General features: G+C 37.3%; 1 protein-coding gene across 3 annotated transcripts; it reads left to right on the plus strand.

The window, feature by feature from the left end:
- The first annotated feature begins 620 nt into the window (after window positions 1-620).
- ZDHHC5 (zinc finger DHHC-type palmitoyltransferase 5) lies at window positions 621-57,942 on the plus strand. 3 transcript variants are annotated; one of them, XM_070931301.1, is made up of 13 exons: window positions 629-702; window positions 1,278-1,370; window positions 14,548-15,833; window positions 41,265-41,386; window positions 42,706-42,863; window positions 44,273-44,445; window positions 44,621-44,723; window positions 44,795-44,886; window positions 49,849-49,981; window positions 50,384-50,507; window positions 52,263-52,375; window positions 54,563-55,452; window positions 56,324-57,942. In XM_070931301.1, exons 3-13 carry the CDS (start codon window positions 15,730-15,732, stop codon window positions 56,487-56,489), a joined length of 2,178 nt encoding a protein of 725 aa, XP_070787402.1. In that variant the 5' UTR covers window positions 629-702; window positions 1,278-1,370; window positions 14,548-15,729; the 3' UTR covers window positions 56,490-57,942. The 3 variants fall into 3 exon arrangements, with proteins under 3 accessions (XP_070787385.1, XP_070787402.1, XP_070787394.1); XM_070931284.1 differs by lacking the exon at window positions 1,278-1,370 and having other exon boundaries at window positions 621-702; XM_070931293.1 differs by lacking the exon at window positions 629-702 and having other exon boundaries at window positions 1,180-1,370.
- Window positions 57,943-72,089: the final 14,147 nt, after the last annotated feature.

The following is a 72,089-nucleotide window of genomic DNA, read 5'->3' on the forward strand; positions in this document are numbered from 1 at the left end:
TTCCTTAATCTCCATATTACTCTGTTGTGTTCTATATAAACTTCCTTATTTAGACATTTTAGAATCTAGAAACATGATTTCTACACATATATCCTTTGCCAGGATAAATAAAACCGAAGATCTTGCTCAACACATTCTGAACAGTTTAATCTGAGGTGAATCTGCAAATTCTTCAAAGGCACGCAATTTCACAGCGATCCTCGATCGTAAAATTAAAAAAAGCAAGCTCTACGATTCACGCATGCCCATTCTGATCTAGCTCTGCCCTCCTCATTTATCAAGCAAGCGATTGGTCCAGATGCTTCCAAGACGCCTAACGTCACTCACACGCATGCGGATAACTACTTTTCTAGCTCCAGCTTTGGAGCTCCTTCGTTCCCCGAGTCCTGATTTATTAGCGGCGCAGTTCCGCCTCTTTACGCAAACGACTGCGTTCCCGTTTTTCGCCAAACGTGGCTTACTGCGCATGTCCGCAGGAGCGCTCGAAGGAAAGGGAGGAGGAGGGGGTGTAGAGGAAAGGGGGCTGCGCGCGCGCCTACGGGCAGCAGGCTGGCCAACCGGCGAGCCCGAGCGGGTTTGAGAACGCGCATGCGCGCCCTACTTCCCGTGCTGGTGTTTCTTGTGACTGCTTGGGCCGACCGACCGACCGACCGAGTACTTGGTTTCCCGGAGCGGCGGCTACGGAAGGGACGGCGCTGGCGGGTAGGTGCTAAAGGTTGGAGGCGGCAAAGGAAGAGCTTCGCCTCCTCTTTAGGGAGCGGCGGGCGTGGAGCGGGGTCCTTCCTCGTCGTCCGTGGGGCGAGGGCTCCGTGGGCCTAACGGCTCTCGGGCTCTTCTTCGGGATCCAAAGGCGCGAGAGGCGAGGGAGGTTCTCTCCCCCTTTCGCGCGTACTTTTTCCCCTCCTTCCTCCCTTCCTTCCTTCCTCCCTCCCTCCCTCCCTCCCTTCCTTCCTTCCTTCCTTCCTTCCGCAGAAGTGTAACTTCTGCCTCGGCTAAGCAGCCACGAAGAAGACCCCGCCTCGCACCTCTTTTCTCGCTGCTTTCGCCGCTCTTTGTCACACCCCGAACGGGCTCCGGCGCCTCCTGCTGCGGTGTCTGCCGCTGAGTTAGGAAGGTTCCCCGGCCCGCTCCCAGTTTTGCTGCTCCTCGGAGTCTTGTCCCACCAATGGAACCGGTGGATGGACAGGAAACTCCTCCAAACTTCGTGCCGGTCGCCCTTCCCTCCTTTCGAGTTCTGCTTCAGGAACCTTGATCTTTAGCCAGCGATCTCTTTCAAGGCTGCACCTCAAGGATCACTTATGGACTCTGTTAAAGCGTGGAGGTCATAGTCGTAGGCTTCGCCTCGAGGCGTGCAGGGATCTCGTAGACAGGTAGGAAATTGGGTTCCTCCTCCAAGCTCTTTTGCGTTTTGTATTGGGAGTGTAGGATCGCTCTTTATAAGAAAGAGATCTTGCAATATTTTTTTCCCCTAAGCAGTTTAAGGTAGGTGTTTGAGGAGAAGAAAAGACATTGGGTACTCTTTGTCGGAGAATTTATTGTCATTGCTGTTACTTTTATACTCCCGTTTTGCTCAGTCTTCCATATTGGAACTCAGTTTCAGTTTCTTCCCAAATAAAAGAAAAATGAACAGTGTTTATTACTTTTCTAGAGTTGTTTGAGAGAAGCTTTATTTTGACTTCCTTAACTTAAATAGTGTAGATCCCATGTTTTCATCTAGGAAGTCTGCAATCGGGGAAATTTGTTGTAACAATTTCTTTACACAAAAAGTCATATTGATAATTGATAGAAAAGACTTTCCTGTAGACCTTTTGCTCAAGAAAGCAGTTCAGTAGTTGAAATATGCAAAAATATTTTAGAATTACATTTTGATGTTGAAAACTGAAATCTCTAACTTAGTTCATATTCTATCAATTATTTTTTTTCTGTTTCCAAGTTACATGTTCTTGGGCACTACACGCCTGGTTAGTCTGTTATTCTTCACTCTTTATACCATTGTTTTCTTGTCATGCTTTTTGCTTTAATCTCATATCCACTATCCCTTTTTTGAGGACAATAATATTACTCAGTGCAAATTCTAATTCAGAATTCATATTTCTCTGCAATTTACCATGTTATGTCTCTTCATTGGATTAATCTTTAGAGATTTTTCTGTAATTGCTTTTATTTGCGGTAAGATGGGTGCTTTGACAACCTTCTTGGCCTATGCAAATTTCTATTCCCAGAAGTGGTTTTTATGATCATGTTATTTGTTTTGCACTAATATCTTTATTTTTAATGAATTAAAATTGCCCATATATGTAAGAATTTCATATTGCACATTAGAAGATACATTAAATATATTTGAATAGTTTATATGCATGGTGTTTAGACTGAGACCAACACAATTTGTTTATAAAGGAGGTTTTTTGGCTAGGAAAAGTATAAAGTAAAGGAATAGTTTATATTTGTATATACTTCCTAGCTATCCAATTGTTAGGTGGCCTTGGCTCATATAGCACAGAAGGCAGACAAGATAAGGACATTTGCCAGTAAACTGATTTTTGTAATAAAAAGCCTATGTATGAGGAGAAACTTGTTTTGCTGCCTATAAGAAAGTGAATAGATAATAGCAGGTATTTAGACAATGACATGATGCAGTGGAAGATTTTGGTAGCTATTTGTAAAAAAAAAAACAAATTGTTACAGTAGAAATAAAAGCTATTTTAGTCTGGGTCAAATGTTTAAGTCAAGGAGTAGTTCACATGTAATGCAACCACCTAATCAGTTTATTGTTAGAGAAAGTTGTTTTGGATTAACTAAGCATCCTAGGTTGAATGAAATAGGAAGATAAGTAACAAAATGTGGATACTTCCCTGCTATTAAAGAGAGAATTGAATTGCCTAGAGTGGTTTCACAAAAATGGGGCACCTGTAAGTGCTCCTTATCTCAGAGCTTTCTTCTTTTCATTCCCCACCCCTTTGTCCATTAGAGGCAGTTAGAACAATAGCAGATGCATAATCTCCCTTTCAATACCAACCCTTATCAGGTTATCAAGTTTTTGCTTTTTCCTTAAGAAACAGGAACTGACAGCTTTCCAGCTACTTTCCTGATAGCTGGACTGTCTGCAAAGATGGCTGCTCTGCTGCTCATTTGTCTGCCATCATATTCTTGGACTAAATATTTACTGCAGGGTAGCAGCAAACCAGGTTAGCTATATTATGTGAATACAGCCTAACTATTTGGGAGAAAAACTATACCTGCAATTTATTTTGAATGATTTTTACCTCTTCCAAAATTATGTGTTTAGATCCTTACAGTGATTAGGCTATCTGGATTAATCTGTTACTTAATACAAATTGTGGATAAGCCTTTAATAGTGATTGCTCTTAGGCAGGGTGGATGAAAATCAATGATTTTTTTAAAAAAAATTAAAAAAAATCAGATTTTTTTGTTTTAAATTGGATTTTTTTTATTTTTATCGAATTTATTTTAATAAAAAACTTTTGGGGTAAAAATCTATCGTAAGTTAGTTTTCTATTTAAGATACATAAATAATTTAGTTTATTCAGCATGAAATGGAGCTTAGTTATGTAGCATGAGGCTGTATATTCTGCAACACTGGGACTATTGGTGAGTCAACAGTGGGAGTAGCAGAGATGACAGTTGCTCTTTAAAAATTATGATTTAAATTTAGTTGATTTAAATCAAGCCTTTTTACTAGTGATTTAAATCATGATTTAAATTGTGATTTAAATCAACTCCATTTAAATCAAATCCACCCAGCTCTTAAGTAATTTTGTTGTTAGCTCTTGAGCCAGTTGGTAATGATGGATGGCTTTCCACCTAGAACAAGAGCAGGCATTCTGATACTTTTTCAGTATTTTATACTAAAACTTATACAAATTCAATTTAATTTAACTTGCTGGTCAGTCACTTTAGTGATTTATCCCCTCCAAATTTAAGTGGCATCTGGTTTCCTTTTTCCCATTCTGAATAGCAACTTACAATTTGGAATTTGCATGATGTATTGAAGGATAAGCTGTATGATAAAAAGTATCAGTATTTTTTGCTCATCTATTGCAACATGTATTATAGAATGACAATGTTAGACACCTGATTCAGTTGGACTTAAAGAGTGTGAAATCTAATACAAAACAGAATATGGCATAATTTCAAGATAACTCATGTGAAAATGAAAATGTAACCATGTGTGTGTGTGAAATTCATCAATGCAAACAATAACAGTTTTAAACAAGAACATGAAGGTTGGTGAATAATATTTCTACATAGCATCTTTGGTACTCTGTTTCAGAATCATTAAAGAGATATGTACTACAGTCTCCAAAAGTTCTGTTTGTCACACTTCTTCAAAAGCAAACTATTTTTTGTGATTAAATTTAATTTGTATGAGTGTAAAAGTGTCCATTGGGGAAGTAAGATCTTTAAAAGGCATTCCTGACATTCAACTGTCAGATATCATCAGGAAGCTGTCCTGTACGCCCTTATGTATGTCCCTTGCAGGAAAAGATTCAGATTAAGACAAAAAGTGTCTGCAGGGTAAAATACAATAACTGAATGTGCAGAAAGATATTTAAAACTGGAACTTTAATAGAAAAAAAGAAAATTGAAAACTTTATTTTTATCAAATTATTTAGACTTGAACAAGACCATTTAGAGCAAGGGTTCAAACTCATGGCATGGTGGCATCACGTGACTATCAGGATTCTCCCCCCCCTTCACTAAACCGGGCATGGGCGTGGCCACCGCATAATACATCCAGGCTGCAGACTGCGAGTTTGATAGTCCTGATTTAGAGCAATGAATCTAATGCAGGAATACAAATTGAATTAAAAGAATTACATTAAATTAAAAGAAAATAAGCATTTGAAATAACTATTTGCTGTGGTTTGGGAACTAAGAGAATGGGCAAAGTACATGCTTCCCATCTCACTTTACATTGTTTTAAGAAACTATTTTATGTAGGAGAAAACAATGTATCTTAAAGTTAACTTTAGTTTGGAATTAAGGCATTCCTTTGGAATGAATATTAATGTAATACATCTGAACAATGTTATTATAAAGTATACTGATAGTTCTGGAGTTTCAGATCTGGTATATGATTTAGTAACAAAGGCTAGAGTCACTTATAAGGTATTCATGTACTGAATTACCAGGTTGTCTGAGGCTGATGGCTGATACAGCATAATTTTTTAGATACAACTAATCACATGAATAACATCTAAATAACATTAACTGATATAAAATGTTAAGCTTTTGGAGAGCAATGTATAAGGGGCTGTGATATAGCAAAAGTTAAAACTTTCATATTTTGCTTTTAAGGTTGCAAAGGAGTCTTGGTTCTTTTTCTATTGAAAATAAAATACAGGTTAACTATAGTTTTTTCCAATAAGATATTATAAGCTGCTTCTCTCATTCACTAAACACACTTTTAAAAAAAAATACACTAGATTCTTTATTAAGTGTTACAAATTTCAGATAAAACATTTATTAACATAAATAATAAAATCCAGCATTTTCTCTAGCTGTATATTAGGTATAAGCCTATAACCTCACTAAATAATTTTGCAAACCCTGTGATTATTAATTAAGCAGGACTATATAGGCATGGATGGGTTTGGATTTTTAGGAAAATTTTAAGGGGGTTCCGTTAATATGCCTACTTATATGGTTGTGTTCCAGTCTTCATATATGTTTATGCTTCAAAATAGTGGGAAACTTTACCAAAATTATTGATCAGAGAGGATTTTGAGGGCAGCAAAAGGAAAAAACAAACATTACAAAACAGCTTTACAACAGCTTTGGTCATTGTCTTTTCTTTGTAGCATCCAGAACCACTCAAGTTTGTTTTTACTGAAGTTTGGTCCTAAACTTTCAAATAGCAGCTATAATTTCTTTGCACTTTTTTAAAGTAAAATTTATCTTAAATCCTTGTTTGGATTCTTCTATGCAAAGATTCTAGCTCAGCTGTTCATGGGAATATCCATTTTCCATTTGAATTTTCTTTTCCTATTGGGCATATAGTACAGTAATCTGTCAGCTGCTGTGGATGTAAGATATTCCACAATCACTTTTATTATATCTAACACTTCTCATATCTTTGAGCTATAACACTTAGACTTTGGGGCTATGTGCAAGCATTAATGTTGATTAGCATCATTTTAAAATACTTTTATCTCCTGGTAAAGGAGGTATTTCCGCACCTTATCAACCTTATTTCAATTGTTTATATATGTATGCTTGTATATCTAAAACAAACATGGAGAATGTGCAAGTATCTTGGATCTGTTTCCTAAAAAGGGCCTTAGAACTTTCTAATTTCCTGGACTGGGAAGAAGATGATACTGAAACAGAGATTGATCAAGTCTATAGAATTTACATAACTTTTGCCAAATTAAGAAATTAATTTTGAAATTAATTAAGACGGGGTGTCTTTCTGCAGTTTGTCATAAAGAAGCCCATAGAGCAAGTTTTATGGCAGCATTTTAATACTAGAGGTTTGATAATTCCAATTAAAATACTACACAAGAGAAAGGAGTTTTTTTGACAGACAAATCAGAAGAAACAAAAGGTTGGAAGGAGTGATTTATATTTTTAAACAACACAGATTGAGACTAAAGCAGAGAAAGCAAGAAATATTTTGGTAAAAAAATTTAAAACTGGAAGAAGTATTAATGGACACATGACCATCAAATGCCACAACAGTTACAAGACATTTAAAAAATACCATGATGGGCAGTACAGATATTTAACATTCTAAAACTTCTGGGAAATTGGAATGCTGTTGTTCCCCCACAGAAAGAGTGTCTGAGAAAAATGTTAAAAGTACACAAGGTAAATTACCAAAGATTTTTATCTATTTAATGGATAATTAGGAGCTTGTTGATGTATGGAGATATAAAAATGGTGAGTCAAAAGAATACACTTATTTTTCTTGAGAGGCGTCTTTCTCAAGAACGGTTATAATTTTAATTTCTGAGAGGTTTATAAAGTTCAGACATTATCAAAGACACTCAGATTACAACCTAGCAGATTTAACTTTTAAAAGGAAAATAGATCTTTTTGGTGGAGATTTGATGAGATGCTGGTACAAAAAAAATGCTGGAGGATTGTAAAAAGTTGAGGGAATTTTTTTAGAATAATAATAAAGCCACAAAAGTAAGGGTGGTTAAGTATACAAATGAAGCTTTTGTAAGAGGATATTTTACATTATGTAATAGTGAATTTAAAAAGAAAAGGCAAGAAAAATGATTTTGGATGAGATAAAAGGAATTTTAAAATCCCCAGGGAATGTCAACTATTACTCACCAAATTAAGCTTCTGTACAGGCAATTAAGTTAACAGTAAGAAAGATGGAAATAAAGATGGATTATGCAAAACAAAATTTTGAATTTGCAACCAAATAAACTCAGGAGATGGTTGGGATATAATTTGTGAAAACAAAAAATAAAGTGATATTAAAGTTGTAAGAAGGGAATACTGCACTGTAGTAACAGGTAATGCAAATATGTAAAAAGAGTTTCATTAGTATTACACACCTTTATATAAAGATCAAAAAAATTTCTCAGAATAAGTGGGTAAATACTCTCATAAAGAGAATTTATTGAAGACTACAGAGCATCGGAAAATTCTTTTTGAATGGATTTATAACAACACTAGAGCTATCAAAAAGACTAAAACAGAAAAGATATTTGGTCCAGGTAGATTGCTGGCCTCTTTCTATTGATATTTTGAGGATAATATTTTACAATCTTTACAATGTGAGTTTTTACTTAAAAGACAATTACAAGTTAATATTAGAAGTGTTTGAATATTTTGGAACCTTAAAGCAACATATTGAAAAACAAGCCAGATTGATATTCTTAGATGCAGAGAAGGTCTTTGATAATTTGAATTGGATTTTTTTCTTTAGAGTCTTGTAACATATGAACCTTGGAGATAATTGTATTAAATGGGTAAGACTGGTTTAAACTTCACAGAAAACAAATATATTTTGTATCAGAAATATTTATTGTTTTACACTTTTGTTGCTTTTGATAGAGCAGCGTGGTGGCCTAGTGGTGAAGGTGCTTGCATTTCACTTGGAAGGTTGAGAGTTCAATCCTATATAGCGGCAGACGTTTCTCTCCTATGGCACAAAGAAAAATTATCTGCTGTGAACTCTCCATGGTGTCAGGAAGGGCATCCGGCTAGTAAACAGTCAATTCCATCCAGTCGCCCCAACTCTAGTCTGAATTAAGGGATTATGGGATCATAACAAGGTAGATTTTATTGCTTTTGATGTTGTAGGTCACTCAGAACCGCCTTGTGGTGAGATGGGTGGTAAATAAAATAATTATTAATAGAGAACTAAAAACCCTTGTGAAATTCAAAAAGAGATAATACAGGTATGTCTGCTGTCACCACTTTTGTTCATTTTAGTTCTTGAGGTACTGAACAGAACTATGGGAGTTAAAATTAAAAAACAAATTTATAAATTAAAGGCATTTGTGGATGATTTAGTCTAATTTTAGAAGATCCACTAAAGTGAGTAGAAATATTAATGGGTAGATTAAAGGTCTTTGGTATTTTAGCAGATTTTAAGAATAATCAGAAGACAAAGTTGTTAACAAGAATATGAAATTAGAATAAATATAACTGATGGAGAAAACTGATTTTAAGATTGAGAAAAAAGATTGGATACTACTATGGCAAATATGAATTGTATGTTATTTCAAAGTAATTATGTTAAGACACTGGAGGAGATTAAGAACAACATGTTAAGATGGAAGAAATTAAAATGGTCACTGTGGGGAGAATGTATTGTTCTGCTTCTTTGGTCTGGATTAAAGAATGCATGCTGTTGAGAAAAAAAAGACTTTTGGAGTTAGAAGATTATGAGCTGGGGTTTGGATGGCATGGATATTTATAGTACAATGAAGTTTAAAGTTAATGTGGATTTCAAAAATTTTATTATTGAGAACATTTGAGAATATGGAATGGATATAAACACATGTTGTACCCCAAGCCCCCCTTATGGATCTAAGCTTCATAAGCTTGTAATAGAAGAGGAACAACAGGCAAGGACAAATGGTTGATGTATCAAGAATTATTGGAAAACCATCAAGGGGAATTTAAAATTAAATCAAGGGAACAATTAATAACAGAAGGATGTAGTTGTCGATGGTTTTCCCATTTACAGACGGGTTTATCAGAAGGATTCAAACCGGCAAAAAGATAATATGAAATGAAGTAGGAATTTGAAGTATAGTTGTGTATTGATAAAGAATATGTAATTGCTAAAATACACTTGTTGAAATTTGAAACAGAAGAACAGGTTGATAAAATGAACTAGGAATTTTGGTTATATATAAATGGGTCAGTGGGAAACACTTTAAAATGTCAAAATTTACATGTTGATCTTAAAGGAATTTTTATTGAATAACGTATTGTTAGTATATGATATCAGAGAAATTATCTAGAATGTATAAGGATATTTCAAAAGTCGGTTGCCAATCTAAACAACACAATGAGATATTTTATCATGCTTGGTAGATATGTAAAAAAGGGTTCAAATACATATTTCAATATAGAGGATTTTAAATATTAATATTCAATCAAAATCAAAACTTGTTTTTAGAACTAATGGATAAACAGGGAAAAAACATGGAAGATTATTTCAATTATGATTATTGTGAAGAGATGATTATATGCATAGTAATGAAAAATTCAATACTATTCATTATGGTGGAATGGTTGGTGAAATTGACATATCTTGCTGAGATCATTTAACTTATTTGATTAGAGAGAAGAAACTACAGTTATTGCTGAATAGAAACCCCTTATAGATATTTTGTATAAAAAATTTTAAAAAATGAACTTGTGATTTATATCTTTGATATTTACATGTAATCCTCCACTTACGACCGGTCACTTAGCAGCTGTTTGAAGTTATGGTGGATCTCCTTGGGGGTACTTATAACCCAGTTCTAAAGTTCCAACGCCTTTCCCTCTCCCATAGTCACATGATCACATTTCAGGCCCTTGGCAAGTGGCCTGCATTTATAGCCACTTGCAACATCCTGCAGTCACATGACCACATATTACGGCATTTTGCTGAAAACCAGCATTTAATGTACTAGGTTTAAAAAAAAAAAAAGAAACCAGCCAATAGCAGACCAAACGTTTGCTTAATGCCTGTGGTGGTCACTTTACAATCATGGCATTTGCTTAATGACCACCATAGAACAGGGCAAAAAGAATATTGTGCTTTAACTTTACAAAGATTAAAATATATTTGTATTTACAACTGCTGTGAAAAATATCGGAAGACACTTGTATTTTTTCCTTTTTTTTCTATTTTCCTTCAACTTTTTTTCCTTGCACTTTTTGCTTTCTGCTCAGTTACTTTTCTTTTCTTATTTAGGCAGTTAGGAAATTTATTTTTAACTCATTTTTAAGTTTTAATAAAATCACATAAAATATAGAACAACTGAAGACAGAATTTTAGAAATGTTGTCTTTAATTTTTATCTCTTTTTTCACATATGTCCCTTTTATTAATTTAAATTTAAAAGGGATTTCAATCAATTGGTAATCACTACAAGCTGTTAGTTTAAGTTTAGAGTAGAGTCAGGTTTCCAGCAGTTCACCAAACCAAAATGTAGGCCTTCAGGAGTATATGTTATTACCATAAATGCCTAGAAGACTCTTTGGTTGAGAACATTACTAAATCAGCAAAGCATTTACTTGGATTTCATGGTTTATGCTGATACTTCTTTGCCTTATGTTGTATTTTAAGCTCTGTATTTGCATTTTATTTCAAAAATATTTGTGAATGCATAGAAGGAGTTATTACTGACACTGACACTGTGCTTGATGCAGTGGAAAATGATAAGCGAGGGTATATGAAACTGACTAGAATTGCAATAATAACAAGGCTCAGCAATGAAATTGCATTCATTCTGCTCTCCTCCTTTGTAGTTCACTGCCTTTTGGCTTCTGCCCGTGTAAATTACTAGGTTTTCAGAAAGTGTTCTATTACTCTACATGTACTAGTTAATCATCTCTGCCAGCAGAAGTAGCTGCTGTTCTTAATGAATAATTTACAAGATTGATCACTCACATTGTTCAATAATACAGTGTCAAGACATATGGAATGACAACATGCAATGTTGTATAGCTCTAACATCTACCGTGATTGATCTCCAGTATAAGTTGTAGGTGATGCTTTTATCCGGCTTTTATCATTTATATTGTATATATACACCAACTGATATTTATATTATATTGTATATGTACCAAATGATATTTGGTTCATATTGATGCTTGCCTTTGGATGCAAATATGGCTTATAAATACATTATTTTAATTTTGAATCCAACAAGAGCTTGATTTCTAGGTCTTCCAGGACTGTAGAGAAAGTTGAACCATGATTATATTTAAATGTGATTTATAGACACACACAAAAGAAAAAATGTGGTTGTGTTTCTAACAGATTCACAGAGTCTTAAAAGAGGAAATTAGCCTACAAAGCAACTTGCATCTTTCTATATTATATAGCATTTTTTAAAGAAATGGGGCAATTTTTTTAACAAAAGAAAAATCACGTTTGAGGAATAAACAGGATTTTATTGTTAGAATTTGGGATAGTGGTTAAGGCACCAGGCTAGAAAGCGGCGGTCTGAGTTCAAGTGCCTCTTTAGCTATTAAAGCCAGCTGGGTGACTTTGGGGCAGTCATGCTTTCTCAAACCAAATCATGTCATAAGATTGTTGTTGTGGGGAAAATAGGAGGAGGAAGGTGTGTTGGATGTGTTAGTCACCTTGAGTTATTTGTAGAAATAAAGGCATTATACAAATAAATAAAAAATATAAGGCCCCCTGATATATTTGGTTGTCAAACCTGCAAGAGCAAGACAAGAAGGCAGATTGCAGCGGTGAGAGAAAGTTTGTGAACTCTTTAGAATTATCCATAATATTTCAATATTGTTACCTGCAATATGATCTGAACTTTATCTAAGGCCTGTTAATAGTTGAAGAAATTCTGGTTAAAAAGCACTAGAAAACAATGAAGTGTTTCTAAAACAGTAGTTTAAGATTTAGTAATTGGTACACCTCTTCTTTTAGCATTACAGATCATCTTCAATTTATGACTGTAATTAAGGCCACAATTATGGTCTCAAATCACAATAGTGATTTGTATGACAATATGTGACCACCACTCAATTTTACAAATTTTCTATGTGTTGGTCATTAAACAAACTACTGTTAAGCAAATTCCATGGTTATTAAGCAAGGCCATTGTTCTCCACGGGCATTTTTGCCAGAAACCCGTAAATGCAAATCAGTTACCAAGGGCCCAAAAATGCAGTCACATGACTGTGGAGGGGAGAGGCATAATATTTTCTCCCACACATTACCATTTTTGACCCATTCCTCTTTGAAAAATTGCTTCAACTCACATATCTTTTTGCTCTTTGCATGAACTGTTTACTTTAGGGCAGTGATGGCTAACCTTTTTGCCATCGCGTGCCAGAAAGGGGTGGGTGGGGGAGGTTCATGCACGAGTGTGCCCACACCCATAATTCTATCTGCCCCGCCCTGTGCATGCGCACACAACCCCCCTCCCCCCCGTTCCTGGCACGTGATGTCCCGTTGTTCTGTCTCACCTGGCTCCAGATCCTCTCTATGCATCTGGGGAGGGCAAAAACAGCCTTCCCCACCCCAGCCCCAGGCCCTCCAGAGGCAGGAAACAGCCTGTTTCCCTACTTCTGGTGAGCCCAGAAGGCCCAAAAATTAGCTGGCCAGTGCGTGCATGCGCGCCCTAGCTGAGCCGGTGTGCCAGGCAACATGGTTCCATGTGCCACCTGTGGCACGCGTGCCATAGGTTCGCCATCATGGCTTTAGGGTATTCTACAACATTTCACCTGTTAAGGATAGGACTTTGACTTGGCCTTTCCAAAACTCAATATTTATTCTGTTCTCTCAATATTTAAGTTTATTGTGTTATATATTATATATGTTCTGACCTTTTTCTGTAGAATTGGTAAGTTCAGAATTCATTGTAAGCCATCTAGATCCTAAACCTGCAAAGCACTTCCAAATGGTGATAACCCTACCATCATGTGTCATAATTGGGATGAGCTTTTGTTGATATGCAGTGGGGGGTTTTTTCTCCAAATACAGCATTTCTCATTAATGCCAACAACCTGCACATTTGTTTCAACTGTCCTCAAAGCATTATTCATAGCCGCCTGTTTAGCCAAGTAAACTTGACAGAACCCTTGACTAGTCCCATGAATGTTCTCTCTTCAATTTTTCCTGACATAAGACGTTATAAAAATGATCTGCAAATCCTTTGCTGTAACAGTGAAGTTCCATTACTTAGTGGCCTGCAAGCCCCTTTTCTTTATTCATGTAGTATTATATAACTTTATTTTAAGGTGATGTTTTCGGATGACTATTTCTGGGAAGAATAGCAACAGTGTTGCATTTTTCCATTTTTGCACTCTACTGGTTTTGGTTTTGTTCTGGAGAGGGGAACACCAACATACGATATTATTAATATTTGATCCAACTCACTCTCTTAAAAGAGTTGATTATCTACAGTCGGTGTTTCTAACAGAGGCAGGTCATACTGGCTCCATGAGTTCAATAAAGATATTTAACTCTTTGGGTTGTTTTATTTTGCTAAAATCTCTTCATTAATAAGACTTAAATCTCTGATCATATTGTACTTCATGATACTAAATAAATATGGATAATTCTAAAAGATTCACAGACTTCCTTACTGTTATATCACCTCTTGGTTCTATACTTTTGGATAATCCGATTAGAGGAAAAAAGAAGAGTTTATAACTGAAAATATAGTATGGCAAATGTGGAGAGTAGTTGCAGAGAGAATATGGAAGTGTATATAAAGGAAGCAGATGAAAGAAGTAGATTATTCTCGTCTGCTTCCAAAGTAAATTGATTTAACAATGAATTTATGTTTCAAGATGTGTTATGGAATTCCTGACCAACAAGGTTTTAGACTTTCTTTGAATAAGTAGTTTGGAAATGCTTAGCCAATGCTTTCTACCTGCTAATAGAAGAAATAAGTTAGCAGAATACTTTTTCTTTCCACTCCCTACTGCACATTCCTTACATCTGCTTTGATTGACAGCCTCAACTTTTTAAAATGGATTATTCAGCATAGAGAGAAAGAAGGGGGGGAAATGCAGATGAGTAATATTGTATAATTGTTTAATATATATATTAAACAATATAATATTGTTAATATAATTGTTAATATATCAGTTTTCAACATGTGAAAAGTGAGTGATTTGAAGTTTAATAAGTTCTTCCATTTGTGTTAGACATAATCTTTTAGTTTTATTAACATTAAGCTTATCCAAATTAAAGATAATTATGGGATGTTTGAGGTTTGAATACAAAATGTGCCATATCTCACAAAGTCAGAATTATTCCAGATGTGTAGTTATAGAAACCAAATCACACAAGTGTTATTCATAAATCATTCTTTCATTTAAAAATGTTACAAATAAAAATATTTTTCTTTCTTTTTTCTAGGTAAAGAGAAGAGTTCCAGATGTCAAATTTTTTAAATAATGTGAAGATTATTAAAGCAAATATGAATAAAGACTAATATATGTGATAGACGTGTGACAGTGGATCAGTCTGGAGCAGACAAAATGTTGTAGGACATAAGTGTGGAAGAAGACTGCATTTTTGTTTTCTATCAATTGTTTTATTTTTATGACAACCTTTGAAAATTGTGAGGCTTCCAAGTCTGGATTTACTGTGTGTACAATTGATGCATCTTTAAAGAAGCAAAACTTACTTTCTATTTTAAAAAGTAAAAACTATATTTATAAAGGGTTTAAGAAGACTAAAACAGGACCAATCCTCCAGTTTGCTCCTCACAATTCCTCTTGAACGAAAAGGATTTTCAGCTCAGCCACCTACCAGCTGTTACTAGGATTTAGTGTTCAGAAGAAAAATAAATGCAAGCAACTGCCACTCAGTCCTAGTTCCTGATGAAATCAGGGGGGCAGGGTTCTAGCCCTGGGAGAAAAGAGCATTCTGGAGGCAGAAAAACATGTGTTCTAGACTAGCATATTTACTAATAATGTAATTATCCCCAAACATCACCCACAATGCATTGCTTTATCTTGAAAACAGATTAGAAAGGAAAAACTGCCTCAAAAATTATTGTGCAATTTCTGAAAATAATATGAAGTAATAATACATGAAAAACCATTGGGAGCTTATATCTAGTACATCATTTTTCTTGGAATTTTTCTTCAATCCATCTTGTCTTCTTGCACTAAAAATTCCAATCCAGCTGCAGTTTTCTGCCTTATTGAACTATTTTTTTCACCTTCAGAAGATGATATTCTCCAGAAGCTACACGGCGATTACTTTTTCCAGAATTTAATTTTACATTGTTATTTTTCAAAAGGAATCTTGGGATTAGGTTTATTATTCTCCTGATTGGATCCTGTTCTGTTCATTTAATAATTCTACCCAGATTTATTCTTTTTTGTCAATGCCATCTTGATTTATAATTGTGAATAAGATCTGGCTCTTAACAGACAACTTTGAGAACTTGGATACTCTATTAAGCTTTCCCCTGATTTCTTGTTTTGTTTTGTATTTTGAGAAAGCTTCTTTTCCTAATTTTCTTACCCTTCTTGACTCCTGTTGGGCCTGGGCTATGCTGCAGGGCAGATCACCCACCAGAGCTCCAACATGCCAGCAGCATCTGGAAAGAGATTCAAACCTAGCAAGTATGTCCCAGTATCAGCTGCTGCAATCTTCTTAGTAGGAGCCACCACTCTCTTCTTCGCTTTTACGTGAGTCAGAAATATCTATTACTGGGATCTGCAATGGAATGGACTGGGGAACAATTATGCGATATTGGTGTCTTTATTTTTCAGCATCCATTACAAGAGTATATAAAAACCAGAGGTGTGTTCTGTTCCGTTAACTTTGCAGAAGTAAAGAGAGGATTGAAGCAGAATAAAACAATATAAAGTTTATGTAAAAGAAATTGATGTTGAAATACAGTGATGGCTAACCTTTTCAGGACCGAGTGCCCAAAGCATTCACGCGAATTTGCGTGCGGCCCCGCATATGTGTGTGCAGCCCCGCATGAGCCCCCCCTGCATGTGCGTGTGCCCTGCGCATGCGCCCTGCGCATGCGTGCACGACCCCGCCCCTGTGCCCTGCCCCCCCTCCTGCATGCACGGCAGTGACCTGATGACAGCTGGCTGGCGAGAGGTGCGCACACATGCGCAGCAGAGCTGAATTGGGGTAACGGCTCGCATGCCCACAGAGAGAGCACTGCGTGCCACGTGCTATAGCTAGCCTTACTTATCCATCTCTTATGTAAACAGTGAGGCTGTATATTCTTTTGGATTCAAAGGAAAAATATTTGGAATATACATAAGACCCATTTGCCATCCTTTAAATCATGCACATCTTTTGGGAGGTTACTATTGCAGTAACTTTGTGAATCCAAGGAGAAACAGTGTTTTTAAAGAAGTTGTCAACAGATGCATGAGTGTAGATGCATACATTTTCCTTTGAATTTAAACCACTGCTAAATCACAGTGGTCTTCTATTAACCTTTGAAATTAGAATAAGGAGCCACTTCCTTTACCAAGCAAATGTTTAATGTGCCGCTTTATCTCTAATGAACTTTTGAATATATTCTAATGTAGCCCACATGTTTTAAGCTGCATTGGTTCCAGTCTACCATTTAAGAATTATTGGTGTGCATATATGAATGATGCATGGTGATATGATATTAAGAGTGATGCACTCTTGTACATAAGTTAAAGTTACTGAAAACTGATTATGCTGAGAAATATACTCTAGAAGTCATGTTTACATAACTTGTTTCTTAAGTGCATAACTATTGAAGAGAAGCTTTACTAATAGCAAGTGGTTTCACTAGTTTTACAGGCTATGGCTGCCTCACCCATGCTGCCCTATGATAATGTTGCACCTCATCATCCATATGAGTATGCTTAGCAGGTTCTATCTTCATGTGTATTTTAAGTTTTAGAATAGGCAATCTACAAACGGAACAAATATAAAATGTTTATATTATGCTAAATATACGAAAAGGGGAAAAACTTACAAAAGAGAAAAATGAACATGATAAGAAAAGCTAAAGAACAAATATATAGGCTCACAAAAATTTTAAAAATGTATGTGACTTGTCAAATATATATTTTAAAAACTGCTTTCAAAGCTGAAAAAAGTTTAAACATTGAAGTCATTAAACAAATTTTAAAAATGATATATATTTAAAAATAGAACATAAAAAATAAAGCAATACATGTATAATTTAACATCAAATTATATTATTTGACATCTTAATTAAATTTTTAGAGATATTTGTTAAAATACTGTTCAGTTTCTGCTTTGATGTAAATATCTTTCCGGGTAGCTCCTCTTCAAAAGGGGAGCACACACAAAAGGGGTGTGTGTGTGTGTGTGTGTGTGTGTGTGAGAGAGAGAGAGAGAGAGAGAGAGAGAGAGAGAGAGAGAGAGAGAGAGAGAGAGAGAGAGAGAGAGAGAGAGGGAGCGCACGCTTATATCAGATTGTACCCTGCAAAGTATGAATTAACCCAATACTGCAAACATGCTGCAGCATTGGCACACTAATCATATAATGGCTGCTGAGAACGTGCAGAGCTAAATGTTTTTAGATTAGTCCATCTATGGTATGTTACTCCTCTGATCTAGGTTGTTGGTTCTTTGGGTTTCGCTATCAACTCCCACCTTATCTTTGCTTTTTCCTGGGCAAGTGAGCAGATTTACAAACAAGGAATTGGGACTATAATTACTGTTTTAATTTTCTAAGAAAACTTATGTAGGAGCCTAGGTAGACTCTAAGGACATGCTTGGAATGAACTAGCATGTTTCAAAGCACCTTCGTTTCCAATTTTAAAATTAAAATCTTTAGTTTTAGGCATAGTGTTAAGAATGGACTTATTAGAAGAAAAACTCAAAAAATCTTAAATTCTTTTTGTTCTGTGGAGAATTGCCTTTTCTACATATAAGTGCAGCCTGATTAGAATAATTCATGGAGCCTTGCATTCAAGGTAAGAGCCAACAAGCTACATGGAATGAGGGTGCTGTCCTTCAGTTTGTTCTTCCAGGGATTATGTAATCCTTTTAAAAAAGGTGTATACATTAGCAATTACAATAGATTGCCAGTTAACATTATTTGATGGTCTAATCTTGTATAAAATCTGGTATCAGACTCAGTAAATCTGGTAATTGTAGATTAAAGACAACATGTGCTATTATTCACAAAACTGTTAAAATACATCCTTTATGGTGTGTTCTGAAGTTCTTCTGTTTGCAGGGCAGACTCTCTGCAGTCATTCTGTACACTGCCCTGCCCCAGACACCATCTTGTCTCCAATGCTATTTAATTTCTATATGAAGCTGTTGGCTGTCATCGCCGGGTAATTTGGAGCAGAGTATACCAGGATGCTAATGATATCTAGCCCTATTTCTTAATGACATCAGAATGACTCAAACTGGTATTAAAAGCAACAGATTGTATGAGAGTTAATCTGAAATTAAATTTTAGGATAGAAGTGTTATAGGGAATTGTTCTTAGGCCTGGGAATTCGGGGCTAGCTCTGAATGGCATGGACGGGTATTTGAATTAATAGCAGGAAAGGTTTTTCAAATGTGGCTTGAGTGTGCCTGCTTTGAAGATGCTACATGTTGTTCTGGTTTCACTTAATAGGCAAGAATAATATACTACTATGTGAACGCAAGAAAAACTATGGTTGTTTAAATACATTCAGACAGATACAGCAAAAATGCCCATGCCAGATCCAAAGTATCTTATCTTCAGTAAATTTGAGGCAATTGTTGAATAAGTGTACATCCTTTGATAATATAGTACTTCTGAAGAAGAATTTGCAATCTAGAATTTCCCTGGCTCCATATGTATTGCTGGAGGCATAAGAACACTTATTACTAGCTGGCTAGGAACACTTATTACCATCTGGGTTGCTAATATTTCAATTCTACCTATTCCTTGATTGGGACAACATAGTTCATGCTGTGGTAACATCAAGACTAAAGTACAGTAATCCTCTTTTAATGACAGTAATTGGGATTGGCAATTCTGTCACTAAATGACACATAGTCATAAAACTCAATGTTGCATAACTGCACCCACGATGGCAGTTGCGGTTGTTAAGCAGTCTTTGCATGCTTGCTAGATGTGACATCACAAGATCCATTTGCAACCTCCTTTTGGCTTCCCTATTGACTTTGCTTGTTGGAAACCAGCAGTAAAAGTCACATATGGCAATCCCATGACCATAAGATGCTATAACAGTCATAATTGCATGCAGGTTTGCTAAAATTATCACGTGGTGGTAGATATGCTGCAGCTATAAGAACCAGTAGTAAGACCTTTTCAGCACTGTTAAATAGTGAATACGGGATCATTAAACAAGGACTACCTGTAACATGCTATATGCATCTTTAAAATGGATTACAAGTAGTGCCCCTAAGGTATCCAATTTGACTAATGTATACATATTAAATCTATACTGAAATATCACTGCCATTTTTCTCTAGCATCAGTCTTAGGATAATTTGTACCAGTATATAATATCCTAAACAATTTGGAACTATTTATTTGTTTGGAACCATCTATTTATTCATTTATTTCTGTAATCTACTTGACCTCTTTGTTCCAAAAAGCCTCTGTCTGCCTTATTAATAATAGAAAAGTAAAATAGAATTAAAAGAACAATTAACCAACCCCTAAAATCCAACAATAGCATGTAACCTTTGACACACTAAGGAAAATAAAATCAGAAACATTTGCTTTTCAGGATCCTCTTATTCTAGGAAGGCCTTGCTGTCACACTTTGATTTGCAGTTTACTAGTTGGTAACACTATGAAGGTGGAGGCATCTTGTAATGGCACCTGCTCAGCAAAATAAGCTCCTCCTATGATGTGTGAGGACTAACATTGGTACTTTTAAATATAGACATCTTTTTTAAAAAAAGTCCAAAGGAGCCTCAGAGCCATGGCACCAAAAATATCCCTTTCCACTGAAAAAAAAGAGAGAGAGAGAAAAGCAAAGGAGCTTTTTGGCATACTGCAACTCTTGGGACTGCTTTTGGCTAATTTTTCCCAATGCAAACAGACCTTTTGATGTTGTGGCTCTAACAATGCTTTTCAGTGGCCGGACTTACAGTGTGAAGAGCTTTTTTTTTTTTGGTGCTGTGGCTCTGGGGATGCTTTTTGTTTCTTTGGGTTTTTGGAGTCAAAGCCCACCCAGCTCACCCAGGAGTGCAACACAAAGGAACTTTTTTGGTGCACCACAGTTTTGGGGGCTCTTTTTCCCCTGTGCAGCTGAAGCATGCTTTGTCAGCAGCGGAAACAAGAAGTTGGCAAAGATCAGCTGGAGCAGCAAAGTGTAGGGCAGCAGAGGACTAAAAGGATATATAGAGTGTGGCAAGTAGACAGGTGGGGGAGTTGAAATTTCCATGCAGGTGGGCTGCCAAGCACCCGCGTTTTGATCATGTGATTGCAGGGGAGCATTGCAATGGCTGTAACTTCAGGTATGGGTTGTAAATCCCTTCGTTCAATGCCATTGTAATTTTGAATGATTGCTGAAGAAATAGTCATAAGTCGAGGACTAGCTGTACTCTTGATTTCTTATATTCTCCAGCAGGATTACTCAGAGAAAGGCATTTTATTGCAGAATTCCTAGTCTGTACTACTTATTCTGTTGGAAAGAAGTAGTCCCTAGAAAACCTGTGGGTATGTGCATTTTGACCTTCAAAATCTGTACCAATTTGTGGTGAGTAGACTGGATCCTGCAGTTTTCTTAACAAGATTTCCTGAACTGGCTTACCTTTGCCTTCTTCCTAAAGGCTGAGAATGTGACTGGCCCAAGGTTGTCCAGCCCAGGCAGGACTAGAACTTAAAATGCCTGGAAAAAGAGTTTTAATTGAATAACTATATTTTTATGGAAGTTATTTAATAGTGTGATCTCATTTTTATCTTATATAAGATCCTTACAAATCATAAACTGTGTAATTGTCTCACAAAAATCCTTATCTAGGAATTACATGAAATTAATTCAAGAAATTCATCTTATTTCATGAATCTCATTTAAGGCAGCATTAAATAAACTAGATGTATTTTTTTTCTTGATTGCTGTAGTGGAGAGGTCCCATGCAAATCGAGGAAAAAAAATGCCATTTCCAGAGATAATTTTATCATTGGAGGAAAGTTCTTTAGGATAGTAATTTTGTACTGTTACCTGTCTCATAGTTTGCCAGAAGTTGCACAATAATTTCTAGTTCTGTAACATAGTAGTTCATAGCTAATAGATTATAGTAGGGTGTCACATTTTTTCCAAAACTTGTTTAAACTTCCTTATTGTGAAAAGAAAACATTTTTATCCCAAACTCTTAAGAGTTTGTCTTAGTTAAATTTAAGCCAATATTAAATTCTGACTGAAATAGGCAAGAGTGCCTTTACTGCTTTGTTCATATTGCTATGGCTGGTTTTTTATTAATTCAGACAAATGCAAATCTGAACATGAGTCCCAGCTTAAACAAGTTCTGCAAGTCCAACAGTCTGTATGAGGTCAATCAGAAATTTTAAGTAGTATGAGCTGTTTTCCTACTGCCCTTCGTTATGGTGATTCCTTTGTAAGAACTCTACACAACTTTGCTGCTTTGGCCTTCCTGATTTATTTTAGAACTTTGGGCTATTTCCAAATTAATTTTTCTATAGATGCCCAAGAATTTCTTGTTTCTAACTGTTGGAAGAAATATCCTTCTGGGTTCAGCTCCAAGTGGGGAAAAAGACACTGGAAACATGGAGACTGCTTGGAAAGATGGTTTAATGGTGGACAGGATCACATGGCTTGAGTTCCTGAACAGAAAAGGGACGAGATACAGCGAGTCCCCGGGTTTTATGCTCTCTCTGGCTTTGAACTTCCTGGGGCCCCGAAAGAGTATCCTGATTGGTTGTCAGACTCCCAGGGGGTGGGGGTCTTAGCTAGCCTTGCTGGCTGATGTAATCTTCCCAGGTGCCATGTGGTGAGTTTCTGTCCTAGATGGGTCCTATTGTGTTAGTTTCTATTGCTATTGTGTTACAGATTATGGCCCATTAACAAAGGGGTGGGGGAGGCAGGAAGCTGCTTGTCTTTTAAAACATGTTTCTCCATTTCTCATCCAGGGAAATATAATATTCTGCCTTTTTAATATTTCCTAAAATATTTCATTCTTCCAGGAAAGGGGTGGGTGCTAACTTCCTACATAACAAAATAAAGAGCAGGCTGGAGGGTGTGGAATATGTGAATCAGGATAATCATGAAAAAAAAAGGAATTAAAACTCCTGTCCTAGAATTATAGATCAAACTTTAGAGCTCCTGAGAAAACCGGAACATCATTATATTTCCAGTAAATGATTTTATTAATTCTGAGAATATATTTTTCAGTACAGATCATTTCATTTTGGAATCATTCTCGTTTCTGTAGTCATCCTGAAATTCTGGCTATTCCATGTTAAGTTTACAGGTTGTTGTGGGGGGGTTTTTTGCATTTTTCAATGAAAAAGAAAAGGCAGATTAGTGAATAATTATAGTACAACTTTTACAGAATTTTATTTTTTAAAAAACCTTCAAAGAGGATTAAAATAAATGTAGAATGCATTGCCCCATTGAATTCTTAGCAATTATTTTTTGCTGATTGAATTTTTTGCCCCATTGAATTCTTAGCAATTATTTTTTGCTGATTTTTCCCCTGAATTTCCCCACTAGTTTATTTTGTAGAGAAAGATAACCTAATCTCTTTTTCAGTATTTTCAGCAAACCTGAGAGGGATGCAAGCTACTTACTCCTGAACTAAAGCACAACCAGGGATATTAAGCTTTAGAAGAAGGGTTTTCAAACCAAGATATTGCAAACAACCTGAAGTTGGGAGACAAACTTGTTTAAAATATTTGTGAAATGGACAAAATTTCTGCTGAGTATAACAACTGCCATCTATTGATTATGTGACAAACTATTATAACATACAAGACAATCACTTGGAGAGCAGTGTTAGTCTGTGGGGGGGAAATCAGGACTCTGGTAGCTTCTGATTTAACAGTTTTCTTAAGGCACATAAGCTTTCAAGAGCTACAGCTCACTTCATCAGATGCATAGAATGACTAGATTGATGCAGGATTTAAATTGGGATGAGATGGGGGAAGGGAGGGTAAAACAGGTTAGTTATGCAAATACAGGTTACTTGGGAGACAAATTAAAAGCACCTTATTTAACAATCTACTGTGTTAAAAACTCTGTGACTTTAACACATTATAATTGTTAATTGATAAAGTAATCTTTCTCACATGTAGCTAACTTAGCTCTTCTTCCCCTCCCACAATCCCCCCCCCCATCTCTCCCCAATTTAAATCCTACATCAATCTAGCCACACTGTATCTGATGAACTGTAGCTCACAAAAGCTTATGCTGATAATCGGTTAGCACTGACCTCAAAAATCAGATATGGATTCTCTCAAAATTATTTATTTGTCTCTGGAGTTTTGGCATGGTTTCTGATGTCCATTGTTTCTGGGCTGTCTATAGAAGTATACATGTTAGTGAAGTTCAGCATTTTTATCCATTTTAATTTTAAAGCTGTTAAAACAGCTCTATCATTTTATTTAATACATTTCTAAGGCCAACCACTTGACAAACAATTCTGGGCAGCTTTCAAAGTTAAAAGCAATTAAAATCAAATATTACATTTCAGCACATTTCAGTGCTGAAAAGGAAAACCAATCAATCCCAAATACCCCGCATACTCAATGATTCACAAGGAGCCTGTGGGAAGAACCAGGTCTTAATTGTCTTTCTAAAACCTAGCAGAAAGAGGAATATATGGATCTCAGGGAAAATACTGTTCTAAAGGACAAGTAACAACAACAACAACAGAAAAAGCATGCCTCCTGAGACCCATACAATGACATTGCTTAATTGATGGAACTCAAACATCCCATTCCCTGTCCAGTCTTACAGGACAAATATAAATATTGGGCATTTGTGTTTTGTTTAATTATTGTACTGTAAGGAGCTTTAATGGATAACTACCAATACCCTGAAATGCACGCAGAAGCAAAATGGTAACCAGTGGTCCTTGTGCAACAATGTTACATAGGCACCCTGTTTGCACTGCCACTCTCTGGACCAGTCTTCAGGATCAACCCGCATATTCAAACACGAAACTATAGTTAAAATATAGTACGTAGTATATTAGGAGACAACACTGACCCCAGTGAAATCATGAGTTTTATTCATGGGGTGAGGAAGATTATGTAGGTAGTCCTCGACTTAAGATCACAATTGAGCCCAAAATTTCTGTTGCTAAGTGAAACATTTGTTAAGTGAATTTTTCCTCATTTTACACCTTTCTTGCATATTCACTTAACATGATTGTTACGTGAATCTGGCTTTCCCATTGACTTTGCTTGTCAGAAGCTTGCAAAAGGTGATTTACATGACCTTCATGTGATATTATTGTCAGAATTGCTAACTGTTGCCACCAAGTCAAATTCAATATGTAAAAAATTGCATGTACTTTCCATTTTCAAGGCCTTAGCCACATAATTTTGTGTCAGATAAAAAACTGAATGAATTTTACAGTACAACCCAGAGAGGTAAAATATGTGGCATCATAAGTGTTTCCCATTCAAAATAGTTGGTAATATAGATTATATGACCTGTACTGTCACTTCTCATTAAATAGTAAAAAGGTTTTCGATATTTAAGGGAGATCGGGAAAGATGTGCAAACCTGAAGAAAAATCTTCACTCTTTCTTAAGGTGTACAGAAGAAGCAAGAAAGAGACAAAAATAAAGGAAAAAGAATGTGAACTACTGTTTTTGAGCAAGGCACATAACACATTGAATAGTCAGATAAAACTTTAGATGAAAAGAATGAAGGATAAACAAATGAGAGAGAAAAGATACGAAGAAAAAGCAAATGGCGAAGATTAATGCCATGTGCATTTGATCTGGTTTTACTGGAATATACCGTATTTTTGGAGTATAAGATGCACTTTTTTACACCCCAAAAGAGGGTGGAAATGTTGGTGTGTCTTAAACACCAAATATAGCCATTTTTGGCCTCCCGAAACCCTGCCCCACGCATCCCGTTTTTGCCAAAAACATTTTATGAAAAATGGGCCACGCAGAGGGTTTCTGAGGCCTGCAGAGTGCAAAAATGGCGGGAGGGCAAGTAGGGAGGGCAAAAATGTGACACCTGGGGGTTTGGGAGGCCAAAAACGGGCCCATTTTTAGCAAAAATGGGGCATGCAGAGGGTTTGGGAGGCCTGCAGAGTGCTCCTGGGGGCCGGGGAGGCAAAAACTTTTTTTTTCTTGTTTACCTCTTCAAAATCTTGATGCGTCTTATACTCCAGTGCGTCTTATACTCCGAAAAATACAGTACATTGATAAGAATTCACAAAAATCCATTGGAGCATACATTAACAAAGATTGATATAGTGGTTAAGGTGTTGGCATAGAAACCAATAAACTGAGTTCTAATCTTGCCTTAGGCATGAAAAACCAGCTGGGTGACTTTGGGCCAGTCTTTTTCAGCCCAAATCACTTCACAGGGTGCTGTGGAGAAAATAGGAGGAAGGAGTATTCACTGCCTTGAGTTGTATATGAAAAAAGGCAAGATAAAAGTCTAAACAAATTATTTACATTTCTCATACACGTGAGATTGATTTATCAAGACACAAATTCTTCCTATGGGGTATCCATTTAGTAGAAATCTGTATTGATAGTTGTTTAATTTTAGCTTTCATGGTTAGGCTGGCTAGACAATCTAGAAAGTTGTTGGTTCAGGGATTTAATATTCAAATGAGCAGTCTATTCAAATGATGGAATTGGCTAGTTAAAATAGTCAAAATTTCAAGAATTGGTCAATTGGGAACAATTATACCATAATGAAGACTTTTGTTTTCTAGTTATTCTTTTATATTATATATAAAATAACCCTTTCATTAAAATATTAATATGATAAATATTTCATAATAAAAATTATATTTTTGTTAGATTAAATCCCTTTACATTAAACTCAAAATGAATGGTCAGAATTAATTTTGTCCCCAACGCACGTTTTTTAAAAAAAATCAATGGTAGTTTCCAAGAATAGATCTATGGAATGAAACAGGATATAAATGGGAGTTAAAAATGTGTAATATCTATGTTTTGGTGATGTTTCTACATTAAACCAGTGTATATGTAATTGAAATAAACTCCATTATGTTTTATGGATTGTTCCAGTATATGTTTTTAATTTCAGTTATACTGCGTGCAAATAGGCTTCAAAACTCCATAATAATATTTATATCTAAACTTACTGTTACTTACAAAAAATTAGACATATGTTCATATAGCTTCTTTGTGACTTCAGCTGTGTAATGATGTCACTGCTGAACCATAGTGTTAAACTTTCCATTTATGCATTACAATGTAAGTTTTTTTTTAATGAGTTTCACTCCATTATAAAGGCCCAAGTCCGTAGTTAAAAAAAAAAAAAGTCTGGTATTAAAAGATTAAACCTTTATCTTAGAAGACTTACTTTCACTATTAACTTACTTTCACTATTATTTTGACTTAATTGGTTAGAGTTTATCATAGCAGTGTGTGAGGCAGTGTTTGCATTTTGAAGGAACTGTATCATTTGCGTATATTTTTATTATATTGCTTGCATGTAAAACTGAACAGTGCTCTTAGATTAATTGAAAGGGTTTTTCTCCTCTTCCAAAAAGTTATTTCACTAATGGCCACAGTTAGTTTAGACAGTAATTAATGTTTTTGGAAGGTTAGATGCCATTATCATTTCTTATTTTTCTTCATTTTCTTTTATTTTCCTATGGTTGAAGGCTTTATCATTAAATAGATGTGGAGGTCTCTTTTCAATGGTGGATAAATAGTAGTTTTTTTTAATTTTGAACCCCGATCCTTGATGTATTTTAAGTTCCATCTTTGTTTGATATTTTTTTTAAAAAAAGAATACAACATGATTGATGGTTACATGTGGTACTCCTAGCAAATTTTGCTGTTTATCTCACTTATCAAAATGGAAGTTTCTGTGGTCCTTTCCTGTCTCTTTTCTATTTAGAACCAGGGTGTCAAACTTGATTTCATTGAGGGCCGCATCAGGGTTGTGTTTGATCTCGGGGGCTGGGGTGGGCATGGCCAGCTTGACGTCACTTGTGTCGGGAGCGCCTGTGGTGGTCTGAGCACTCTGCTCCCAAGCTCCTTTTTTGGCTGCAGCAGCCTCCTGCAACCCTCTGCCAGCGAAAACAGAGCTCAGGAGGGCCATGTGTGGTCCTTGCGAGCTCTGTTTTTGCTGGCAGAGGTACTGTGGGCCGGTCCTTCGCTGTTTCCAGGGTGGCTCCACGGGCCAGATCTAAGCACCCCACGGGCCGGATCCAGGCCCCAGGCCTTGAGTTTGACATCCCTGATTTAGAATGATACTACAGGGATACTTCAGTACTTCATGGAGGTGTACAAAGCACCTTGATCACACATATTCAGAGTATATATTACTACAATATCTAAATATTGTAGAAACTAAATATACTTAATTTCTTGCCATTGCTTCTGTTTTGCTTTCTGCCTCCCACTGACCCATAACAGAATAAAGATGGAATTAAATTAGCGTTTGCCTTATAGATAGTTTGATCATGGGGATAATTTAAAATATACGGGGAGGAGTGTTTCATCCCCATTGCTAATGTAGTGACATTTTTGGACAGATTTTTTGGGTTCTGATCCAACTCATACTATGTCACACTTTTGGTAGCTGCTTAAACTGATTTTTCCCAAGCAGAAGGTTCATCAAGCCCTCTTTAGCAAGCTATATGCGGGTGGCAATTGATAAGAACTCTGTCATATGAACTAATGCTTTTCAGAACCAATATATCTATACATACATTAGGGCAGAAACCTTTTGAGTCTTTTTCACAATCTTACGATACAAAGAAGTAGGAGTCTGCCGATTATTTCCGTAATGGTTGCTGATTCCCTATCAGTTTTAGAAGCAACTTTTAAAAATTATCTAGTTTGCTATATATGTCATTTTGTCAAGCTACCTATACATTTATCTTCTTGGCTGTTGGCTCATGCTGTATAAATTTATTTGTTTATCATAGAATGCTCTGACTTGGGAAGGAGGGACAGATGCTGCCCTAAATCTGTGGGATTAAATTCTCAGCAACAAAGCAGATTAGGGTATTACACCATCAGCTTCAAGGAGAAAAACTGCTGGCCTTTGAGCCCAGGCTTTTCCACAGAAAGGACTCTTTAGTGAACTTTATCATCAATATTTATAGTTGAAAGGTACCTGGGAAGTTTTCTCAGCAAATCTGTTTAACCCTTTCCTCCACTTCCCCTCTTGTAACAGCATCATCCCTGTCAGATAATTGTCTAGCCCCTGTTTCTTTGTTTTATTTTGTTCTGTTTTCAGTTAAATCTCATTATTTCAGAAAGCAGCCTTAATCCACACCTTCCATCTTTTAATTAAGCTTTGTAGCTTAATTAAATTCTATCTATGTTTTATTTGTTATACAAATTTATATGGCTGTCCAACTCACAGGTGACTCCAGGTGGCTTACAACATTAAAAATCCACTACATAAATTCCACCCCTTCCCAATGCTTCCTTGTGACTTTGTTGCATCCTAATGGGTGATCTAAAAAAAAATAATGACAATCTTCAATCTAGTTTAGCTTTGTTGTTTATACCTGCAGTTTTCTTGGTAGTCTTAGGGAAGTGATTTGCCACTGCCAACTGCAATGTTTCTACACCTTGCCAGACCAGCAATAGCTTTGGAATTCCCAGCTGAGCCTCCATCCAAATGTGAGTTATGATTGAGCCTGTTAATAGATTCCAAAATTGGCTATCTGCTGCCTCCTTTGAGGGCAAAAGAATGACATAACAAAATTATTTTTTTATGGTGTAAATCTGGATTTGGCCTATAACAGATGCAAAGTTAAAAAAAATCAAACAAAAAGGTTGTTCCAAAGGTGCTTTTTTTTTTTTTCAGTTGCCTTTTGAAAAAAAGCACCTTTGGGGCAACCATGACTTGGATAACTGACACTCTCCATAAAAACTAAAGGGTTAGTGTCATATTATTTTGTAGCATTTTATATGCTGTTATATAGAATTTAATATACAGGTAGTCCTTGATTTACAACTATAATTGAACCCAGAATTATGGTCATAAGTCATGGCAGTTTTTATGCAGGTCACCATGTGATTGCACCTGATTTTATGACTGTTTTTGCAGTGGCAAAACAAACATTGTGATTGTTAAATAAATGCCACAGTCATTAAGCAAATCCATTGTATCCAATGGTCACTTTTTGCCAGAAATCAGAAGTTTCTGGCAAAAAAGCATAAAACACAGTCACATTACTGTGTGACATGGCAAACATTTGTAAATGCAAGCTGGCTGCACAGCTCCCAAAATATGATCGCATGACCATAAAAGGGGGTGGCCATCGGAACTGGCTTGTAAGTAGCTCTGGGGAGATCCTCATAACTTTGAATAGTTGCTAAGCAATCAGTTGAAAGTCCAGGACTACCTGTATTGATACATACTTATTCTGAGCAAAGGGAGCAAGTGGACTGATAATTTCAAACTGATAAATATGATTTCTTACTCATTCCCAGTCCATCATCCATTGCTTATAAAAAGTCAGTTGAAATAGTTGCAAATTTTTATTTTCTGTATTGTCCCCTGTAGTTTTACAGTTAGAAATATTTTATGTAATTCCCTTCCCCCCTGCCTGTTAGAAGAATCTGGAAGAATTTATTCTACCAGAGGAAACTGAGGGGATATTATAATATGATTTCTACAAGTATAATTTCTGTTTGATGAATAGAACTACCAAGTAGCAATATGGCAGTATGGTATTGTTTGGTATGATTTATTTAGAAAAAAATACGGTACAGTGAAAGAGCAACATAAAAGGGAAGTTAGGGAATTTAGAGCAGCATAAATGAACTATCAATTAAATATTGTCATATATTTTAAGTGGCAATAGAAGCTACAAAATATTCTAAGCAATGAAAGAAGCTTTTTAAAAGTGCAATATCATTGCCAAAATATTACCATATTGTATAAATTAATAAAGGGGAAGCCAATTTAAATTTGTAGGAAAGAAAATGCTAATATTAGCATTGACTTACAGACAGTTCAGTCAGTCAGTCATTTATTATAAATGTCTTAACTCTCTTAAATCATTCAGATTCACTTGGAGCTGGATGCCAGCTAAACTAGTCCTATGGAGATGCCTCAGCGTAATATTATCCGAGATGTGTTTGATGTTGATTCTGAAAAAGTGGACAGGGTCCATGTGATAACAGTTCTGCCACCTATAGTCTGGATCTTGGTGTTTGTAGTTGGTGAAAGTGAGATATTGGGTCATACCAGGATTTGATGCACTTTGGAGGAGGGGGTGGCTACCTCCAACCCTGAAAGTGGCAATAGTGTGCTTCTTCCTTTAAAAAAGCCATTGCTTAGCCCAGCAATGTTATAGAACTATTGTTCAATCTCAAATATTTTATTTTTAGGGAAGGTTGTTTAGAAGATGGTACATTTTGGACCAGCTGTAGCATCTGGCTAGTTTTCAGAGTCAACCCCATGTAAAGCATCTTCAACTATGAGATGTTTAATTGTTAAAACTACTGGTATATTAAGGTGTAACCCCAGTGAAATTGTTAGATTTATTCATAGTGCAGGGAGGGCTATTACGTATTCATTTTTCTTTATAGGTAATTGTGGTAGAAAAACAGAGAATCCCTGGTTTGGAGTCTGAAACGGAGATTTGACAAAAAGATTTTGCACCGGTTCAAAGAGAATAGGCAATATTCTGAATATGGCAGTTTTACAATAAACAAAAGGCCTTTAGCAAGCTCAAGAATCAGACATGGTTGCTACATCAGTTAAGACCTTATCTGGGCATGAAAGCCTTATTTATGATCATTCCCATCTTGTGTCACTTCTTGTTTGGAATACTATAATGCACTCTACATGGAGCTGCATTTGAAGATCACACAGAAACTTCAAATGGTCCAGAATACTGTAGCACAATAACAACAGCTACCACTAAGCATCCTCATGTAACATCTTTGCTTTAGGAGCTGTGCTGGTTATCAGTTAATTTCAGATGAAATTCAAGATGCTGCCTAGCATATATACCTTAAAGTCCTACATAGCTTGGAGCTTGAATATTTTTTGGATCTCAGGCTCCCACTGGTTTCTTCTCATTCATAAGATAAGGAAGAATAGGCTCTAATCAGAACCCTTCTTTCAGTGAATGTGATTTGTAGGAATCCTGGGGATGAGCCTTCTCAGACATCCCTCCTCCCCCTTTGGAATAGCTTCCAATTTGAGATTAGAATAGCTTTGACTTGTTAATATTCTAAAAAGCTATCAAGACAATGTGTATCTGCTGTAAAGGGGGCCAACAGCATGTTAGGTTTTAATAAGAAATGGTATAGTAAAAAATGATGCCAATATCTTAATGGCCTTATGTACAGTAAATCATTGATGCAACTGCATCTGGAATAATGTATGTAGATCTGATTGCAGTACTTCAGAAAAAGATGTAAAGCTAGGGCAAGTTCAGAGGAAGGCAACTAAAATAAACGTAGGGCTGAAGCAGGTTCCTTATGAGGAAAAGTTGTGATACTTGGGGCTTTTTAGTCTAGAAAGGGAAATGAGAAGAAACATAACTGATATGTGCAAAATTATGCAAAGTGTGGATAAAATAGACAAGGAGAAACTTTTCCCTTTCCTAAAATACTAGAAATAAGGATCATTTTCATGCATCGTTGCGCCGACATTCCTCACTTCTGAGAATTCAATATTGGAAGAATCAGGCTAGCTAGACAAAGGGATTTTTTTTTTTTACATCATGTATAATTAAACTTTGGAATTTGCTTCCACAAGATATGCTGAGTACCAGCTTGACTAGCTTCAAGAAAAGATTGGATCAATTCACAGAAGTCACAGGAATCAGTGGCTACTTGATGGTGGTGTGGCTGTCTCTGAAGGCCATCTTCTGGGAAACTAGCAAGCTTCCTTGTACAGTTGGCTTGCTATTGTGAGAACAGACTTGTAGACTAAATGGGCCAGAGGTTTGATCCAACAGAGCCCTGCTTGTGTCATGTTCTTAAGACTTGGATGTTTCAAAGGGGTTGTGGTAACAACTTGTGAGGATGGAGGCCTGCTGTAGCATGTGTGATGATTGTTTTTCCTTTTGGTGCAAAATTTATTGTAATTGATTGTTTTCATTTCTTTCATTATTTTAATTTACAGTATTGTTTTTCATTCCCCTTAACTGGAAAAAAAATTAAGTTACCCTCAGTTTCCAAGTGCTATCTCAGTGCTACCAAATTAGTAAATACACAGACTTGTCTCCTCTATCCTTAAAATCTTATTGTCTCTATAACATCTTAAAGAATAGAAGTGCGTGGCATTTACTCCTTGTGTACTTCCAGATTGACTTTGGATCTGTCCATGTCTTTGATACTGGTTTGAAAGTTGAATTTATTTTTGTTTTGGTGCTATACTAGTTTTCTAAACCCAAACAAAATTAGATTTTCTTTTCAATACTGGTGCTGCTAAGCTATTTTTAAATGGACTTTGGTCTTGTTTCATCATACCTTCCAATTCCTGAGCACAAGTATGCTCTTATTCAATGCCTACTGCAAGCTAACTGTCCTAGCAAAGGTCTTCAAAAAAAACCCTTACTAATGAAACTTGATTTTCTTGCTTATATAAGTAGTGTTGTAATCTTATCACATTTCTTCTAGTCTGTTCCACAATTTACAAATTCAATTGTTCAGCATGATTTTCCATGTTGTTATATATATATATATATATATATATATATATATATATATATATATATATATATATATATATATATATATATATATGTTTTCTCAGGTTTTCGCGGGTGTTTGTATGTAGGTCTTTGGTTATTCGGGTCTTCTTCCACGTAAAATTGAAGGTTTCTTGGCGACGTTTCAACGAAGTCTCATTCGTCATCTTCAGGCTGGTGTTCTCGGCTTCGTGCTTCCAGGAGCAATGTGAGATCGCAGCTGTCTCTTCCTTTTAACTGCTAGTGGGGGTGTGAGCTGATTGGGTGGGGACTTGGCTGTGCTCTGATTGGATGGGGGGTTGGTTGTGCTCTGATTGGCTGGGGGTGTGTTCTGTTTGGGTGGGGGCTTGGTTGTGCTCAGCTTAGTCTGAGTTGCAGGGGAATTTGAGCTGGTGAGCTGCGTTGTTGTTGTTTGGCTTCGTGTTTGTGGCCGTGCGAGCTCTTCATGGTGGGTGTCAGTCTGCTTCATGTATGGATTGGAGGGGTTTAAAGTGGCTAATGATGCAGCTGCGGTCTGGCTTCTGGTCCTTGGTCGTGGCTCATTATCAGTGTGGGTTTGAGTCTGCTTTCTGCGTGGATGTGTGGTGGTGACATCCTGTGTGGCTCTCGTGAGTGTGGGTCTGGTGTCATTCGTCATGTTAGGGACTCGTTTGTCAATAAGGGCGGGTTTCCAAATGGCTGGTAGGCGGGAGGTATCGTCTCGTTTGTTCATGCTGTGTGGGCGTTTTTCTATCTCGATGGCTTCTCTGATTAGTCTGTTGTTAAAGTGTTCAGTTTTGGCGATAGTTCTGGTCTTTTTAAAGTCAATATCATGTCCTGTGGCTTTAAGGTGTTGGACCAGAGAAGAAGTTGGTTCCTCTTTTCTGACTGAGTTCTTGTGTTCTTCTATGCGTGCACTTATTCGTCTGTTGGTTTGTCCGATGTATGTGGTGGGGCAGGCGGTGCATGGGATTTCATATACTCCTTGATTTTCTAACTCAATTTTGTCTTTGGGGTTCCTTAGGATGGTGGATATTTTTCGGTTTGTGCAGAATGCTGTCTTGATGTTATGTTTGTGGAGGATTTTGCTTATTCTGTCTGTGGTGCCTTTTATGTATGGGAGGAGGGCTTTGCCGTTTTCTTGTTCTCTGTCTTGGATTTTAGTGGGGGTTTCTTTTTGGATTAGGTTGGTGATCTTATTTCTTTGGAATCCATTGGATGTTAGTACTTCGTCGAAACGTCGCCAAGAAACCTTCAATTTTACGTGGGAGAAGACCCGAATAACCAAAGACCTACATACAAACACCCGCGAAAACCTGAGAAAACATATATATATATATATATTTTCTCAGGTTTTCGCGGGTGTTTGTATGTAGGTTTCTATGTAGGTCTATTCGGAGAAGACCCGAATAACCAAAGACCTACATACATACATACATACATACATACATACATACATACATACATATATATATATATATATATATTGCATACAGACATTTCCTTCACTTAGTCTCTGGGCTCAAATAAGCAAACTGATACTCTTTTCCCTTTGCCCATTTCCAGAGCCACATAAAAAGGCCTTATACTGCAGCCTATAATTATGTTTACAACTATTGTGAAAAGCTGCAAAAATAGTGTCATGTATTCTTTCAGCAGCATTGCTAGCAGACTTTTATTAATAGTAAAAGAAATGTTATCTTCACCACAGAATGGTTTCCTCATTACAGTTGCTCTTTTCTTTTTACAAATGGTCAGATACTTTACAACACAGATTGAAAAACTGAAGCAGAGCACAATAAGCGATTTAGTATTTTTATATATGATGGAGAATAATGTTTCTTACTTAGTAGCTGTGGCTGCCAGCTCAGAAAGATGCTATTTGAGACCCACCTTATTGGTCAGCTAGAAAGAAAACTGGCTTATTAGCTGTTCCCTAACTCTTTCAGTTTCAAGAACAGCAGAATTGAAACAATTGAAGGTCAGCTTCAGACTGGTTTGTGTGGGATTTGGTGTGGAAATAAAGGGGAAATTGTGCTGTGTGAAAATGCTGTCATGGAAAAAGAGAACATTTAAGATGATAAAAAGAACCTGAAAATAAAGTGGAGGGCAATACAGCTGCACAAGAATTGTTCTTGTGTGCTTCCAGGGATGCACACTTACCATGATTCTTACTGTCATGTCTGGATATTTCTAAAATTTCTAGAGACTTTTATGAGGCAGCACCAAAGAGCACACTGAAAGAAGTGGTACAACTTCTAACTAAGATACATGTTGATTGACCAGGCCTGATCTTCTTAGAAGATATGCAACTAGCATATATCAGAATATGCTGCATAAAACTTTTCCTGATCATAGCTACCTGGAAATCCAGGATTTCATACAATTTTGTTTCAAGAAAAAGCTGTTTCATTTAAATGAGATAAATCCTTATTCCCAGATGGGGCCTCTCCTAATCAGAGGCGTTTGTTTCTTGTTTTGATTAAATTTTAATTTGCTGACTTTCATCTAGCTCTTTATATGGTGAAACATTGATTCAGAATGGTAACTATTTTACAGGAGTCACACACTTAAAAGGTCTAAGAGATTTCCTCAGTTGATTTAAATATTTAAAAGAAAAAGTAAAAGCTGATCTTTGGAGGATGAATTTATACTAAATCTTATGTCATTAGCATAATGAAGCTCCTAGAAAAACTATAGAATCATTGAAAAATATAGATGACTATCTTATTCCTGAGTGGATTAGGACAACTCTCCAGTTCCTGTATAGACAGGCAACTGAAAGTTGTCTCCATCTCCAAACAAAACTAAAAATTGCATTGAAATAATCAATTTCATTTAAGGCCTCTCATTCATGAATAACGTAAGAAATTCTGGGTCCAGAGAAATATTTCTTTCCATTCTGATATAACATTTCATTTCAGTCGATAGTCACTGTTACTCCCATCTAAACTGTATTGGTCACTGGAACGTAGGAGTTCTCAAAATTTTCAGCTAACCATCCCTTCATGAAGTTTCAGATTGTTCAACTCCTAAACAATTATATGAAAATAATAAATACTACTTTAATAGTACTATGATAATGACAACTCAAAGCTGCTGTCACTGGCAGCTGACCATCTAACCCTGAGTAACACTATGTTGCCATTAGTCATCTCACCTTCAGGATGAGGGACTAGCTTGGAATTCTACAGAAAACCCAATAGATTAATTAACCCCAATCAACCTTCCGTCATTTATTGATCACCTATTGATCCCCAGATATTTACTGCCCCCCATTTGACCCTCAGACATTTATTAACCCTTTGAATAGTCCTTTGGGAGTATTGAATCAACCTTTGGGAGACCCCGCTGTAAGATCATACACCATTCCTGTAATTATTATATTAAATTGGTGCCTCTAAAGACATATTTACCATCTCTTACTAATTATCAAATGTGCCTACTATCTCGTGATAAATATCCAACATATGAGAATATAAGTGACATTTCTCCTATGATCCAGGGCAGCTTGATCCTTCCTCTCCAGTTGTTCCACCATAATGTTTTTACTATTACTTTGTAACTCGAGACAGTCCTAAAGGGCTCTCAGTGGTTCACAGGTATTGTGCAATTACAAATGAAACACCCACTCTGAGTTTAAAATAAAAATACATAAATGAATAAAGCACAAACAACCCCCAGCAGTCAATCTGTAAATTTCAGCCAAGACAATATCACAATCCAGACACTCTCCAGAAGAGAACTGTTTTAACCTGCTTCTAGATAGTTAAAATGGGAATTAACCTGATTTCCACTGAGAATTAATTTGAAAGGACCAGCACTACAACCGAGAAGGAGTACCTCCAGGCCCCACCACTGAAGCCAAACCTAGGTAGGCGTTCACTAGTTTATATGAAGGGTAATAAAATAGCTATTGAGTTCACCAGGTTGCCTGAAAATCTCTTTGACCCTTTCCTAGGATTGATCAGGTTTTTATTTAATATTATTGTTTGCTGTCTTATAACAAGGCAGCATTTTAAAAAATGGTACTCTTGGCCTATTAGCTTTTTTTCATCTGATGCAAAGATGTAAAGTAATTACAATTTTATTATATGGGCTTGAGAACAAGACTGGTGCATAGAATTAGCTGCAGAACTATTTTGAGGTATAATTCCTGTAATTTTCTAGGCTAATCATTTACAATTTATCCTAAGTCTTGTCCGTGTTCTATGATGAAGCTCTGAGCCAAAAGAGGTCTAGTCCCTGTTATGATGCCACTGATTAAATGCATTTAAGTCTTTGCTGTTATTTGTTCATCCTTGCTTGATATTTTGTACTCATTATCATATTCTTACTTTGGACCAGTTAAATTAGAATAATAACCTGCAGATCCTTATTTTGTATTTTTTTTATTGTTAAACCCGATTTATTATGCACTGGAAGGCTTGAAAAATTATACCCTTTTCATCCTTTCACTATAGAAGCTAAGCTATAGTTATGTGCACTATAGAAGCTAAGCTATAGTTATGTGCAACCGTTTAGTGTTGAATCATTTGTATCTTAGCTTCAAAAGCAGGTAGGTGTTCTTTATATTCAGTTATGAGAGAAGCAATGTTGAACTTAATTATTAATGATAAATCTGAAGTCATTGCCCATGATAAAATTTCATTCTTCATTATATCTACATTCAGATAGCTTGGATTCTAAGGCTATTCCCATATTTCATTAAAGCATAGAGAGTTTTTTGTTGTTGTTGTTCCATTAAAAATTAAAATGAGTTAGCTCTAATATAGTTTTATCTCTGTTCCATTAATATCTTCAGTACATTAGGAAACATTTAAGGATTATCTAGCTTGATTCTAAGTGGGCTTTTGCTGTGCTTCTCTTCCAGTCATTAGCATTATATTTAGTTCATCACTCTTGTTCTCCCTATCCATCTAGTCAGACTAGCTTGTCTTGTTTTCCTTTCTTGCTAAGACCTCTTCCTTGACAAAGCCAGTTGCAGTTGCTTTTAGAAAGTTCAAGATATCCAGCCTTACAGACAAAGTATTTTGACTAGGTACCCAACTGTTATTCTTTTCATTAAAAAAAGTCAGTAGTGCTTACAATGTCACAGAACTGAGTAAATTGAGGAAGAGGAAAATACAGGTAGTCCTCACTTAACAACCATTCATTCTGCAACCATTCAAAGTTACAATGGTGCTGAACAAATAGTAGTTTCAAACAGTCCTTGATGTTAAAGACGTTTCAAGGCCTTGTGATAAAAATGTGGGTGTTTGCCTACCCCCCCTGCTTTTACAGCTACATCATCTGCTTCAACTCCCCTCCCACCAGCCTATCTTTCATCCCATCTCTGCCTTTTTAGCTGCCCTGCACTCGACCACGATCCATCCCTACTGCCCAACTTGACTGGAGAAGGAAAATGTGTGCTAAAGTTAATCTTACCGATCCATTAAGAATTCAAGAATATGTTATGGTACATTAACATAACACAGATTAAAGAAGAAATTGAAAAGAGACAAAGAAAAATATAAAAAATGAAGAATGACTTCTTTAAAGATTGGTTTCCGCTTCTGTTCCTTCACTCAGAATCACATAGGGACACTGTTCTGCAATGAAAACCACTATCAAACAATAGAATAATCTGATCTACTACTAGATTTCATTATTCCCCAGCATGCAGTATAATTCCCTGATTTGTTAGTCACTTCTCTACGGACTGGTATTTCTTTTTCTTTTTTTAACCTGATTTTCAATTCAATCATTTTGAAAAGATACTTCCACTTCTGAGAGATAGAGGAAAAAGAGACAGTAAGAAAATTGAGGTTGTCTTCAGCTCAAAGTTAAACCTCATTTGTTTGGTTCTCGGCCTCTACCTGGATCAACAGATCAGTTGATCCACTATCTGGATCAACAGATCAGCTAATTTTTGCTCAACTGACAGTGTCTGAACTTTTTTAAATGGGATTTATCTCATTCACTACAATTGCTAATGCTGTGTAATTGGAATACAGCCCCTTTTGAAATGATCTGTAGTCTTCATCAGATCTTCCCCACTGAAAAGTTAGCCTAGTGGGTATGTATATAAGATGTGGTCTCTTCTCTTAAAAGCAGTCCTAAGATGGAACTCTCTTTTCGTGAAGGTCAGATTGGTTGGTTCAACATTTATTGTGTTCTAGACTTGCAGGGAAAAGTATACAGAGAAAAATGAACTGACTAGTCAATCCAAATAGGGGGCCTGAATTAATCAGTTATGGAAGAGCCCATCAGATGGGTTTTTATTTAAAAGGAGAATATTCATGGCTATTCATGAATATTCATAAAAAACCTAGGTAAGAAAGGAAACCCCAACCCGCAGAAATCCATGAAGAAGAATAGGGAATTATAGAACAGGTAAGGGATGAGTGAAGGGACAGTGACTGAAATCAACCTCTCTGGAGATCATTTTTCCTTTCTTTTGCAGCTTTTACAATAAACCTTGTTCTAATTTTATACCTAATTAAGACATTCATTTTGTGGGAAGCGTTTAGAATATCCCCCTTCCTGATGCAAATGCTATTTTCCTCCTCCTGGGTAAACCAAGGCAGCAAGGAATTTCTCCAGGAAAAAAAATGACTGGTGGCACTATTATCAGAGTGGTTCTTCCCAGGAAAGGGGATAGTAGGGTATAATACCCTTATTATTGTTTAGAGTCCAATCCATCCCATCCAAGGTGCACATTCCTCTGTAGAAATTTATTGTCAATGATGGCATGTAATTGCATTTAATACAAAAATAATAAAAATATTCCCTTTTTTGAACTGAATGTAAAATCAGCATTATTGAGGAGCTCTTTTGTAAATTGGAATAGAGAATTATTTCATTCTGTTATGCTCATCACTGTATGAATACTAAGTTTAGCAATCTGGATATAAAGAACTTCTCAGTAGGTAATGTATTTCTGCATGAGATCTTCTTATGACTAAGGAATCTGAATCTGTAAGTGGAAAATTGTTACTTTATAATATTATGAAATATTATGAAAAGTTACAGATAGGAGGTTTTTAATACTAAGAAGAGAACATTTATAACTCAGGGTTGAACTGATGAGTCCTTGGTGCTCTCTATGCTTGATTGTTTTTTGCAGACATTTTGTTATCCAGGCAAGCAACATCTTCAATGCTAAAAGTGACTGCTGTTTACTGTTTGATTGTTTGTCTGAGTTGGTAGTCCCTTGATTGGGGACTTGGTTATCTCTTGACTGTTGGTCTGCTATTAATTTTGATATTAATCCTTGCTTATCTGAGTCTTGCTGCTGAGGTGTTTTTGATCTTTTGTTTCCTTTATAGCTTTTTGATTGTCATTTTTGATTGATATGTAAATGTTGCTTATCTCTATATGCCTGTTGATGGCTGATTCGTCTGAGTACCAGGCTTCCAGGAATTCTCTAGCATTTGGGGGTGGGGCTAGCTTGGTCTAGGATGCTCATAGTTTTCCAGTTGAAACTATGCTTAAGATTGTCCATGTGTTGTGCAATTAAGGAGTTTTCATCATGTCTTCTGACTACTAGCTGGTGTGCATGGATGCAGTCTGCTAGTCTTCTGCCCGTCTGTCCTACATAGTGGCTATATTACAATCCTTACACTGTAGATTGTAGATGATTCCTGTTCTTCTGGCTACGGGATCTTTTGATTTACTTAAAATATTTTGGAGGGCTTTAGTTGGTTGGTATGTTACTATGATGGCATGTGTTTGCAATAGTGTGTTGGCTGTTTCTCATATGTTTTTGATGTATAGCAGTGCTATCTTTTTCATAGTTTGTGTTGGTTATGCTATAGAGGGTTGAATGGTTAGGCGCTTTTTGATAAATTTACATGGGATCCATTTTGTTGCAAGATGTTGTATAAGTGTTCTGTTTCCTTTTCCTGATGTCCAGGGTTGCTACAGTATGTTTGTGTTACTCTAAATAGTGTTCTTACACAGCTTCTCTTATGGGAGAAGAGATTATTCTATATAGTGGATGTAATATGCACACCTGTAATGCATGTTGAAGGAGTATCCCCTTGAAATTTCCTATTCTGTGTACTGTGGGTCTACTCTGAAGGTTCACTTGTGAGTTAGGTTATCCACAAATTGTCCAATGAAGTTGAACTCAAGTAATTCATCTTCTGTTTCTGATTAGATGTTAAGTATTTAGGTAATTTTGTTAATTGAGTAGAACAATACTTTCGCTCTGCTAATTGGTTCCAAGAGGTTCTGAACAAATTTGCAATGACAAAGTGCAAGTATACAGTTATTAAGGAAAATGTTTGAATATCAAATAAAGTTGAGAGAGTGATTCTTTTCGTTTTGGATTGCTTTTTCTTGTACAGGTGTCCAGGACTCAGCTTTTACATCTCCCCAATCATACCCATTTACAATGCTGTGGTCTTCCTTTTTGTGCTGGCCAACTTCAGTATGGCCACTTTCATGGATCCTGGCATATTCCCTAGAGGTAAGCAGTGTTCCGGTTTCTTGCAAATCATAAATCTAAAAATGGGGATTATGACTATGGTTATTTCAATTTTTCATCTGTGAGGCATTTTCTTTTTTACATCTATATAAGATTTTTTTCATCACAATGCAGGTAATCTTCAACTTACAACCATTCATTTAGCGATTGTTAGAAGTTATAATGGCACTGAAAAATGACTTACAACCGTTCCTCAGACTTATGATTGTTGTGGCGTTCCCCACAGTCTCACGATCAAAATGTGGGTGCTTGACAACCGGCATATAGCAGTGTCCCAGGGTCACCTGATCACCATTTGTGACACAGCTGACTTCTGACAAGCAAAGTCAGTGGGGGAAGCTGGGTTTGCTTAATGACCACACAATTTACAACTGCCATCATTCACTTAACAAATATGGCAAAAAAAAGTCATAAAATTGGCTGCAGTTCACCTGATAACTGCTTTGCTTAACAACAGAAATTGTGTTACCTGTAACACAATTATTACCTGTAAAAATGCAAATATTTGCCTTTCTAGTATAGGTCTAAGAGTGAATATTGAGAATTTTAAATACTTGTTCAGTATTATTGGACACCATGACCATATTTGCCTAAAGTAGTAAATTGGAATTTCTCAGTTTTAGCAGTGAACACATAGCATTGCTCTTTTCCTTTATTGCCTGGTTCCTTTTGCCAGGGGGTCTGACTTACAGGCTTGGTTATGATTATTGGTGTATTGCTTATATTATATAATCCATGTTGTCTTGACTGCTTCAGTCAATAGCTTATAAAATTAGTCTTCGATGTACGAGTACAAGGGAGCCCAACATTTCCATTGTTAAGGAAGACAGTTGTTAAACGAGTTGCTCTCCATTTCACAACCTTTTTGCCACAGTTGTTTAGTGAATCACACAGTCCTTAAACAAATCTGGCTTCCACCATTAATTTTACTTGTTAGAAGCTGACTAGGAAGGTTGCAAATTTTGGTCACATGACCCCGGGACAGTGCAGTCATAAATACATGCCAGTTGCCAAGTGCCCAAATTTTGATCACGTGGCCAGGGAGATGTAGCAATGGTCATAAGTGGGAGAACCAATCATAAGTCACTTTTTCAGTGCTGTTGTAATTTCGAATGGTACAAAACAAACAGTTGTAAATAGAGGACTACCTGTAATAAATTTTGGTTTCAACATTCTGAAAAATATCTGTCTTGCCATCAGTATAACTTATTTATCATTTCAAATCTGGAAGGTGGAAATATATTGATTCTGGGTTTTTTCCCCCCTCTTCTATTGCATTTGATGGCTTTCTTCTGCTTTAGCTGAAGAAGATGAGGACAAGGAGGATGATTTCAGAGCTCCCTTATACAAAACTGTGGAAATAAAGGGTATTCAAGTGCGCATGAAATGGTGTGCAACATGCAGATTCTACCGGCCCCCACGCTGCTCCCATTGTAGTGTCTGTGACAACTGTGTGGAGGTAAGAAGATAAAATGAGAAAAGAGATCCCCTCTAAAGAGATTGAAAATGCTTATTCTACATGGGATGTTGTTTGACATAATCTGGGCTGCTTTTAATCAATTCCAGAACTTGAGTATTGAGTGTCAGGTTTTATAATGTAATCTTGAGAAAGAAAAAGGGAAGGAGAAGGGAATAAGGGAACTCACAGGACTTTCAGAAGGGGTGGTGGTGTTAAATCTGCTGTTCCTTTTTTCCTTTTATGTCACCTTTTTCCCTGAAATAAGCTTTTCGGATTCCTCCCACCCAGTATTTGAACAGCCCCAGACCTGCTTAACTTCAGTAGGATTGGAGTTTCACCTGTTTTCAGGTTATACCTTAGTCACAGGATACATACAGTATAACCAGTCATTGAATGTAGGTTTATTTTTCTTGTCTTCAGGCAATACCAATTCATATAGGCCATCACATATTAATTATCCAAGCTCAACACCAAAGTTGTCAGATGCCACAAGATGCTCCTTCGAAGATCCTGGGGCTACTCTAAAAATAGCATTGAGAATCTGTGGACGTTCAGAGTAGGGTTTAGACTGGGAGGGCCCAAAAAGGATTTTTTTAAAGGTGTATAGCAGGATAGCTCTGAAGCTTAAAAGCATCTTGGAAGGAAAGTTCTTCAGTTGCAAAAATCCGTTTGCCAAAATGATGAGGAGGGACTTGCGAAGGCATATTGGAAACACAGAGCTGGAAAATGAGTTGCCTCAGATGTAAACCTAGGAAGACATTAATATTTTCACTGGCTAATATGGGGGTAGGAAGGGAAATGCAGTTCTTAAAACAGCATCTGAAGGAAGTTATTCATCTGCCAAGGAGGGAAGCATTCCAAGAGTCTTTGACAAAAAGTGGGGCTACCCTTCCCCAGTAGTTTCATCATAGTCAGTGTAGACAGAACATTGTTATGCTTCAGAATTCCACCCTAGAGCTAAAGCAAGGAAAAGTTATCTGAGATGAAGCAAACTATTTGAATCAGATTTTCTCTGCTGAGCAATTCAACAGTAATGTTTGGGAACATGTTCAGTAACTTTGTTATTTCTGCTTGTGAGGCCTGGGAAATTGGCTAGATGTTACAAACTGTATAGAGAATGGTTATAGAAGAATGCATCTCCTGACATTTGTTATGTCAAAACTCATCTGTCTGTCTATACACACATAACACGCACAAACACACAGAATACATGAAGAGAGGAAAGGCATAAGGTCAATCAGATCAATCGGATCGAAGAGTTACGTTTTACATTCTATCATGAATGGAAATAAATTCTTGAATTGTAGTCAGATGTGCTGTAGTTTAGAATGGTTTTATTAATAATGTAAAACTATAGCCTGGCTTTCTAGAGGGATTATTTTCCTAACCTTTTTTTTTTTTAATGGAAGGAATTTGACCATCACTGTCCATGGGTGAACAACTGCATAGGAAGACGCAATTACCGCTACTTCTTCCTGTTCCTGCTCTCACTTACAGCGCACATCATGGGTGTGTTTGGTTTCGGTTTACTGTATGTCCTATATCAAGTGGAAGAGCTCTCTGGAATCCGCATGGCTGTTACGTATCCTTTAATCTTTTTCAAAAAAAAAAAACCCCAGGAGCTCCGTGGTAAAAATGAAACCTGGCAAGGAATTTTTAGATCTGCTTAAGACAATGCCACCTATCAGATGGGAAGTGAATCTCCAGATAAGAAATAAATTGTGATCCTTCAGTATTGTTCCTTGACTTTGCTGCAGTATGGCCGTGATGTGTGTGGCTGGTTTGTTCTTTATTCCTGTAGCTGGCCTTACAGGATTCCATGTGGTACTAGTAGCCAGAGGTCGCACTACCAATGAACAAGTATGTATTTCCCATTTTGTTTTGTTGTTCACTTCACTGAATTTTGCCTAACCAGTTTTTGGTCTTTGCAGGTTACAGGCAAGTTCCGAGGTGGGGTAAACCCGTTTACCAATGGCTGCTGTAAGAATGTCAGTCGTGTCCTCTGCAGCTCTCCAGCTCCCAGGTAAATTCTGTTCCACCAAAGTAAGATGGAGAAGAGGGGAAATGAGAATTACTGTCTTCACTGTTAGTGTGAAAAGTGAGAGGAAGTTTTTCACTGCTAACTATCCCAGAGGTACTTTTTCAAGGGGCAACTGGACTTTCTGGACCAGAAAATCCCATTGCCTCTTGAAAAAAAGCACCTTTGGGGCAACCATGACCTTGATAACTGAGAATCTTCATAAACACGGCTAATTGTATGAATGATTCAGCAATTTAAACCTTGTAATTTGAACCTACAGGTAGTCCTTGAGTTACAATGGCAATTGAGATTGGAATTTCTGTCACTAAGCGATGTGGCCATAAAGTGCAACATCATGTTACCACATTACTCAGCAACAGCAATTTCTTCACTCTCTTGTTACCATAGTTAAGCAAGAATTGTGGATTCTTAAGCTGTAACCTCATCACAACTTTTTGTTGGCTTCCAGCAACCAAAATTAGTGGGGAAGCTGGCAGGAAGTTACAAGTTTCAGGTGTCTTGTAAGCAAGCCGGCATGCAGGTAAGTGGCTGCTGCCAGAGAGAGAGGGAGCACACATAGTTGTGCAAGTGGCCAGAAAGGCACAATCTCAGCAAGGCTTGGGAAGAGCATGCAAGGATGCACAAGGATACCGGGAGGTGTGGCACAAGCACAGTAAGGCTTGGTGAGCGTGTGTGGGTGGTTGGAAGGAAGGAAGGCATAACTGCAGAAGGGCTGGGGGAAGGTGCCTGGGTGGTGGAGTTACCAATCAACTTTCAACCTTCTCTGCCCACTTCCTCATTGACTTTGCTTGTGGGAAACTGGCAGGAAAGGTTGCCATTTGCAATCACATTACCACAAGATGCTGTAAGCACCTAAGTGCTAAACCCTGGGAACCACTGGAACTTGAAGGACTGATTGTAATCACCACTCTTCGGTGCTGTTGTAACTTCAAACCATTGCTGAACAAGTGGTTGTTAACCAAGGGCTACTGTATTCTCCAGCTCGTGGCAACAGAAGAAATCTGGCTTTCTTCTGTATGACAACTCTTCAGGTATTTGGAGACTAGAGTAACATTACATGTCCCCAACAGCTGCCTTTTAATAATCCTAGCTCCTTTAATATTCTTCATAGAGCTTTGTTTTCCACATCCTTCACAATGGGAGAGAACCAACTAATCTTGAATTTTAGCAAGACAAAGTTACTGTTTATCCAGTGGGGTACTCAGGCAATACCAGCAGTATCGCTTATAGTTGAAAGAATTACTCCTGAAGGAACAGATCTGTGATTTCTGCCTGAAGAGTAGGTAGAAACCAGCAGAGCATTTGGCTAGCTTTAGCGGGTACAACAGTTGCAGCATTAATTGGAGCAAGAGGATCTTACTACAGTGATTCATGACATTGTCACTACTCACCCAGATTAGAACATGGGTTGCTTTAAAAGTTACCACTTGAAAGCTTCAATTGATTCAGCCTTGGTTGATTCATCCGAAGCAAAGATCCACAATGCATCTTTGCTTTGAGCACTGCATTGGTTTTCTGTTGGCTTTCATTCTATGTTGATAGCATTTCCCTGATCTGCTAAGGTAGTAACTCTGTCAAGGAAGGATATGAGATTAGTCCAGAATGATCAGTTGTAACAAAGCCAGCTTTGGTTAATTATTAACCTCCTCCCCATAACATGCTATTTGATCATCTCCTTGAGAAACTTGCCTAGTATAGATGACAAATTTTATTTGTTTATTAAATTTATTTGCCGCCTCTCCTGCCATGAAGCTACACTAGGTAGCTTACAATAATAAACAGAAGAGAAGTAAAATAATAGAACAATAAGTAAACAGTGGCAAAGGAACAAAATGAGAATAATACATCAATATGGTAAGCAAAAAAAAAAAAAAAGGATGATAGAGAGCAAGAGAACAGGGGATGGAGTCTGCCATCAATCTAGCAGCCACCTCCAGCCTGAAATACCCCCATCTGGTCCCCAAGGCAACCAGGAGAGGTAAAATTGAAATGTTTGTCATTTTGTGAGTCTGCCTCCTTCATCTTTTTTGAAACTAGTAAAAAAAAGTGCTGTTTTCTGGAACTTCACTGGTCATCCAGGAGTTTAAAATGGTTTTGCAGTCATTACACTACAGGTAATCCTTGATTTACAGCACAACATTCAGGTTAGTGACCATTTGAAGTTACAACAGCACTGAAAAAATGGTCACTGACTTATGACCATTTTTTACACTTACAACTGTTGCAGCATCCCCGTGGTCATGTAATGAAAATTCCTCTGCTTGGCAACTGGCATATATTTATGACAGTTGCAGTGTCCTGGATTCATGTGATCACCTTTTGTGACTTTTTGACAAGCAAAGTCAATGGAGAAGCCAATTTCACTTAACAACCATGTTACTAACTTAGCAAATGCAGTGATTCACTTAACAACCCTGGCAAGAAAGGTTGTAAAATGGGACAACGGTGCACTTAACAACGGTCTCGTTTAGCTACATAAATTTTGGATTCAATTGTCATAAGTCAAGGACTATCTGTAATTTCTTTAATACCTTGGTATAGTATGCAGTCTGACTCTTCTCAGTTCTTTCTTTTCTGGCTATCACAAATAAAGGATAACACGTTCATTTTCCCAAGAGGTGCCAGCTACCTTCCTCTTTTCAATCAATTCTTCCTGTTGATAATTATTAAATCCACAATATCAGAAAGCAGCTTGCTCTTTCTTCCACTTTTTGATGAAGTTATCAGCAAGAGATAACAAGAATTTCTTAGACCTAATTGAAATCCCCTATTATCCCTGTTACATGCCTTTGTGAAAGCCTGATTATCTGATACCAAAAGGCCTCATCCATTTCTTTTCTCTACCCAGGTGGTCTGTGAAAAACTCCCACAGTGGTATCACTTTCCTTTCTCTTTTTCTTTTTATTGTTACCCAAATACTTTTTATAGGATTTCCATTCTCTGCTGAATTTTTGTTCAATATATTTTTTTCTTCATGTACAGTGCAACGCCCCCACCCTTTCTATTCAGTCTGCTTCTTTTGAATAAATTACACCCTTCCAATGTTGTGCATGAATCATGACCATTATCCCACCAAGTTTCAGTGATGCCTATCACATCATATTTGCTTTCCTGAATTAGGATCTCTGGTTCTCCCTGGGGAAACTGATGTTTGACAGAGCAGCTGTGTTTTTCCTCTCCCTTGTAGATTGTAAGGGGCGCATGCTGATCAGTATCTAAAGATGTAGGAGTATTAATTTGGTATAAAGGCTGACTGAGTGATCTCTTTTAAAGTGCCTGTGGCCTGTTTTCCAAATTAATGAATGCAATTAAATTCTGACTCTGGTCATCTAAACTAAGACTTTCCTGGAGCAGAAGATGAATTGCTGCTCCAAGTATTCTACTTCTTTGGGGAAAAATACCTTTCTGATTTATATTAGTCCATTCAGTCATGTTCAATTCTCAGACCGTCTGGACAATTCTCTGCAGTTTTCTTGGCAAGGGTTTTCAGAAGTGTTTGCCATTGCTTCCTAGGGCTGAGAGAAGATGACCAGCCCAAGTTCACCAAGCTAGCTTCGTGCCTAAGGTGGAACTAGAACTCAGTTTCCTAGTTTTTCGCCTGATGCCTTAACCGCATTAACTGGCTCTCACTTTAGATAATAAGGAACACTAATTAGCTCTAAATTAAAAATATGTGATATTATTACTAAGGCCTCCAGTTGCAACTTGCTTTTGTACTAGTTTTGTGCATGATTAAAGAGGAAGACTGTATGAGTTACCATAAAACCAAGTTTCCCTTTCAACCTCTGTCACTATGTAAAATATATTAGGACAGTGCAGCTTTCTGTAGGCATATGTTTTTGTTGCTTAACTGTGCAGCTGTATTTAGATTATTTTTCTGCACCCAACACACCTACTTTGTAATGAATCAGAATCTACAGGTACTACATTTCCCTGCCTAACAATACTAAAATTCCGTGTATTCATTTCTTCACATTTATAAAATTACATTAAAATAAACTATTGTGCAGAAAAGCAATGTCTTCCCATAAGATCAATTACAAAAGGAAACAACAACAAAAGGCTAGAATACATTTCCTATTGTATAATCCTGTTTTGTATGTTATTCCTTTATTGGAATTGCAAGGTAATTTTATATAGCAGCCATTTTATCTGTTACTTTCTTCATTACTTCTAGTTACTTCTAGAAACTGCCAAGTTTAGTGTGGGAATTTTTTTGGCCCCCTTGGTTACTTTGTTTTTGTTGCTTTTGTGCTTTTGTACTATTCTTTGTTTCTAAAAAAATTTTAATAATTGTAAACCACCAGTACAACTAGGAATCTGGCAGCATATAAATTTAATAAATTACTATCATTTTTCTACATCTATAAAACAATATTAAGGTAATCCTCGAGTTAGCATAGCAGTTGTACTGAAATTTCTGTCACTAAGTGATAAGGTCATAAAGGCAATATCATGTGACCATATCACTTAGCAACAGCAATCCCTGCAGTTTTGTTGCCATCATTAAGCAAGGATCGTGGGTCTTTAAGTAAGGATCTTCTCACAACTTGCTGCCAGCTTCAAACAATAAAGTCAGCGGGGAAGCCAAGAGGAAATTGCAAGTCCCAGGTGGCTTGCCAGCAGGTGGCTGGTGAGGTGTGGAGGGTGCACAGCAAGGCTTGATAGCTGATGCCAAGTGCTACCTCATTCTGCCAAACCAGCGGTTTTTGCCATGAACTGTCAAAGAGCACTGGGGCTGGGCACATTTTATGGCAGCTGTTGTAACTCTGATAGTTGATAAATGACCAGTCTACCTATACACAAATGTCTTCAAATTACAAAATGTATGTATTTCAAACTTATTCTGACCTTACACTGTCTTGCTAAGCCAGGTAAATAAATAGTTTACTAAAAGCACTATTTTACTATACTTTACTTAAATTATTTTTCACTATTCACTAGGTATCTTGGGCGGCCAAAGGGAGAACAGACTGTAATAGTGAGGCCTCCATTCTTACGGCCAGAAATATCAGACGGACAGGTTGCTATGAAGATAATGGATAATGGTATCCAGGCTGAACTGAAGAGAACAAAGGTGAGGAGGAAATAAAAATGCTGAACAAGCAGTGGCTTCAAATTATTCTCAGGGTTTTGGCAATGTGAGTAGGTTTCAAATGATTACTTCAGGCATTGTTCCTTAGTAATATCACTCCTTGTTTCTGCTTCTCCAGGCGTTGAACTTGAACTTACATTTCCCTCCTATGTAACCAATACAACATAAAAATTGTGTCTTAGATCATTTAGTTTTTGCTTTTCACTTCTCATCCAGCAACAGATACATGTACAGTTTACAAAAACATTTGTGGAAATGCTGGAGCAGTAATTGGTCATTTTAAGAGCATTCCACCTTTATCCAACCAAGGACAATATTCATAACATTGATTTCTGCCATTTTTTCCAATTGTGCCAGTGTGCTTTGCTTTTTTTCCCTTTGCAGTCCAAAGGAAGCCTTGAAGTAACAGAGAGCCAGTCTGCTGATGCTGAACCACCACCACCACCCAAACCAGACCTCAGCCGCTACACAGGTCTGAGGACACATTTAACCCTGGCCACCAATGAGGGTAAGAGGGGTTTGCTTGAGAGACACAGTCAGTTATGCACCTGGGTGATTGTCTTTATCAGGGAAATACCCTCTGCATCGCTGCAAAACCAGGCTATTGAACTTAAAACATAATGATTACTGTATTTTTCGGAGTATAAGACACACCTTTTTCCCCCCCTAAAAGGGGGTGAAAATTTAGGTACGTCTTATACATCGAATGTAGCCCCGCCCACCCACTGGCCCCCACTCTTTGGCCTCTGCCTCGCAGCAGTTACCTCCTTGCAAGCAAACAGCAAGAAAAAACAGCTCTTTTCAGCTTCAGCACAACCTAATTAGCACAAGTTGATTGAATCCGCCTCCCGATTCTCAGCTGATTTGCTCTCAGCTGTTTTGCGCAGGGCTCTGCTGCTTGCTGCAAAGAGGTAAATTGCTGGAGCAGATTTTTTTTCCCTTGTGCTAATCAAGCTATGCTGAAAACAAAAATGAAAGTAAAGCAGGCTGTTTGCTGTTTGCTGCAAAGTCGCAAAATTAGGCAGAGGCAGAGGGAGATTTCTTTTTCTTCTTTTTCCTCACCAAAAAAGGTAGGTGCATCTTATACTCCGAAAAATACGGCAGTTTTAAAGTAATTAGAGGGTCAGATGATAATGCTGCTGAAGCAAGGACTGAAAAGACAACACAACCTTTATTGTCACTTTTCTGTGCACACAATGGCACACATGAAAATGAAATTCCAATGGCCGTTCTCAAAAGAAAAAGAATTAAGACCTCAAATGTCCTCAAAGCTGTGACTGTCGCACCACCCTTGCAGTCACAGGATTGCACTGATGATTGAGATCACCCATCTCATTTATGACAGGTTGTAGGATCCCATGGTCACATTGCATTTTGTGACACTTTTTTGCCATTTTCCATCCAAAAACACCCATTGGGCAATCTGAATTCGTGCTAGCAGCCACATGATTCGCTTAATAACCATTTACCATTTAATAACCATTTAATTCATTTAGTAACTGTCATAAAACCAGCTGTAAAATCGAGTTCAGTCACGTGGTGACTTGATTTATGACAACAACAATTTACATTACATTACTTAAAAACAAAATTCCGGGCTCAATTGTTGTAGTAAATCGAAGATATGACCTTAGTTATTATTTGGCCTATATTATACATCTGTGTGTTTTATAATAATATATAGGAAAATATGGGTGGATGTATTCAACGCTTTGTTTTGCAGGTTTTCATTTGAGTTCTCAGATCAGTACTACTGCCTCCCATCCAGCAGTACTGAAAACTGAGGGAGAGAGACAGAGAAATATAATGTTCAAGGGCATGATAGATAAACAAATAAATAAGTATTTCTAATACTTTTATATAACCTGAAGAGTGTGTGTGTGTGTGTGTGTGTGTGTAAAACTTAGTTATTATAGCCATACATTAGTCTTCGTTTTTTTCTTCCGTAATTTTTCAGTTTTCAAGCACTTTATGTGTAGTTTTGGGTTTTTTTAAAAAATGTATGCATTTGCATTATAATTACGATCTATGATGTGATCTCATAAAAAGGAAAACATTCCTGTTGCCCTGTTTTTATCTCCACCCTTTGTGCATGTTTTAGTTCCTGGTTGATTCCTTAATCTTCGGGACAGATTACTGTAACTTGGTTCTTACAGTTCAATCACTTGCTATCTATGGCACTTGAGACAAGGATTCAAGGAGACACCCAGGGCGACATTAAAACATCTAGGACATCCACACTGTTTTCCATTTCTCTTTACAGATAGCAGTTTGCTAAGTAAGGACAGCCCTCCAACTCCAACCATGTATAAGTATCGACCTGGCTATACTAGCAGCAGTGCTTCAGCTGCAATGCCTCACTCCACCAGTGCCAAGGTAAATAAGCTTGCTTAGCATGAAGAATAGACTGCGGTAGATGAACATGCAGGGGGAGGTGTTGGAAAGGGAATTTGGTTTGAGACTATAAGGCCTTAATTGGATTGATGTACATTTTACTAAGGGGGGGGAGGAGTTTGGCAGACTTCAGACTTGTTGGATCTGCCTTAGTTTTTACTAGAGCTCTGAGACCTACTAATTGGAGCAGATGAAAAAATAATGGATCAAAGAATCGAAATAGTCATCTGTTGAATATAATGTATAGGGGAAAACTTTACATATATAAATAGAATTCTTATTTCAGAACAGGGATATTAATCTAATTAGATCTGAGAAGTAGACTTGTTTAATCGTTTGATTTTGAAGAGCATTAATGAAAATTTTCCAGAGATTTTTTTTGCTCATTGCTGTTCTATACAGAACTGCCAGAAATACAGAACTCTAAAAAAAATATTTACAAGTAGTCCTCAACTTAACAATAGTTTATTTAACGACCGTTCAAAGTTACAATGGCCCTGAAATAGCACTAGCAATAGCACTTAGACTTATATACCAGTTCACAGTGCTTTACAGCCCCCTCTAAGCCAGTGGTGAAATCCAAATTTTTTTACTGCTGGTTCTGTGGGCGTGGTGTGGCTTGGTGGGCGTGGCAGGGGAAGGATACTGCAAAATCTCCATTCCCACCCCACTCCAGGAGTAGGACATTGCAAAATCTCCATTCCCTCCCCACTCCTGTGGGAAGGATATTGCAAAATATCCATTCCCATCCCACTCTGGGGCCAGCCGAACTACTCAAAATTTCCGCTACCGGATCTCTGAACTGCTCAAAATTTCCACTACCGGTTCGTCAGAACCTGCTGGATTTCACCCCTGCCCTAAGCGGTTTATAGAGTCAGCCTATTGTCCCCAGCAATCTGGGTCCTCATTTTACCCACCTCGGAAGGATGAAAGGCTGAGTCAACCTTGAGCCTGATGAGATTGGAACTGCCAAATTGCAGTCAGCTGGCAGTCAGTAGACGTTGCCTGCAGTAGTGCATTCTAACCACTGTGCCACCATGGCTCAAGAGTGAGTTCTGACCATTTTTCAGATTTATGACTATTTCAGCATCCCCATGGTCACGTGATCAAAATTCAGATGCTTGGTAACTGACTCATATTTATGACCGTTGCATTCTCCTGGGGTCATGTGATCATTTTTTCCATCCTTTTGACAAGGAAAGGCAATGGAAAGCTATTTACCAACATTCCTTCCTATTTTTAGTTTGCACTATCTTGCGTGAGCCCTAAACTGCCCAAAGTGTTACATATAAGTAACTTTAAGAGGGTTAATTGTATTAACACGTGCAGGAAAAGAATAGCAGAAATATTGTGATATTGTTAAAAGTTGGTGTTTTTATGGTGACTCCTACAAGTCAAAAGGAAATTCTACTAAATTCTAGCAGTTTACTTCCAAGGAAAAGGAAACCTTGTATATCCACCTCAAGCTTCTGAATGAAAGTGGGATAGAATTTCAACGAACAAATCTAACAAAATTTCAGCTGTTGTTAACCATAGAATCATTGCCTGCTCAAGTTTAAATTTATGTTAACCATGATTGCATCAGAAGCCAAATTAGGCAGTCGGGCTGCAGCAGCCAGAATGTATTGTATTTTTCCATAGTTTTGTTCCCCTAATTGTCCACTTATCCCTTCCACCTTCTCTTCACCCAAATGGTAATATAGGATGTCTCATCTTCAAACTAGCTATGTAAAACATTTGAAATATTTTAAGGTTTTGTATGATTTATTATGTATTTAACAGTTTTTTAAAAATTTATTGTATTCTGGCTTAACATACAATTTTGATGCCCTATGAACTGATTAAATAATTATAACAGACTCGGCTTAGAAATATAACCAAACCCATCTCATCCACAGCATTTATAGCTGAGGTAGAATTTAAATATATGTATCCTAGATCCATATTCAGGATTCTGTTACATTATGCTGATTTTCAGTAAGTGAATTACTATAACATGTAAATTGAATAACTTGCAAATTTTCAATCTCTACAGTGAGAAAATTATTTTCCTTCTGGTAGGCCTATAGGATGCCTTGAAGAAGCAGATAACATACTTTATTTTTCAGTTCTTACGCAGAGCCTAGGAAGCTATTGAATGTCTCCTGTATCTTTTATTTTCTATAATAGCTAAGTCGAGGAGACAGTTTGAAGGAGCCAACGTCCATCGTTGAAAGCAGCCGAAACCCCAGCTACCGCTCAGAACCAAGTCTGGAACCAGAAAGTTTTCGATCACCCACCTTTGGCAAGAGTTTCCATTTTGATCCTCTATCCAGTGGTTCCCGCTCTTCCAGCCTCAAGTCAGCTCAAGGCACAGGCTTTGAAATGGGCCATCTTCAGTCCATCCGCTCTGAAGGCACTACTTCCACATCATACAAGAGCTTGGTGAACCAGACACGCAATGGGAGTTTGTCGTATGACAGTCTTCTCACGCCATCTGATAGCCCGGATTTTGAGTCAGTGCAGGCAAGTTCAGAGCCAGACCCACTCATGGGATACACTTCTCCTTTTCTTTCAGCCCGTATTGCTCAACAGCGGGAGGCTGACTTGCACAGTCGTTTTCCAAGCTCGGGTTCACCCAAGCACCAGCAACCTCGTGATTCTTCACCCGTCCGCTATGACAATCTTTCGCGCCATATTGTGGCTTCCATGCAGGAACGGGAGAAGTTGCTACAGCAGTCATCTATGCCACCACCCCTGGCCAAAGAAGAAGATATAGGCCTAGGGGACTCTGGGATTCAGTCCACACCAGGGTCCAGCAATGCCCCACGAACGAGTTCCTCTTCGGACGATTCAAAACGTTCACCTTTGGGCAAAAACCCACTCACCCGCCCGGTGGCACCTCGCTTTGGCAAACCAGAACCACCACATGCACTTAGAGTGCGCGCGCTGGGCTCACCAGACCAGCTTTCATCCTCCCACATGGGCAAATCTATGTCTTACAGCAGCCAAAAACAGTCGCCTCAGGCTGTCGTCCAAGAGACTGAGGAGGTGGCCTTGCAGCCTTTACTGGCACCAAAGTAAGTACAAGTGACACTTGTCTCATTCTTTAAGTGTTCCTTGACTTAGTGGAGGATGAACCACATTTAGATCTGCCCCACCACTGTTCTGGCGAAGGATTCCAAGATAATTGTGATTCCTTCCAGCAACATCTGAAAGAAACTGCTGGGAGTGATCTACAGATAGTGTCTGCTCTCGTCTGTCCCTTTCTTCCCTCCCTTTTCCTTCCCATTCTCCAGTGTGTGAACCAATCCATTTCCTCACCCTTAGCTCTATAATGCAGGGTACATTGCATAGTATCACATTCCTTTTGGTGAGCTGTGTGGGTCTGTGAGATGGTCATTGGCTTTCATATGAGATGCTTGAATCTTTATATTGCCTGCCCGATTACTACCTCATATATAAAAACACTATAAGTGATACAATTCATCTTCCTATTTTTCTATGTTCCTCTTCCCTATTTCTTGTCTATTCTTATGATACTTTTGAGGCCATACTCAATAAGCAGATGGAACAGGTTATAAGAAACAGTCCTTTTGATATACGTGCCCTTTCCTGCAACCCTTTCTTGGTCTGTAGTACACTTTCGTTTATCCCTTCCATACAGTGCTATATTTTGGCTAAATGTGGAATTCCCAGTGTGTAGAGTCCTATTCTCTTCTGTGTTTAGCTTCTTCGTCCTAGGACGCTAAAATATTTCTATTGCCTTGTCAGTTCTTTGTGGGCTGACAATCCGCTGCTGTTGTATTTCCCTTTGCATTCCAGGGAATGCCAATATGTATTCCAAATTTTCCTTCCCTTAAACTATCTGTGTGTGAGGCATCCTCCATTTCCATTGCCATTGAATGAATGCTCACTTCCTGATGCCCTTGTATCCTTCCTTTTTCCCAGAGACGAGGTGCAGATGAGACCCTCTTACAGCAAGTCTAATGGACAGCCCAGGACTCTGGGCTCAACCTCACCCATCCCTGGCCAGCCACCTCTCAACAGTCCCACTCGAGGAGGAGTCAAGAAAGTCTCTGGAGTGGGGGGGACCACATATGAGATTTCTGTATGAGGAGCTGATCTCCCCACTGTCTACTTCTCTTTGGCTGATTTCCAAGCGTCCTGTCCCTGATGAGCAGGAGACATGGATGTTGTTCGGCAAATGGTTGCTCCATCACGTGCATGGACTTTTAAAAATAAAGAAATAAATTCAGGTTTCGGTGGGTGGGGAGAACAGAGGGAACAATTACCTTTTAAAACCAAACTATCAAAGAGAGTTTCTAAACACTACAATGGGATCTCGGCCTTGCTCACCTCCACAGCCTGCACTCTTCCCTCTCAGTCACCAAGAGACTGCAGTTTGTCGCACACTGCCGAGAGTGAAGGGAAGGACTTGGTGCCAGCCTCCTCACACAGAAGAGAGTGCAGGCTGTAGCCTGTCTTGCTACCAACAGAACAGTTAAATTTGTGGACCTTGTGCAATCGCTCGCCTAGTGCGGTAGGGGTTGATCATTTTTAATTTTTTTTTATTATTACTACGGATTCTATATTTTTCCTCTTCTGAGTTACTGGGTGTGTGTATATATAAATATCTATAAATATATAAATATAAAAAGAAAAAGAAATTATATCTACCCATAAGTAAGGGAGGCAAGCCTGGTCATAACTTCATCAGCTGGGCCTGAGGAAACCATGTATAAAAACCATGTTCAGGAGAATCTGGTGGGATAGAGCAGAATAGCCATTTGATTCACTTTCAGTGAAAACCACTGCAAAACCACTACTCCAGTAGGGCTGAAGAAATGCCAATAGGACATTTGATCTGGCCTGGTTTTCTGTGCCTCTGGTCAAGCATGAGCAGGCAGATTTGCTCCAGGAGGGAGCATACAAAGGCACCACTTCTATTATCTTCGGGTTTTGGTGTTGAAAATTTTCCCACAAATATTTTCTTTTCCTGAAGGTCTTGGAGGATTTAGGAAAACTAGGGGAGAATTTGGGTTCATACTTTTTAAATATCCAAACAGATCTTTCTGAATGATGCCCAGAGAGCAAATGCTGTTCTCTCTAAACCAGGAAGCATGTGAAATACTCATGTATCATTACAGCCTTGGATTGAGGTGCTAAATGGAAAGGGTAGCAGTGGGCCTGAGTCCCTTGTGTGGAGATATTATTTGCATTTGGTAAATCCTCCCAAGTGGTTTCCTGTGTTTTTTACCTTGCTTTTATGAAATGCTCCATATGAATTTCTTGTGGTGTCACGGTTCTTTATTCCCAAACTGGGCAAGAGAAAGAAGAGAGAGAAAAAACTAACCAAAAAGCAATATTTTTTCATATGCCAAAAATCTCTCATCACGTGTAAAAGCCCATGGCAGTAGAAATCAGTAACCCAAGAATCCAACGGTCTAAGTCTCTACTGAATCTTTCTCTATGGCAATATCTAAACTGTGGCCTCCGTTAAGCCACACTTTTATTTTTATTATGACTAGCCATTTTAAAATGAGGAATAAAAGAATACAATGAGCCACTTCCTCTATTCTTGTGTAGTTTTTATTTTGTTAACTGGAACATTGTGGATGGTGGTCATCAGTGTTGCTTGCAGTAGGCCCAGAATTGTTCAGTAGATCATTAGCTTCTGGAGTTTGGCCACTGTAACTGCCACCATTCTACTAATTCAGATGGTTTGCTTGAACAGGTAAGTGAGGACTATGCATTGTAACATTTACAACCCAAGAATTACACAATCAATTATGAAGTAACCTGGGATTTATAATCCAGATTATAGATCTTGGTTCAGATAGTTTCTAATTGCCTCAGGGGTTATGTCCCTAATGGGTATTTTTCAGGTAATAAGTTTTGCCAGCTTAATACTTCTAGATTTGTTATGTTCATCCCTAGAGAGCATAGCACTTAATTATAATGATTAGGGATTTAGGTTGGGGGATGCAGCTCGGATACAAGACCATCACCCTCTACACCTAAAAATGCCTTTCTAAACTCCCAGTGAGGAAACCTGTCAAACACTGATCAAGATGCTTCTCTAATTTATTATTAAATCTGGCTTCACCTCACTTCAGACTCTAATCCTATTTAGAGGCTATTTCTGTTAGGAAAATACAATGCTAATTTATATGTAGGAGAGGAACCTTGCTCAGCCAAGTTAAGTTTTTGAAACTTTAGAATACAAATGAGATAATACCAAAGAGTCTTTTGGCACATTAAAATAACAAATCTCTTGTGACAGAAGATCTTAGAAGGCATTTTTCAAATCCAAATCAAGTTGAGGATAAAACTAAACAATCTCAGTAGGGAAAGGGAGAAGCAAAACAAAGACTATGGAAGAATCTATAATTTCTCCTCCAGTCTATTTTTTGGTGCCGGTGAAAATTTTCTTGCTTTAAGGCCCATCTTTTTTCCAGGAATTTTAAGGTGATACGTATTACATTCCTCTGAATCCACACCAGCAAATTTGTGAATGTTTGTCCCAAAGTCACCCCATTGCAGTTCATGGATGGTGAACATGAATACATACTGTATGGAGTTCTCTGATCCTGTGGCAGCACTTTAACCACTACAAGTAATCCTCAACCAGTCCGTAGTGTTCTGACTGTCGGTAGCACGTCCATTTGTGCTCTTATGATAGTGATCTGGATGCTTGGCAACCCATTCACACTTATAACGGGTTGCCAAGCACGCTGTGATCACATAATTGCTATTTGCAAGCTGCCCTGCCGGTTTCCTTAGAAAGCCAGTCGGGAAGTTGGCAGGGAGGGTCACAAGTCTCTGGGATAAGTCTCCTCCACCCATGCACCTTCCCTGACCCACAACACATCTTAGTATTCTCTCACACCCTTGTGCGATTCTCATTGGATGCGCCTCATGCACCCAACATGATCAGCACTGTGCCTCTTGCACATCCAACCTGCAAGGTGCCTCTCACCCACTCGTGCATTGTTCTCAACCCACACGTATGACTCTAGGGACCCTTCCCCAACTATTCCCCACATCCTTGCACACTTACTCCTTCCTCCAGCCTGCAGGCCTGGGACTTGCAACTTCCTGCCAGATTCCCCACTGATTTTGGTTGTGGGAAGAAGTTCCCTCACTTAATGATCATGGGATTCAGTTAATGACATCAGCTGGGACTGTAGGGATTACCATCCCTAAGTGATGTCATACTTTACAGCTGCATTGTTCAATAGAAATTCTGGTCCCACTTGCCATCGTAAGACAAGGAATTAACTACACCACCTTGTCTTCCCACTGACACTAGTGAGATTTTACCTTCTAATTTAAACAATGTGTGGGCTAAATTATTTTTGTTGGAACCATAAACAAAAAATAATTAGGTTTCCTTACAGTGCAGGCATATTTTTGATCCCACTGTGGCTATTTACACATGGAAAAACATATAAATCTGTTGATTAGGAATTTCTGATTATTCATGTAATTTAACCTTAGTTCTGAACCAAGGGTTAACTAATTATACATTACAAATGAAAAAATAGGTTATGAAAGCACAATTTCTGTTGAGAGCAAAATTCATTCAGAATACTAAAAATGTGAACTTGAGTTAATCAAACGCTGTATAACCTCATTCACCAGACATCTTTAAAAAGTGATTAACTAGGTAATGTGAGACAGAGAAAAGTGTTAAAATGGAATGAATTTTCCTTGAATGGTTTGGTGAATGATTGCAGAAACATAGAGGAAGGGAATGTGCATGTATAATTTGATTGACAACGAATAAAAATGCTTCCACTCTATTTAATGCACTGGACCATGTCACTAGAGGCTAGAGAAACGGAACTATGAAAGTAGATGACGCTGTAAAAGCTATTAAATTTTTAAGATCATTAAAAATTCAATAAAATTGTTATATATTTTGTCTTTAAATATAGCAGTTTGAATTGTCTTTCAGAACAATAAAGAATTACTAATTTATTATTTCATTGATATGACTGTCCACTTCCTAGATGGCTGGATGATCAGCAAGGGTTAAAGACATCTAACAAAGGAAAAAAAATAAAGCATACGATGGTGGGGCCAGATGCTCAACTCATATATTTACAATTGAGCCAGAGCCTCAGAGTGAATCGGAACTTAAGGTCCTTTTTAAAGATTGTCAGGGTTTGAGACAACTGAATTTCAGAGAAGGAGCTGCCATAGAAAGCATCCCCTCTGGATCCCATAATGTATTTTTTATGGGATCTACAGAATGCCAGCCCTATTGGTTCTTATAGGAGAAGCAGTCCTATAAACACTCATGGCCCATTCTTTGCCAAAAAGGGTTAACACCTTGAAATGAAGCCAGAAGCCCATTGGTAAATACTGTGTTTCCCCGAAAATAAGACCCAACTGGAAAATAAGCCCTAGCATGATTTTTCAAGATGCTTGTAATATAAGCCCCACTCCAAAAATAAGCCCCTGTTAAGATCGTCAGCCAGATGGATGCATTTAGTACCGTATTTTCTGGAAAATAAGACCTAACTGGAAAATAAGCCCTAATGCATCTTTTGGAACAAAAATTAATATAAGACCCGGTCTTATTTTTGGAAAAACGTGGTAGTGCAGCTCTGTAGCAATATTACATGAATGTACAGAGATGTACTCATAAATAGTTCTGCTGCATTCTGGACAGTCTCATAGACAGCATGTTGAAGTAGACCAAATGAGAAATACTGAAGATGTGAATGACTGAATATAATCCCCCAGTCCAGGAATAGGCACAATATTATTTTGCACAGAGGCCTACAAATGGGAGCTAGGCATATATATAAGGACTCTTGAATTGTGCACAAATTCTGTCTTGGGTATTACATCTTCATCTAGAACTAACAAAATCTCTCTGAAGCCTGGTATCCCCCAAATCCACAGTTACTTGGTCTTTCTATTGTTGAGCCTAAGCGTGTTTGATTCTATAAGACTCCCATTGCCTCCATATACTGATAATTCACTTCACATTGGACTCTGGTGCAGAATCCATAGAGTTGAATTAAGGATATTCTAGCTCGGGGCATAACTAACCACCTAGATGCACTTTCTTGGGGCTGTAACTTTAGTCATCTTGATATTAGATTAATATATATCTTGACTAGACAATGGTGTCCAGGAGAGTGCTTGAGTCTGGGTCATGTGATTTCATCTGTGAGGGAGGGGACAGTTCCACCACTATTTTCTTCAGAAGCCTTCCCTAGGCTCATTTTCTGTCATTAACCTTTCCTTTTTATGGAAAGTTGGCTACCTTGCAGCTTCGTAGGTCAATGGATGAAGCAGATTATCCAAACCAGTTTCAGCTTGGTTTCAAGACAGAGTATGAGAGTAAAATAGCATTTATCACACGGATGACCTATGGGGGTAGTGCAGCTGTCCTTGCTCTCTGATCTCAGTGTGTTTTGATACCAACAGACATCTTTCTGGCTCCAAGGGTTAGGAGTTGGGGATACAATTGTGTTGCTTCTCCTTTGAAGTCAGTCCTGGTTGATGTTGATGGGGAAGCCACATCTGCTTCATGGGTCTCTTGTGTTGAATGCTTTAGAGATCGACTCTCTCCTCACATCTACATGAAGTTACATGAACGGTAGGTAAGGAATCATCAATATGTTGATAATGCTCTGGTGGATTCTCTGTCCTTTGCTAGTCACATTATGCTGTAAAGCAGAGGTGTCCAACTTCAGCAGCTTTAAGATGTCTGGATTTCAACTTCCAGAATTCTGGGAACTAAAGTCCCCAATTCTGAAAGTTGCCATGTTTGGACATGCCTGTTGTAAAGGTTCGGTTCCAGAGACTGGAGGCTATGGGGATCTGGAATAAGGGGCTTCAACCCAAACAAAATGGAATGGCTTTGGATTTTAGGACCTCTTGAATTTGATCTATTGCTATATTTACAGTAGTTCTGGATAGGGTTGCAGTACTCCAGACAGAACCAGTGTAACAATTTCAGCAGTGGTGAAATCCAATTTTTTTTACTACCGGTTCTGTGGGCGTGGCTTGGTGGGCATGGTAGAGCAAAGTCTCCATTCCCACCACACTCCAGGGGAAGAATACTGCAAAATCCCCATTCCCTCCCTACTCTGGGGCCAGCCAGAGGTGGTATTTGCCGGTTCTCCGAACTACTCAAAATTTCTGCTATCGGTTCTCTGAACTACTCAAAATTTCTGCTACCGGTTCTCCAGAACCTGCCAGAACCCCTGAATTTCAGGTTGTTGTGGCTCACAATTCCTGTTTGAAGAGTAGAGAATAGTCATGGCCAAGGGGGAGGAGGGGAGGGAGTTGAATTACTTTAATCAGGAGGCACTGGGTCTGGTTACTCATACCTTAGTCACTTTCCAAGTGAATTACTGCAATACATCTAAATGAAGCTGCCCATGAAGAACATCTAGAAACTTCAATTGGTCCAACATGTAGTTGCATGGGCCATTCTATGCCCATGTGTCAAAATTATTATATCATGTTACACCTTTGTTCTGTGAGCCACGTTGGCTCCCAATATACTTCTAGGGTGCTGGTTGCTACCTACAAAACCCTAGATGGGATGGGATCAAGAGGTTTGGAAGACTGCCTTGCTTCCAATGTTTCTACCCATCCCATTCGTTTGGGCAGGATAGGCATGCTCTGAATTCTTACGATCAGGGATTGTTGTATAGCAGGACCCTGGAAGCATGTCTTATCCATAGCTGATTCTGCCTTCTGGAACATACTGCCGGCATATAGGTTGGCCATGACTCCTGACCATCTTTGGAAAGCTTTGAAGATTTTGCTGTTTCCCAGGCATGGGATCAGAACAGTAACTGGTGTTCTGTAGAACAGTCTGTATTGTTGGTATATAATATTTTTGGCAGTTGGGTGCTTTAGTTGGTCATGATAGGTATTTTTATATTGTATTTTAAAATTTACTAGCCATCCACAGTTGCATTAGTGAGATGAATGACTACATAAATCAATTTAAACATATATATATACTGTGCATACATACTTTGATGAGTTGTGATAAATAACTGACAATCATCAGCATGGTGATGATACCAAACCCAATACCTGACCTTGTCCAAAAGCTTCAATATATATGAAATAGGAAACACAGAGAAAGTCATTCATGGAGGCACTCCATATATAAGCGATCTATGGTTCAATCTTCCCCATTTCCCAGATTGGAAGTAGTCATGAAGAAAGGAAGGCAAGCCGTTAAATACCATGCTCCTCATTCCCAACCCTTAAGTTGGTCCAGAAAGCTCAGTGGTATCAAAAACCACCAACTCAAGAAAGGCCAGCCCACCCGCCCCAGAGGTCACCCACAAGTATAGTCAATGCTATCTCAATATTATGCCCAGGCCTGAAACCTGATTGAAAGAAATCCAGACAATTTCTTTCTTCCAGGGTCGTCTAAAACTGTAGCCTAATTACCTTCTCTATTACTTTCCCTAAGATTGGGGACTGGTAAATAATGACCAATACAAATAGTGGTTTCTTGAGAAGGCAGACCACTGTCTCATTAAAGTTCCACTGGAACTAATCCTTACACAACGTGTTGCATTATTTCACCTTACATACTTAAATTAGTTTCATCCTAGAATATCATGTAATATGGGAACTTGAATTTGATTACAAATTAATTTAATTAAATAACTAATCTTCAAGCTAGAGTGAAATTATTTAATGATTTAAGTTCACTCCTAATTAAAAATGTCTGATTTCAAAACTGAATGTACTCCTTTGTTATGGTTTTAAGCTATGACAAGTCAAACTCTTATTTGTGTTGCTATTAATTTACAAACTCTTCACAGTAAACTAAAATTCCACTCTTTCATCTGAAATTCTGCTCTAAAACTTTTACCAATTCAAAGTGATTAATAGAGCAGAATAATTCAATAGAATCAAATATTTAAATGCCTTTAAGTGCAAAAGTTTATAAATACTTCTCAGTTCCATTTGCTACTTTTTAATGTATTTTCTATGTGATCAAACATTATGGCCATAAAAAAAGCAGTATGTTTTCTAAACAGAATGTAACTACAAATTATTTCAAATGGATTTTTTGCATTGCTGTGACTTATTACCACGCATGCATGTTCTCATTTTCTGCATATTTTGATGAAAATATATTACATTACATATTATATAGAATACTTTACAAGTGGTATGTAAGGGTAATTTATAATTAAAGTCAAACAGATTTTTAGAAAAGAGGCGTAAATTTCCAGATAATTCTGGATACTTAATAGACAAAATTATGTTTATCTACTGATTCTACATTTTTCATTATGGATGCACCTTAATTTTTTAAAAATGAAGCTGTCATATTATGATTTTTGTGCAGGCACACCTATGGAATTTATACATGTGCTGAGAAAAAAGAATTTTAAAAAATATTGAATGAGCAGATGAGAGATGATCAAAACAACCTAATAATGGAAGATTGCACTAAGAAAAAAGGTTGTGCTGTAGAAAAAAATAAACATCTGCACAAAGTTTCATATTATCAGAAACCAATTCTAAGAGATGGCACTCCCTTCATTTTCAAAATTTGTAACACAATACGGAATTTCTCTATAAAAACATAACAGGTAGAAACGCTTTCATTGCTGATTCTAAACTACTTTGGCAGGTACATTTCTCACAGAATGGCTCCACAAACCATTTGTAGACATTGGTTACAATAGTAGAGAAATCTGCTACTTCTGAATCTATTTTTTCCTGATTATTGGTTCATTTTCCATTTTTTTTTCATAAAGCTTTGATGGCCTATAAAATTTGCACATTGCCACAAATGACTGTCATGTTGTATGTATCTCGGACAGCTCTGTTCCCTCAGCTTTGACATAATAACATTGCTGAAATGATTTAAGATTTCAATATAGCAGCCCAAAAGGACAACATCCTCCATACGTTATGGATCTTTTTAAAAAAACCTTTAAAAGACATGTGGTTCTGCTAAACCCAAGAATTACTACCTAGGTTAACACGGTAGAATTTCTCAATCTAAAGGAGTATGAGAAAGTAATTTAATAATCTTTGTGGTAATATATATCTATAGTATACAATACAGTATGTTGGATACAATCTAGCCGAATTTAAGCACTTTACAAGTGCCTAAATTCAGAGGATTAAAACATGCCTAATTTTAATTTTATTTTAATTCTAACATTATTGATGGGCTATGTCCAATATTAATAAGGTACTGCCAGTATGCAAGCAACTTAACAATCTCTGAATTTTAAAATGGAATGAAAATAATGTGCACATATGTCTATTTTGACTTAATGCTTAACACAATAGCTGGAAAATCTGTATTGATATATTAATGGACAAGTCTTCATGAACAAAATACAAAAGCTCAGTGCTCGATCAATGTATACTAAAGCTTTGAAATTATGCTGGCAAATTGGGAGGAGCTCCAGTAAGCAAAGTGATGGAAAGGAAGAACAAGGACGTAGTAAGTGAAGGAAATTATGGTAGACACTCTTTTCCAATGCTTTCATAAAAAGCTGATATAAACCCATGGCAGCAATCTGTAAAGTGGGGAGGAGGAAGAGGAAGAAGATCTTATCCAGACTGAAAGGAAATGGAGCCACTTACTGTAAAATGTGCATGAAATCTTTATATCTTAATGAATAAACTATTGACCTAAATTGCTAATACATGTGAAAAGATGTATCAGTTCGATCTCAATAGAATGCACGTACTGTACATACAATGTTGATGTCAGGAAAGCAAAAAAATAAATGGTATTTCTTCCCAGATCAGCTAGGGCAGGAGATGATGGTGAATCCTTCCTGCAGAATATGCCTTCCTTTCATTGTTTGGAACTGTCATCTCTACTACCGGCTGACTGATTTGGTATATCTGATTTGGCTCTTCTTTCTAAGTCAAAGATGCTGGAAATTACGGCGTATTCTTTCACATTTTTTCTTTACCTCCTTTCTGTTTTCCACGTATGCGCATTTGTGCAAACTGTAAGTCTCTTTGGGACAGAGGGCTGTTAAATCAATCCTTTGTTAAATGTATGTACATAACTGGGCTATATAAATAAATTAATTTGCAATATTGTCACTCTTGAAGGTCCTACTTTATTGGACCTGCTGGCCTTTGGGCTTGCACTTTCTTCTGTATAATATTTCCTTGGCTATATTTAAGTAGGCTCTCCAACTTTCTTGAACAACTGGTTAAATTGCTCAATGGTTCTTCTTCCCCATAAGGCAATTTCTCTTTACTTGTAAGTTTATTTCTTTGAAAATGCCAGCTGTACACGTGATACCATCAAGCATTACCAACAGCGTTTTCAGAAGTAGGCATTGTGGTGCCTGTGGGCACCAGTCTGTTTCCAGACACCACCTTTGGCGCCTGCTTTAACTGACAGTAGATTCTTTTAATTAAAATTAACATAAGAAGTGAGTAGTTGGCATGCTGCAAAGCAATGTGTATCTCTAGCATTTTCATTCACAAGAATGAATCTAAAACTCAGAGAAGAAAAAAGTTTAAGAAATGCTCACTGAAACAACACAAATGATGGATGATCACAGCTCAAATGTCCTGTTTGCAAATGCGTCCACCTGTTCAAAAGACAGGCAAGAAATCTGGGGTCAGAGAGTCCTCACAATAGATCATGCAACAAGCTATGCCTTCTTTTATGGCAATTATTTTGTGAGATCACCCATGTCATACTTTCAAAATAAAATGCCTCCATTAGCCCAAAGAGATCTCTGCATATCCCTGCCTTACAGTTATTTGATGGGCTAAAGATACCCATATTCTTCAGCTGCTATTTACATGACTTCTATTTTGTGTTTCAGGTCTCTTCTTAATTCTTCAGTTTATCAGATAATTTCATACTTTGACTATTGCTTACCTTCTCTATTGGGCTTAGTATTTACATAAAATATAGCTGAATGCTCTACAGGCTTATAGTACAGTACTGAATCTTTGGGGGGGGCACAGTAATATAGTTTGCTTAGTAGTAAAAACATTAAAGTTGTAGAAGTGTTGCTATACATACCGCTAATCTTTTCCCCTGGAACAGTATAAAAAAGGCCATCCATGGTGTTAAAGAAAGCAATAAACAGTGAATAACTTACATAGTTTTGGTATATTCTTGAAACCAAATAAAGAAATTAATATTGTTTCTCAGAATCAAGTCCTGATTCTGGGGAATCGTATTAATATCTTCATTTCATTAATTCATTCATTAGTTCATTTCATTAACTCATTCATAATTCATTTTCTAATTCATTAATTAATTCTTCATAAATTACTCCCAAGCTTTTAATTATAGCTGGTCAAGCTGTTACTGAGTAAGTAAGAAGGTTAGAAGCTCCACATGGACACTGAAAGCAACACCTTTCGCTGACCTTATTTGAGAAATAGTTCCTGACTTCAGTTCTCCTTTTTAAAATTGAGTCGTATATTGTGACTTACCTCACAAGATGGTCACAGGACAGTTATCTTTTAAAGTGTTTTTTTTTTATTGCTAGCATTTTCTGATACCTGTCTGCACAACACAACTACATTTTTACAAGACAGTCAAGTCATATTTTCAGCATCTGGTAAATATTTGACTTTGCTCATAAATCCTTCTGCTAACCTTCTTTTAGGGCTTTTTTTTTTTTAATGGTCCTAGTTGGTTCAAATCATTTTAATGGACTGATCTGTAAATTTGAGGAATTTTATAATACAGATTACACATCTTCAAAGATCAAAAAATTAAATACATCATATGTAACAAAAGAACCAAAAGTAGAAATCAGAATAGTTAATATTTTAAATACATATAAGAGCTTCAAACAACTTTTCACCAGCCACAGTCTCTCGCTTACTCCAAAACATCATAACAGAATTATAGAGCAGTTCGTTAAAATATATCTGGCTTAGAACGGGAGGGTCTCTCCTTTCAATTAAAGGGTAGACCACAGAGAATATGATTTTTTTCCTGCCTCAAATCAGCTTTAGTTCTGTCAAAAAAAAAAAAAAGCCAAAAAAACCCCCAACAACATTGACACCCCACTTCATAATGTTCTCTGATCTGAAAATACAGTATCAACAGTTGGATGCCTTAAAAAAAAACATGTTTCTCATTAGAAATTTCACTGGGTCTTCAGTGAATATTTCCTTTCATTGTCATGAGTATCATGTCAAATTTACCTAAAAGTAAGTTGCAGCTAGAAGTGTTAACAAGAGCATGATATAAAAATAATTTCCCACAACATAGAGCCTGTGGCATTCTGAAAACACTTCAATGACTCTTTATTCCTCATTTGATAGCCATTGCTTTGCTGACTCTTTCCTACAGGAAATCATAAAATCATCATCAGAAGAAGACGACATAGGAGAAAATATACATCATAATAACTCCATTGTACTTCTGTGGTAGAGATGAAATGAGCTTCTTTCACAAAGAGTATAGAAGCTGCCGATGCAGCATCTATAGACAAGCATAGCTAGGCAGCATCTATCTAATACATCCCAGCATGGCTGAGGGAACAAAGCGTTCCGTCTGTGGCTGATGGTGCTACTGAGTTCAGAAGAAAGGAAAAAGTGCAAGCTGTCTAAACTGTTAAATGATCAAATGTAAATTTAAAATGACACATCATGACATATATTCACTGATGATATATGAACCAATATATCCCAAAGCAACAAGCAAAACTGGAAGTTTTGATGACACCCTGAGTAAAATGATCAATCCAGAAAGGGATGAAAAAGGCAAAATCCATGACAAAAATAATTAGGAATGGGTTGATAGAAAAATTGTCCAATATTGTAATGCTTATGTAAAAATGGAAAATGGCTATATTTAAACTATTATGACTACATTCTGATTGCTTTTACTTAAACTGTTATCGAACAGAGTTACCAAAGATAGCATCTAAAATGATAAGTGGAAAGGATGAATTTCATAAAAGGAAAGCTCATCTAGTAGGGATTTTAAAAATATGAAAATGGGAAAACTGCTTTGTTTCTGAAAGTATATAGATTATCCATCATATAAAGCATTGCTAAATATATGGATTTCATTGTTCCAAGAAGTGACTATTTTAGATAGCGGAGAGTAAATTTTTCAATACTGCTATGCAATTTCTTTCCTCAGAGGCCTTGTGCTACTAAATGCCAATTGCTGAGGAACAACAAGAAGAAAATGGCTGTTTGTCATTCCTTTCTGAAGGTTTGAGACAAATTATTGGTAATTAGTAGAGAAGATGCTAATTTAGAATGGTTCCTTGGCCTAATCAGCATGGCTCTGGCTGTTCTATGAGCCTAGGTTGCCTATCAGTCTGTGACACATCAAGTAAAGATGGGTGCTAAGGAAATAGTCAATGGATTAAAGAAAAAAAGAAACACTTTTCTGATATTAGCACAGCATTGCAACTCATCAAAATATGTTGATCTATATGTAAAATGCATAGCAGTACCTGTGTAAAATACATAGTTGTATGGAGAATGTACATTATAGTATACTTTAAGAGATGTTTACTACAATACTTTAGTATACTTAAATGTAGCACACATTTTCATGAGCTAGAAATAAGTTTGCTAGATGGTTCAGCACAAATAGTCTAGACAAGACAGTAATGGGAGTGAAAAGTACAGGTAGTCCTTCACTTACAATAGTTTGTTTAGTGACTGTTCAAACTTACAACGGTACTGAAAAAAGTGACAGCATCATTTTTTTCAGTTACAAACTTTGTGGCATCCCCATCATCATGTGATCAAAATTCAGATGCTTGGCAACTGGTTCATATTTATGACTGTTGCATGATCATGTGATCCCCTTTTGTGACCTTCTGACCAGCAAAGTCAATGGGAAGCCAGATTCACTTAACAACTGGGTTACTAACGTATCAACTGCAGTGATTCACTTAACAACTGAGGCAAGAAAAGTCGTAAAATGGGGCAAAACTCACTTAACAAGTATCTTCCTTAATAACAGAAATGTTGGGCTCAATTGTGGTCGTAGGTCGAGAACTACCTGTATATCACATCATAAAAAATGAAATCCAGTCAGTGAGAAAATGGTTTAATTACACTAGGTGTAACCAAGTTCTGCTTGCTAATGAAGTACAGTACAGCAACTTTTATGACTATCAAATTGTACCTGGTGAATATGTCTGGCTATTTTGCAAGAGACATTAAAATCGCCATTACATTAGCAAAATCATTTCAAAAGATAGTTCTGGTATGATGTTGCTGAGTTGGAAATCATTTGCAAATTTTACACTACTGTAACCTGCTATTAGGCTTAATAAATTTGGGAGAGGATCTCATTATTAAAAATAATTATAACATTGCTAATATTTAGGTACACAGTTTTAGTACATTACACTTTGGTAACTGTCAAATATCTCCATGCTTTTATAATAGCCTTCAGAATTGCTTTTTCTATTATCAGTCTATTGCTATGCATAACTTCATGGTACGTACTTCAATTATAGCTTTCCCAACTATGTGAATTAACAGGAGAGTGAGCACATTTTTGCAGGTTTCTCAACAATAGCTCTAGTGTAATGTTTTGAATAATAAAACCTAATCTCACTCCTATGTGTTAAAAAAAATTAAACTAAAGAAGATGACTCTTTTTTATATCCTACTAGCTGTACCTGGCCATGCGTTGCTGTGGCCCAGTCTTGTGGGTATACAATATTTTTTGACCGAGTGCCAATAATGTCCCTCTGTAGGTCAGGTCATGCCTACTTTGCCTCCGTCTCAGTTTTCTGTGGGTGTAGGAGCTGGTTTCCCGGCTTGCCGGTATAACCGCCTTCACCTTCGCAGCTCTCCGCACCACAGGCAGCATCGGGGTCCCTGCCAAAGGTACGACATACTCCGTTAGTCAGGAGGACACTTGGCGGCAGTTGACATTTCCCGCCATTTTGCTTGTGGGTTTGGCGGCGGCGGTGCTGAGGGGAAAAGACCCGGCTCGCGCCTGCCATTGTGGTGCTGCGACATTAAAGTCCAAAAAGATAGTACAGCGTGTTGCTTTTACGTCCAACAGATGGTGCTGTTTTTCAAAAAAGCATGTTTTTACCTGTCACAGGTGTGACATCTATATAATATAGGTATATAAAAACGCGTGCATATTCGAATGCAATGTTGTGTCATAATTTCGAAGCAATTGGTGAAGAACTTTTGGAGATTTACGATTTTGAACAAACAAACATTTACATTTTTATTTATATAGATTCCCAATTTCTGATTTAGCCTGGGCCCGAGTGTTGAAATGTAGTAATCCGAACTTGGGCCATATTGAGAGACATCCACCATCTGCATCGGTATCTCTATCTCTCTCAATCAATCAATATTACATACATATACTGTATACACACAAACACTGGATATAGAATGTGTACGCACCCCTGTTAAAATGCTAGGTTTTTGAGATGTTAAAAAAAAAAAAACAGACCAAGTTAAATCATTTCAGAATTTTTTTCCACCTTTAATATAACATATAAGCTATGCATTGTGAAATTCAATTGAAAAACAAACTGAATTTTTTTAAGATAAACTGAATTTTTTAAAATAATAAGAAACAAGAATAATGTGGCTGCATAAAGATGCACAACCTCAAACTTTGCTGAAGCATCTTTTGGTTTATGACAGCATTTAGTCGTTGAGGGTAGGAGCCTATCAGCATGGTACATCTTTCCTTGGGAATCTTTGTCCAGTATTCCTTGCAAAAGCACCAGGGGTG

This window comes from Pituophis catenifer, unplaced genomic scaffold (assembly GCF_029215685.1).
Source record: "Pituophis catenifer annectens isolate HBS135680 unplaced genomic scaffold, rPitCat1.0.hap2 SCAF_1, whole genome shotgun sequence".
Lineage (NCBI taxonomy): Eukaryota > Metazoa > Chordata > Lepidosauria > Squamata > Colubridae > Pituophis > Pituophis catenifer.

Excerpts from the sequence above, each read along its gene's own strand:
- ZDHHC5 (XM_070931284.1), top strand. The coding sequence starts at position 15,730 with ATGCCAGCAGCATCTGGAAAGAGATTCAAACCTAGCAAGTATGTCCCA. Across the intron at positions 49,982-50,383 it reads CTGAACTGAAGAGAACAAAG|TCCAAAGGAAGCCTTGAAGT; the intron begins GTGAGGAGGAAA and ends TTCCCTTTGCAG. Across the intron at positions 52,376-54,562 it reads CTCACTCCACCAGTGCCAAG|CTAAGTCGAGGAGACAGTTT; the intron begins GTAAATAAGCTT and ends TTTCTATAATAG.